Source organism: Benincasa hispida, chromosome 4, assembly GCF_027475165.1.
Source record: "Benincasa hispida cultivar pf3 chromosome 4, pf3_genome.v1.1, whole genome shotgun sequence".
In the NCBI taxonomy this organism is placed as follows: Eukaryota; Viridiplantae; Streptophyta; class Magnoliopsida; order Cucurbitales; family Cucurbitaceae; genus Benincasa; species Benincasa hispida.
Genome location: NC_143481.1, coordinates 70,533,545 through 70,605,633, shown reverse-complemented (window position 1 = coordinate 70,605,633; position 72,089 = coordinate 70,533,545). Strand labels below are relative to the sequence as shown.

The 72,089-nt window shown below is 36.2% G+C and overlaps 3 protein-coding genes, 1 non-coding gene and 1 pseudogene across 5 annotated transcripts; 2 read left to right on the top strand and 3 right to left on the bottom strand.

Moving 5' to 3' along the window:
- Nucleotides 1-3,511: 3,511 nt before the first annotated feature.
- LOC150036927 (18S ribosomal RNA) lies at nt 3,512-4,585 on the top strand (annotated as a pseudogene).
- A 193-nt stretch (nt 4,586-4,778) lies between these two features.
- On the top strand, nt 4,779-4,934 carry LOC150036926 (5.8S ribosomal RNA). The gene has a single exon (XR_016529457.1). It is a non-coding gene; the product is annotated as a 5.8S ribosomal RNA (ribosomal RNA).
- A 16,953-nt stretch (nt 4,935-21,887) lies between these two features.
- LOC120075185 (putative protein phosphatase 2C 2) lies at nt 21,888-24,538 on the bottom strand. Its single transcript, XM_039028381.2, has 5 exons — nt 23,756-24,538; nt 23,447-23,623; nt 23,182-23,352; nt 22,923-23,102; nt 21,888-22,275 (listed from the first exon to the last, which is right to left on the bottom strand). The coding sequence occupies exons 1-5, from the start codon at nt 24,254-24,256 to the stop codon at nt 22,102-22,104; spliced, it is 1,203 nt and encodes a 400-aa protein (XP_038884309.1). The 5' UTR covers nt 24,257-24,538; the 3' UTR covers nt 21,888-22,101.
- Nucleotides 24,539-40,638: 16,100 nt separating this feature from the next.
- Nucleotides 40,639-46,038, bottom strand: LOC120075336 (DNA ligase-like protein). 2 transcript variants are annotated; one of them, XM_039028638.2, is made up of 9 exons: nt 45,708-46,038; nt 44,615-44,736; nt 44,454-44,542; nt 44,281-44,376; nt 44,080-44,174; nt 43,971-44,011; nt 43,764-43,847; nt 41,314-41,462; nt 40,639-41,190 (listed from the first exon to the last, which is right to left on the bottom strand). In XM_039028638.2, the coding sequence occupies exons 1-8, from the start codon at nt 45,772-45,774 to the stop codon at nt 41,340-41,342; spliced, it is 717 nt and encodes a 238-aa protein (XP_038884566.1). In that variant the 5' UTR covers nt 45,775-46,038; the 3' UTR covers nt 40,639-41,190; nt 41,314-41,339. The 2 variants fall into 2 exon arrangements, with proteins under 2 accessions (XP_038884566.1, XP_038884563.1); XM_039028635.2 differs by having other exon boundaries at nt 41,314-41,489; nt 45,708-46,022.
- A 17,561-nt stretch (nt 46,039-63,599) lies between these two features.
- On the bottom strand, nt 63,600-64,205 carry LOC150036925 (uncharacterized). The gene has a single exon (XM_090313275.1). It carries the CDS (start codon nt 64,203-64,205, stop codon nt 63,600-63,602), a length of 606 nt encoding a protein of 201 aa, XP_090169401.1.
- Between the last annotated feature and the right edge of the window lie 7,884 nt (nt 64,206-72,089).

Here is a 72,089-nt window from a genome sequence, read left to right as displayed (position 1 = left end):
TAGACTCTTTTTCTTTTCCTCCTTATTCGTAAAACAACTTTTAATCTTATACTTGAGTATTGGCTTATGTATTTATACTACCATCGATTGCATTATCCAACACAAAATATAACACTAGTCCTTGATCAATTCTTGTCTCGACAATTTTATTCTTTGGCTTAAACATTTAAATACCTTCATTCCTAAATTGTCATAACTCTACATAGTTTCATCAACCTTTAGCATTGCTGAACTGAGGTATATATTTGTTCGTTTCTAACATAATTTCCATGAGATTAACTAGTGCCAAGGACCTCATAATTTACTCTATTTGATTTTTCTCCTTTTGTAGTGTCGTACTTGATAATCCTCTTATAATAACTTCTAATGAGTCACTGACCTAGTATTAGAACATAATTGGTGCATGTAAGCTAAACAAATATTTTAATGCACAACTATCATAAAACTTGTAATTGATAAGACGTACCTGGCGATGACGAGGAATCCGTTCATGGGCCACAGGGATAATCTAGACTTACATAGTAAGTCAGTCTACATAACCCAAAACATGGGCTCTAATACTAACTGTAACAACCCGACCCCCTAGGACTTAAGTTAGGTCGTTACTAAATCCATGCATGCATGTATTTAGTAACGGTTTAACTTAAGTCCTAGGGGTCGTTACAGCAAATCACCAACGCATAGCACATCACCAACGCATAGTACAGCATTGCCGAATCCATCGCGTCCATCGCATCCATCGCTACATACCATCGCATAACACTGTCGCGTCCATCGCCGCATGCCATCCATCGATGCATGCCTCGCACCGCGTCATCGCATGCCTTCACCGCATGCCCTCACATCACTGCATGCCCTTGCATCGCATGCACTCATATCACCGCATGCCCTTGCATCACATGCCCTCGCATCATCGCAAACTACCAACGCATTTCCTTTGGCTGCATGCCTTCAACTGCTTACCATCGCATCCATTGTCCAACGTCTAGCGCCCTTGGATGCGCAACTTTGAGGCTTCCGCATGCGTTGTTCTAACCTCTTAATACATTTGGTTGCCGTATGCGTTGTTCTTGGCCACACTTTGGCTTCCTTCAACGCCCCAAATAACCTCTAAATGATCAAGGCCAATGCATGGACAACACTTAGTCAATTTTCTTGTTTCCAACGCATGGGTTATACTTAGCCAAAATTCCAAGTCTTTCTCAAGAGTCAAGTTTTCAATGTCACACTTTTCTTCTAATTTTTCACCCTTTTCTCTACAATTTCACATTAGTTTCCACATCAATCTACTCACCATACTGATCTCAGTAGGGAACATACTCAAGTAGAGAAATTAGGGTTCAGGGTTCACAGTTACCTCCCTCTTATGAAAATTTCGTCCTTGAAATTTGCTACAAGTCCGTCAATTAAACAACTGCGGATACTGGTTTCTGATTTGCTCTTCGACTTCCCATGTTGCTTCTTCCATGCTATGGTTTTGCCATAGTACCTTTACCAATGGGATTGTCTTATTCCTTAAGACCTGTTCTTTTTCCGGGCGAAAGACATTGTCAGGTGGGAAGTTTGGCTGGGGTGACACATCTGTTAAAAGATAACGCAGGTGTCCTAAGATGAGCTCAACAAGAATAGAAATCTCGTATGGAACAAAAGGGTAAAAGCTCGTTTGATTCTGATTTCCAGTAAGAATACGAACCGTGAAAGCGTGGCCTATCAATCCTTTAGACCTTTGGAATTTGAAGCTAAAGGTGTCAAAAAAGTTACCACAGGGATATCTTGTTTGTGGCAGCCAAGCGTTCATAGCGACGTTGCTTTTTTATCCTTCGATGTCAGCTCTTCCTATCATTGTGAAGTAGAATTCACCAAGTGTTGGATTGTTCACCCACCAATAGGGAACGTGAGCTGGGTTTACACCGTCGTGAGACAGGTTAGTTTTACCCTACTGATGACAGTGTCGCAATAGTAATTCAACCTAGTACGAGAGGAACCGTAGATTCCCACGATTGGTCATCGCGCTTGGTTGAAAAGCCAGTGGCGCGAAGCTACCATGCGCTGGATTATGACTGAACGCCTCTAAGTAAAAATTCGGGCTAGAAGCGACGCTTGCGCCTATCGCTTGATTGCCGACAAGCAGTAGGGGCCTTCTGGCCCCCAAAGGCACGTGTCGTTGGCTAAGCCCTCATGACGGATGAGTTACGGGGCCACCTTGTAACGTAATTCCCACCGAGCGATGGGTAGAATCCTTTGCAGACGACTTAAATACGTGACACGGTATTGTAAGTGGCAGAGTGGCCTTGCTGCCACGATCCACTGAGATTCAGCCCTTCGTCGCTCCGATTTGTCCCTCCCCACACACACCCATTTATTTCTTCCAAGTTCCATAGAGGTTATATGCTAAGTAGAAGTATACAAACATAAGGCTAAGTGTTGGTGATTGGATGGGTTGGCATGCAAGCCCATCATGGCTCAAAGGGTAGGTCACATGAGGTGTAGGGGTGGCCTATGATGAAAAAGGGACCGTGGTGTTTGGATGCCCAAGTATATGGGTTGGGCGATCGTGTGCATGCCAAGGCTCGTGGCAGAGGCTTGCGCGTGGGTCCCAGGTGCACAAGCGTGCGCCCCACGCCCACCAAACTGTCCCCGTGCACGCACCTCAGGCCCTCCCAACACCCCATGCGCGCGCACGCGCCCCATGCCCACCCTGCTCGCCTATGCGCGCCCCCCACGCCCACCACCCTGCTCGCCCGTGCGTGCGCCCCATGCCCACCACCCTGCTCGCCTGTGCATGCTCCCCACGCCCACCACCCTGTTTGCTCGTGCACGCACCCTATGCCCACCCTGCTCGCCTGTGCGCGCGCCACACGCCCACCCTGCTCGCCCGTGCACGCACCTCATGCCCAGCCATGCCCCCCTGCTCGCTTGTGCCCGCGCTCCATGCCCACCCAGCCACCTGTGCGAGCGCCCCATGCCCAAACACGCCCACCCAGCTGCCTATGTACGCGTCCCATGCCCACTTAGCTCCACCTCGCGGGCGTGCCATGCCCCATACCTACTCAGCCCCACCCATCGTTGCCCAATCTCACCCAGCCCCCGTTGCGAGCGCAGACCATGCCCACTCAACCCATCCTCGAGCACACATCAAGCCCAACCTTGCCCACGTGCCATGCCCACCCACCCTGCACGCCATGCCCACCGATGATCACCTGCCCACCCTTACACTAGCATTTGTGCATGACATGTATCACCCCTATGCTCGCCATCCCCCACATGCCTTCCTCCCTCATCCAACGCTCAACATGACTCCTTTTCCCAAAGATACATGAAGGTTATGTTTATCCATGGAGGTTAGCATGTATTAAGAAAGGAGTAGGTTAGATATTATAAAGACCTAACTTCAAATTGGATTGATTCTTAAATCATTGGGTAAAGTTTATATTAACTAGTGTGGCTTTGTAGTTGCACATGGTTGAAGACAACCATGGTGTCACCCGGTCTAATAATGCTTAAGCTTGAATATCTAGTCCATCCATGCAACACATATATTGTACACCCAAACGACAATGTACAACTAACATTTGATGTTCACTAAAACATGTGTTTTGAAACTAACAATCATAGAATGATCATTCCAATAAAACATTACTCTTTCGCTTAAAGTGTTTTGGTACACAACACAGAGATGCCGACCTTCTACGTGCCATGACTCTACCCTGCTTGCCTGTGCGCGCCCCCCACCTAAACAACATAAAAAAATCATTGTAACAAGATATCAGAATTTTTTGCCACCTCCAACCATCCTAGTCTCAACCATAAATGATGCCGACCAGGGATTGGCGGATGTTGCTTTAAGGACACCGCCAGCACCTTATGAGAAGTCAAAGTCTTTGGGTTCTGAGGGGAGTATGGTCGCAAGGCTGAAACTTAAAGGAATTGATGGAAGGGCACCACTAGGAGTGGAACCTGCGACTTAATTTGACTCAACATGAGGAAACTTACTAGGTCCAGACAGAGTAAGGATTGACAGACTGAGAGCTCTTTCTTGACTCTATGGGTTGTGGTGCATGGTCGTTCTTAGTTCGTGGAGTGATTTGTCTGGTTAATTCTGTTAACGAACGAGACCTCATCCTGCTAACTAGCTATGCGGAGGTACCCCTCCGCGGCCAGCTTATTAGAGGAACTATGGCCGCTTAGGCCAAGGAAGTTTGAGGCAATAACAGGTCTATGATGCCCTTAGATGTTCTGAGCCGCACGCGCGCTACACTGATGTATTCAACGAGTCTATAGCCTTGGCCGACAAGCCCAGGTAATCTTTGAAATTTCATCGTGATGGGGATAGATCATTGCAATTGTTGGTCTTCAACAAGGAATTCCTAAGCGCGATTCATCAGCTCGTGTTGACTACGCCCCTACCCTTTGTACACACCACTCGTCACTCCTACCGATTAAATGGTCCGATGAAGTGTTCGGAACGCGGCGACGTGGACGGTTCGCTACCCGCAATTCGCGAGAAGTCCACTGAACCTTATCATTTAGAGGAAGGAGAAGTCGTAACAAGGTTTCCTCAAGTGAACATGCGGAAGGATCATTGTCAACGCGCTTAACAACCAATTGTTCGCGTCGGGGGCGAGGGGGAAGCATGCTCTTTGCCTGCCCCCTCCCCCTCAACGCGCTTAAACTAAACCCCAGCGTAGGTCGCGCCAAGGAACTTAAAATGAATCTGCCTCCCTTGCCCCGGCCTCGGTGTGCGGGGGGTGAAGCATTCTTGTCGTATTACTCACAATGACTCTCAGCAACGGATATCTCGGCTCTTGCATCGATGAAGAACGTAGAAAAATGCGATACTTTGTGTGAATTGCAGGATCCCACGAACCAACAAGTCTTTGAACGTAAGTTGCGCCCGGAGCCTTCTGGCCGAGGGCACGTCTGCCTGGGCGTCACATGCATGTCAATGCTTTTTATGCATGCATATATATAACTTTTATACTATATGATGCATGAGCATGCTCTTACATAATTAAATCATGTTTCTCTAAATTATAATATTTATAATAAAGAGATGATGCATGACCAATGTAAAACCTAAGGTGGGATTTACTATATGTGCATACCATATGATATATAAATAACCAAACATCTCATGTAAAAACCAAAGATTAATGGACCGGGATGAACCTTTACAAAACCAAAATGAAAAAATTCTATCTATTACATTTTCATCGACCAAACCGATTTACAAGCAAACCGGGTCTTAAACCGCCGGGTGAAGCTCCATCATTTAGTAAACGTCTCAGGTAAATGATCTTTTAGCACACACTAGACGCTAGCACGAAATGTTAAACGATCGCTTGAATGACAATGAGGCTGCGAATCCTAATCATCTAGGCGATCGTTTAATGCATGAAGAGGTAAATGATTTCTCGTGCGATTTGCTCCGCGATCGTTTAGTTAGTTACTAAGCGATGAAGCTTGCTAAGCTAAATGATCGTCTAGTGCATGCTCGTTAAACGACACCCGAGCATTCAATAATCAGCGATCGCCTACCCCATCGTCTACACGTCCCGATCTACTCTTGATCGTCTTCTTCCTCGAAAAACAATAACCCTTGCTCCGAACTTCTTCACGAATGACTCAAGACATAAACTAACTTTTAATTACAAACTCGATAACAATTAATTGTGCCCAAAAATGCAGGATTCTTTTCAATAAACCGAAAATGTAAAAGAATTAATCAAACTGAGGTTTCATCCCAGAAAACTCCATTAATCTGCACATGCACAAAAAATTTAACAATTAAATAGAGAGTAGATATGATGCACCCACCACGAATGCATATGCAATTCTTTGCATCAATGAAATTGGAATATCAGCAACCTGGCTCTGTTACCAGTTGAAGGAACTCTTAAACAAGAGAATCTATGAGCAGAAGTGAATCTTTCCAATTTCATTGTGACAGAATTACCATACATACATTCAAACAAACAGACATGCATTGTAACACTAATTACTGGCATGCTTTAACAAATAATATATAAAATACTGAGAGAAATGTACCAGTTGAAGACTTTCATCAATCAAACTCAGTCTAGTGGAAGTGAACACCTCTACGCTTCTTATCATTTAGCAAACAGTCACCTACCAGCACCATGGTCGTCTAAACGATCAGCAGCGCACGAACCAACAGCAATCGAGGACAACACCACCACTCAAAGCCCTTGATATTCTCGGAGTGAGAATCCAAAGGGTGAACTTTGATGGAATTGGTATAAGGAAGGAGGAAAAGACGATCGTGTAGAACGAACAAGCAAGTGGGAGATAGTAGAAGACTATCGTATAATCGGGTGCTTGTTGTTTAGGAAAAGGTACATGATCGTGTAAGTTTAGCTAAGCGATCGTCTATCAAATGGTAAGCGGTCATTTAGAAATCGTGGGCAATCGTTTAGTGCGCGGGTGTTCAATCGTTTAGGAAGATGGACACTATCGTATAGGCTCTCAACGCTATGCAATCATATAGGTTTCACACCTTGAGCGATTTTCCTGCGTGTCTTTCGTGTATTACAAAAAATGAAAACAATTTTCATTTTATTCTTCAGTTACAAGAACTGAATTCGAACTTCCCACTTTTGCACGATTCCGGAGAAATACTCGGCCAATTATCTCATAACCGCCTAATTAATTAAATAAAGAATATAATCATATTATATTCTCAACCCATAGTTTGATATCATATATCCGCTATAGTGTTTTCTTCTCTACTTGATATAAATCATATTTATATCAAATTTCATCCAAAATAATATAACTTATACATTTAGTCAATTATATCATATATAATTAACCAGTTCAATTATATCATATACAATCAAACTCCCTCTTGTCAATTTGAACATTTCAAGTTGACCAAAAAATCGATTCTCAACTTTATCCAAGCTACCAAGGGGACCTTATGAATTTATGGCTCGAAGCTCCAACAGTACGTGAATAGATGACTAAACACTTTAGCCATGAGATCCACCATCCGTTAACTGGCAGACATTCCACTAAAGACCAACAGCTGAACTCTTCTTACCACAGATATATTTCTGTGTCCATCGAATATAACCAATCATGAGTACGATAACCCTTCACAGATACTTGTAAATATAGCTGAGCCAATTTACCATTTTGCCCCTGCAGTTATATCTCACTCCTTAAGTACCACTGATCCCTCTAATGAACAATATAACATAGTCCAACTATGTATGAACACCTTTCGGGCCAAGAGAATATGTGTGGTATCACATCGTTCAAGCCCTGGAATCAGCCCTTAAGGGAGCTATCTATCTATTTACCCCTATTTTGGGGAAGGAGTGAATTCCATCTAGTGTAGCTGTGTAACACCCCGCACATTTTTTTAGTAATAATGTAATTCCAATAACTTAATTATTTGGAATTTCAGTAATTGTTATTAGTTGGAGGAAATTTTTGAAATTTTGGACTTCAAGTGTAAGTCTGGGAATTTAATTGTTGGCGTAAAATTATTCAATTTGAAATTCAAATTGAAAATTAATGGCAGGAATTAATTTTCTTTTGAAATGGAAAGGAATTTAATAGTATAAAACAGAAAGAAATTAAATGTAATTATATTTACTTCCTTTTTTTATTATTGTTATTGTTGTTGTTGTTTTTTTATAAAAAGTCAAACCCCACCCCCCTTTTCTTCCTCACGTTCATGAGCCTGTCCGACACCGCCCAAAGCCACCGCATCAGTGTCTTCTTTATGACCTCCGTCCACCACTGCTCAAACGTCGTTCGCTTTTTCCGTCACTGAATCTATCGATTTGGGTGAGATTTATGTCGTTTGGGTTATTTTCTGTTGATTCTTGGATACTCATTTACTTTTGGCATCAATTGGTTGATACCCATTGTGTTTCAACTTTGGATTCAAGTTTGTGAAGGTATTGAGGTGTTGTTCAGTGAAGTTGGAGTTTATTTTAGCGAGTTTTGGTAAGTTTTATGCTTTGATGACCCACTTGTGGATTAATTTTGGTTGTTGAGAAATTTTGGTAAAGACATTTGGAAGTGATTTTTTGACGAAGCTACATATGGATAATTTATTTGAGATATTGGTAGTAAAGTGTGTATTTGATTCAAGCTTTAATCATATAAGCCTAATTTCAAATTATGATTAGGAGGTTGATTCAAGAATTTCATTCAAGATGAAGAAGAGTTTGGTTTGCTAATTATTTGGACTTAAAATTGGAGGTTTGGAAGGTGAATTCGAATTGGACCACACCTTAAGTAAGATTATCTGGAAATATTTTGTAATATTTGGGTGTTTTGAATTTGGCCTTAACTATTAATTTTAAAGCTTGGTTTATGTTTAGGCTTGATTAAGAATTCAAGAATTTCACAAAGATTCAATTGCTTTTTGGTTCAAACTAATATCAAGGTAAGTAATCTTACTACTAGAACGTCCTACGGGCCAGGCATTAGATGTATGCTACCATGTTAAATGAAGGTTATGGTAGAATGACAGCATGAAAGATTGATAGTATAACATGATTAAAGTATGTTCTGTTACGAGATCCGAATTATTTATTTATGCACATAGGCACTTGAATGCTAGCATGAGATGGTATGTGATTCCATATGGTTGTATTTAATCTGTTGATGTTGAGGATTGTAAGACTGGTTACAAGGATAATTTTGACTGTTCTGAGATTTAATAGACCGTTTAGATAAGATATATGAATATGTGATAATATAACTGAAGCATGTTAATGTATGAGCATGATTTAGAATTTTATGAAATATATTAAAAGGGCGATTGGGCATGACCCTAAATTATGAGTTAAGCGGCACTACTACGGAAATGTCTTAAAGTTAGGTGAAAGTTGGAGCATTTTGTTGATGTGCTTATTGATGTGATTTATTATGAAAGTGTGTAAGTTATATGATGTATTATGAAATTTCAAATGTTTGATTGTTACATGAGTTAGTGCATGAAAGTGATGTACTAGAGTGGATCCATTAATACTAGATTAATTACTTATGTTGAGGTTAACTAGCTTAACCTTGATCAGGAGATTTGTTAGAAGAATCATGATTAGGTGAATGTTATATGTAATATGAAGTTAGATGCATTCTCTTTTCCTTTCCAGACTATGTGACTACATGAAAATGATACACGTCCAAAGGCGCAAATACATGAAAGAGATGTACTAGAGCTGGTGTGTATGAAAGTCATACATACCTAGAGGGTACTCGGGTGTATGAAAGAGGTACACACTCAGTGGGTTATGTGTATACGAAAGAGGTGTATGCCTAACCATGTGTACGAAAGAGGTACGCATCCCTACATTTATAGAGAGGATCTGGGGTGTACAAAGAGGTACATACTCAGTGGGTTATGTGTATACGAAAGAGGTGTATACATAACTAGATGTACGAAAGAGGTACATACTCAGTAGGTTAGGTGTATACGAAAGAGTTGTATATTTAACCAGGTCTACGAAAGAGTTACACATTCAGTGGGTTATGTGTATACGAAAGAGGTGTATACTTAACCATGTGTACGAAAGAGGTACACATTAAGTGGGTTATGTGTATACGAAAGAGGTGTATGCATAACCATTAGGAATGATGTAGGTCTATTGATTGCAGTTAAGAACTGGTTAGTGACTCAATTCCAAATGAAAGATTTAGGAGAGGCTCAGTTTGTTCTAGGTATACAGATCTTTCGAGATCGTAAGAACAAAGTACTAGCACTGTCTCAGGCATCGTAGATTGACATGACGTTGCTTAAGTACTCGACGCAAGACTCCAGGAGGGGCCTACTGCCATTTAGGCATGGAATCACTTTGTCTAAGGACATGTGTCCTAAGACGCCTCAAGAGATTAAGAAGATCAGATGGGTCCCATATGCATCTGCCGTTGGCAGTTTAATGTACGCGGCGCTCTGTACTCGTCCAGACATTTGCTACACTGTGGGCATAGTCAATAGGTGTCGGTCTAACCCAGGCCAGGGTCACTGGACCACAGTGAAGAACATCCTCAAGTATCTTTAGACAACGAGGGACTACATGCTCGTGTATGGTTCTAGGGATTTGATTCTTACATGATACACAGATTCTGACTTTCAGACTGATAAGGACTCTTGCAAGTCCACATTAGGGTCAGTCTTTACTCTTAATGGAGGAGCTGTAGTGTGATGAAGCACTAAGCAGGGGTGCATCGCCAACTCCACTATGGAGGCGGAGTACGTAGCGGCTTGCGAAGCTGCTAAGGAGGTCGTCTGGCTCAGAAAGTTCTTGGCAGAACTGAAAGTTTTTCCAGATATGTCTAGGCTCATTACCCTCTATTTTGATAATAGTGAGGTAGTGGTGAACTCTAAAGAGCCAAGGAGTCACAAACACAGTAAACACATAGAGCGGAAGTATCATCTGATCCGCGAGAGAGTGCATCAAGGGGATGTGATCATCACGCAGATTGTTGATCACAATGTTGCTGACCCATTTACGAAGGCTCTCACGGCTACAGTGTTTGAGGGTCACCTACGGAGCATGGGTCTACAGGATTGCTCGCGGCTGGACTAGGGCAAGTGGGAGATTTTCTTGTACTGGGCTTTTATGCCCTAGTTTATTGTTTTGTACTAGTTTATTGTACACCTCACTTCGTTTAAGGAAAAGTGGGAGATTGTTGGGGTTGATGCCCTAAAGTTTCATGTCCTGTAGTTTGTAAACAGTATGTACGAATGCTTGTGTTGTACAATATATGATATTTACTTCACATCTTGTATTTTGCTCAGTTGTTTGTTTTATTTGCTTTACCACAAACCAATATACATAAAATCCTCCATTATCTGTATGTGACTCAAGCATGTATGTGGTGACATACAAGTGAATCATGTCTTGAGTGATAACCAAAATGGTCTGTAGTATATGGATATAGGAGGGAAACCTTATCTTGGTAATGCTACGGATGCAGCCCGCTTTGTGGAATGGTCACAAATGTTATGACTTGTCACAGATGGTCTGCTCCTAATCATTCATGTTGAGGACATGCGAGCGGGGGCGTCCTATACAAAGAGTTTGTATAAGACCTTACCACAAAGTGTTAACATCTCGTTATATAACATCGTTCATGATAGAGACTTCACTTCACTAGGATGACCATAGGTAACATGACCTCAATCCTGAGTGAGTTGGGAACTCCTGCCATTAAGGGCGATCCTTTGATTTGTATGGGTGTGAGTGGCCAGGTCGTTGATTCAAACCTACCATTTTGGGGATTCATCTGATTTGGGAGTTTGGAACTCAGCTACACAAGATGGAATTCACTCCTTCCTCGAGGTAGGGGTAAGTAGATAGATAGCTCCCTTTAAGGGCTGATTCCAGGGCTTGAACGATGTGGCGCCACACACCTTCTCTTGGCCCGAGAGGTGTTCACACATAGTTGGACTATGTTGTATTGTTCATTAGAGAAATCAGTGGTACTTAAGAAGTGAAATGTAACTACAGGGGCATAACGATAATTTGGCCCAGTTGTACTTACGAGCATCTGTGAAGGGTCATCGTACTCATGATTAGTTATATCTGATGGACACAGAAATATATCTGTGGTAAGAAGAGTTAAGCTATTGGTCTTTAGTGGAATGTCTGCCAGTTAACGGATGGTGGATCTCATGGCTAAAGAGTTTAGTCAGCTATTTACGGACCATTGGAGCTTCGAGCCATAGGTCCATTAGGTCCCCTAGGTAGCTTGGATAAAGTCGAGAACTAGTGTTTGGGTTAATTTGAAATATTCAAATTGACAATAGGAAGTTTGATTATATATGATATAATTGGACTTGTTAATTATATATGATATAATTGGCTAAATGTATGAGATATATTATTTTGGAGGAAATTAGATATAAATATGATTTATATCAAGTAGAGGATAAAATACTATAGTAGATATGTGATATCAAACTATAGGGTAAAAATATAATATGATTATATTTATTTATTAATTAATTGGTTAATTCAAAATTCACGTTTAGATATGGGTTATTGGGGCAGCATCGGTTATTGTAACCGATGAATTAAAATGGAAAGAATTTTTATTTTTGTTTAGATCGTCCAAAAGAAATCGAGCGCGCATTGGTGAAAATCTAAACGATCGCTTACGTAAAATGAGAGTCTATACGATAGTCCTGTCCGCCTAAACGATCGTCTACCTCGCGCCTAAACGATCGCACGCTATTTCCTACACGATCGCATAGCTTCTCTAAACGATCGTATAGTGGGCCAATTTTGCTAAACGATCGTATACATTTTCCTAAACGATCGTTTGGTAAAATCTACACGATCATGTAGATTCTCCTAAACGATAAGCATTCTACTATGCGATATCGTCTTTCTCCCTCCCACTTGCTTATCGTTTACACGATTCGTGTTTCCTCCTTCCTCTACAAAATTCACCAAAGACCACCCTTTGGGTTTTCACTCCGAGAAGACCTAGGGCTCTTTAGTGGTGATGTCGTCCCCACGGTATTGTATTTGCGGTTGTTCGTGCTGTTGTTGTTGACGCTGCTGCTGAGCATTGTAGATCGCTTAGAGGGTTCCGCTTCATTGGAGTTCCGAAGTGTGAAGAATGTCTTCAACTGGTATGGAACTCTCTCTCTTGTTATTGTGCTATTCATAGCATGTCAATAATTAGTGTTGTTTGCATAACTGTATGTATTGAATGTATAATATGTATTTCGGTCACGGTGAGAACGGACCGATCCGAACACGCTCATGGAACTCTTCGATAAGACATCCTTAAAACCTCTGGGTCAGTTTTCAAATTTTCGCCTGCCGGAAAGTTCGTGCACATAAATTGGGCTCTGGGTAGCCCCGCTGGCCTCGGGTTTCGTTTGAGCAAAAAATGAACTCCATTCCCAAAAATATCTGGCGCACGACTATTTTTTATCATTCTGAACCCCTGGGTCCATTTTCCAATTTTTGCCCAACGAACAGTTCACACATAAAAATTAAGCCCCAGAGCAACTCTGCTGGTCCTGATTGCCATTTGAGGGCACCAAATGAGCTCCGTTCCAAAAATTGTCTGGTGCACACCTATTTTTCTTCGTTCTAAACCCTTTGGTTCATTTTCAAATATTCGCCGACGAAAAGTTTGTGCACACAAATTTTGGCCCAGGGCAGCCCCGCCAAGCACGAGTATCATTTGGGGCACCAAATGTGCTATGTTCCGAAAACGGTCTGGTACACAATTTTTTTTCATAATTCTGAATCCCTAAGTCCGTTTTCATATTTTCGCCCGAAAGAAAGTTCGCGCACAAAAATTGGGCCCCAGAGGCAACCCATTTGTGCTCATGTGCCGTTTGGGGCACAAAATGATCTTCGTTCCAAAAACAATTTGGCGCACGGGTCTTTTTTATCGTTTTGAGCCCCTAGGTCTGTTTTCAAATTTTCGCCCGGCAGAACGTTCGCGCATAAAAATTGGGCTCCATGGCAGCCCCGTCGAGCACGGGAGCCGTTTCGGGCACTAAATGAGCTCTGTTCCCAAAACCATCCGACACATGGCTTGTATTCATCATTCTAAACCTCTGGGTTCGTTTTAAAATATTCGTCCGATGGAAAGTTCACACACAAAAAGTGGGCCCCGGGGAAGCCCTGTCGAGCCCACGTGCCGTTTGGGGCACCAATGAGCTCCATTCCCAAAATCGTCTGGCGGACGACTTTTTTTCATCGTTCTGAACCCCTGGGTTTATTTTCAAACTTTCGCTCGATGAAATGTTATGCAAAAAAATTGGGCGTGTGGGTAGCCCCACCGAGCTTGGGAGCCATTTGGGGCACCAAATAAACTTCGTTCCCAAAACCGTCTAGCGTACCACTTTTTCTCATCATTCTGAACCCCATGGTCAATTTTCAAATTTCCGTCTAGTGGAAAGTTCGTACACAAAAATTTGGCCCGAGGAAGCCCCGTAGGGCGCGAGTGCCGTTTGGGGCACCAAATGAGCTCTGTTCCCAAAAACGTTTGTTGACGACTTTTTTTCATCATTCTGAACCCCTTGGTCCATTTTCAAATTTTCACATGGCGGAAAGTTCGCGCACAAAAATTGGGTCCCAAGACAGCCCCGCGGGGCTCAAGTGCTACTTGGAGCACCAAATGAACTCCGCTTCCAAAACTGTCTGACGCACGGTTTTTTCTCATCGTTCTGATCCCCTAGGTCTGTTTTCAAATTTTTGCCAGGCAGAAAATCATGCACAAAAATTGGTCCTCAAGGCAGCACCGCCAAGCCCAGGAGCCGGTTGGGGCACCGAATGAGCTTCATTCCCAAAACGGTTTGCGCACGGCTTGTTTTCATCGTTTTGAACCCCTGAATCTGTTTTCAAATTTTTGCCCGGCAGAAAGTTTGTGGACAAAAATTGGTCTCCAGGACAACCCCACCGGACGCGAGAGGCGTTTAGGGCACCAAATGAGCTCTTTCCCAAAACTGTCTGGCACATGACTTTTTTTCATCATTCTAAACTGCTGGGTCCGTTTTGAAATTTTTGCTCGACGAAAATTTCACGCAAAAAAATTGGGCCCCACCTGGCTCGAGAACCGTTTGAGACACTAAATGAGCTCCGTTCCCAAAACTATCTGGCGTATGCCATTTTTCATCGTCCTGAACCCCTTGGTCCGTTTTCAAATTTTTTCCTGGTTGAAAGTTCACACACAAAAATTGGGCCCCGGAGTAGTATCGCTGACCCAGGTGCCATTTAGGACACCAAATGGGCTCCATTCCCAAAATCGTCTGGCACACGACTTTTTTTCATCATTCTGAACCCCTGGGTCCGTTTTCAAATTTTTGCCCGGCAGAAAGTTCACCCAAAAAAATTGGGCGTGGAGGCAGCCCCACCAGGGCCGGGAGCCGTCTAGGGCACCAAATTAGCTTTGTTCCCAAAACCATCTAGCACACGACTTTTTCTCATCGTTCTGAACCCCTTGGTTAATTTTCAAATTTTCGTTTAGCGGAAAGTTCAAGCACAAAAATTGGGCCCTAGGGCACGCCCGCCAGGCCCGGCTACCGTTTGGGTAACCAAATGAGCTCTGCTCCCAAAACCGTCTAGCACACGAATTTTTTTTCATTGTTCTGAACCTCTTGGTCCATTTTCAAATTTTCGCCTGGCGGAAAGTTCACGCACAAAAATTGGGCCCCGAGGTAGCCCGCCAGGCCCGGGTGCCGTTTGGGGCACCAAATAAGCTTCGTGTCCAAAACCGTCTGGCGCAGGACTTTTTTTCATAGTTCTGAACCCCTTGGTTCATTTTGGCCATTTCACCAGGCGAAAAGTTCGTGCACAAAAATTGCACCCCAAGGCAGCCTTGCTAGGCTTGGGAGCTGTTTGAGGCACCAAATGAGCTCTGTTCCCAAAACCATCTAGCGCATGGCTATTTTTCATCATTCTGAACCATTGAGTTTGGTTTTGCCGTTTAACCCAATGGAAAGTTCGTGCACAAAAATTGGGCCCCTGGGTAGCCCGACACTAAATGAGCTCTTTTCCCAAAACTTTCTGACACCTCCCTATCCACAACAGTTGTGGAGAAAGAATGATGGAGGTCAATTTCAACACGTCCTTGGAGTGCTAAAATAGTTGCATGTTAATATTTCACTAATCAAGGCGTTGGAACAAATTCCAAATTATGCGGAATTTTTAAAAGACATTCTCTCAATGAAAAGAAAGGTAGGAAGCTATGAAACTATACGCTAACACAAGAGTGTAGTGCCATCATACAAGAAAATGTTCCACAAAAGATGAAAGATCCGTGAAGTTTTACTATTCCTTGTTCGATTGGAGGAGTGTACATAAGGCAAGCCCCATGCAATTTGGGAACTAGTATCAATCTAATGTCATTATCAATCTTCAAAAGATTAGGAATAGGAGAGGTTGCACCCACAATGGTCATTTTGCAACTGATAAACCGTTAATTAGTGCACTCAAAGGAAAAATTGGAGGATGTGCTAGTGAATGTGGACAAATTTATCTTGCCTGCTGAGTTCATGATATTGGATTGTGAAGCTCCTAAAGATGTACCAATTATTTTGGGAAGACCCTTCCTATCCACTAAAGCAATGTGTTGCCTTCAGCCTTTGTCTTTTGGCTTTAGTGAGACAGGGAGTTTGAAGACACTAATCTAATATCAATGTGTACAAAGGAAAAATCACAATGCAAGTAAATGGATAGAAGATGAAGTTTAATATTCTCAAAGTGATATAATATCTCGACGAAGCCAACACATATCATGCAATTGATTTGGAAGAAGATTGGCCTTATAGGCTTGAGTTTGAAATCAATAAATTGATGGAAAATGTGAAAGACGAGGTGAACGCTCAATAACTTGAATCGTGCTATGCGATAAAAGAAATTCAGAGGAATTTTGAGCCTCTGAGCTTAAAAAGCTGAGAAAGCAAGATCAAGCCTTCACTCAAGCAATCACCTGTTTTGGAATTGAAGGTGCTACTTGCTCATTTAAAGTATGCGTTTTTCGGTGAGAATGACACTCTACCTATAATTATTTTAGCAACACTCTCTGAAGAAAATGAAGACACTCAATAATTCTAAATAAGCATATTAAGGCGATAGGATGGACTTTAGCGGCTATCAGTGGAATCAACCCCTCTTACTACATGCATAAAATCTGACTCGAAGATGGAAAAGAAGGATTTATCCTGCGATGAAGGAGGTTGTAAAAAAAAAAGCCATTAAGTGGTTGGACGTAGGGGTTATTTTTTCCATTTCAGATAGTAAATGGGTAAGCCCTGTAAAATTGTTTCCAAGAAAGGCAGAATCGCTGTAGTCTCCAACCAAAACAATGAACTCACCCCTACATGTATGGTCACAAGGTGGAGAATTTGAATGGTGTACAGAAAACTCAACGTAGTGACAAAAAATGATCATTTTCCCTTTCCTTTTATTGATAAGATGTTGGATAGATTAGCATGGAATGACTTCTTTTGCTTTTTGGACGGTTATGCAGGCTACAATCAGATCATGATTGCACCTAAAAATGAAAAGAAGACAACATTTACTTGCCGATATGGAATATTCGCCTTTCGACGTATGTCCTTTAGGCTATGCAACGCCCCTAGCACCTTTCAGAGGTGCATGATGGTTATCTTCTCCAACTATCTAGAAAAGTCAGTAGAAATTTTTATGGATGATTTTTTAGTTTACGGTATAACATATGACATGTGTTTGGCCAATCTTGAAAAAATATTGAGAAGATGTGAAGACACCAAGCTGGTCTTAAATTGGAAAAAAAATGTCATTTTATGGTAACAAAAGGAATTGTGCTTGGGCAAATGTCTAAGCTGAGGATAGAGGTTAACAAAGAAAAAATGGAAGCCATGGAAAAGCTGCCACCGCCTACAAAGGTGAAAACGCTATGAAGTTTTCTTCATGTCGGGTTCTATCGCCGGTTTATCAAGGACTTCTCAAAGATCGCAAGTCCTTTGAACAGGTTATTTGAAATCAATAAGCCTTTTGAATTCGATAATTACTGCTTGAGAGCATTTGAGACACTAAAACAAGCATTAGTCACAGCGCCTATCCCGAGCACACCTGACTGGTCAAGTGTAGGAGTATATCAGCATGCAGCGGAAGCAACATGGATCAATAAGCATTTTAATTCACTAATTTTGGCTATAAATTAAGCATGTTCATACAATAATAAAAGGATTTCAAGACATACCTTTGTAAAACCTCTTGAAACTCGAATTCAGCTGCAAATCTTCTCTAAATCTTCTTATGAACCACCTCAAGGTCTTCCCTACTATTCTCTTGGAGCCTTAAATTGAGTTGTGAGACTCAAAATAAGCTTGAATGAAGGGAATTTGGAGAAGAAGCTCATTGATGCAACTTGAAGAACACCTTCTTGAACCTCTCAAGTTTTCAGCAAAACTCAACAAGTACATCAGATTTTGCATCCATCGATTCTCAGTCCAATCTTTCCTATTTATTGCAACACCATCATACAAAGAAGATAGTTGCATGAAGAGCACCTCATGCTTGGAAGATTGAATCAAGAAGAAAGTGGGAAATGAGTGAGCTAGTATATGGAGAAAGTGGAGATTTCCCACTTTTCCATTTTGTGTTTTGTAATTTTTTTTCAATTTCAAATTGATTTCCCAAATCAATTTTGATTTCAAAATTGGAAAAACTTTATTAATTTTACAAAATTAATTCAATAAATTAATTTTCTAATAAAATTAATAATAAATGATTAATTAAACAATTTAGTTAATTCTAATTAATTTAATATCAAACGTTAAATTAATTTTATACAAATTCCACTTCATGAATTCATGAATTTAATATTTAAATTATATTTAAATATTAATTAATTCTCCAAATCCGTTTAATTCCAAAATTAAACGTGTAATTATATCACATATAATTACTAATTTCCTTAATTCTATTTTGAACGTTTCAAATTAACTTATCACGCTCCTCTAAGACTAATCCATTTACGAGCTAGTAGGGGGACCTCGTCGACCTACAGATCATGGGCTCCAACGATCCGAGATTAATTGGTTAAACTCTTTACACCGAATTAACCCCCATTCGTTAACTAATGGGTCACTCCACTAAAGCCCATAGTTGCACTCCCCTCATGTAGATATATTATGTCCACTCGATATAACCATGATTAGTAAGTTTACCCTTCACAGTTTGTTCGTAATAACGGCTAAATCAAATGTCTATTTTACCCCAGAGATTATCTCTTGCTCCTTAAGTCCCACTGATCCACTAATGAACAATTGGTTTGTGATCCAATCAAGTTCCTCTCGGGCCAATGAAAGGGTGGGGCCCTTTGTTCAAGACTCGGAGTCAGCACTTAAGGGAACAACCTCTCTACTATCCCTGAAAGCGGGTAGGAGTGAATTCCATCTTGCACCCTATGTCCCCATCTATGTTGAGTCAACCCTCACCTATGAAAATCTAATGATAATCTCAAATTAATATGATTTCATAGTTAGCTCAGGATTAAGGTCAAGTTACCTAGGTCATCGCTTTGAAATAGTCAGTCTTAAATAGTAAACAGCGTTATAATGTAAGAGTGATTGATTTGGTCCGATCTTGTACAAATTCATTGCACATGACGCCCCCACTCCTCATGTCATAACATGTACGAATTAGGATCACATCGTCTATAACACTTTACAACTCCTTGTAACAGCTATAGAGTGAACCGCATCCAATAGTGTTACCAGAATAAGGCACCCAACCATTCATATACTATAGATCATTTTGACTATTTACTCAAACCTGATCTACTCTTATGTATTTACATAAAGTTCAAGTACTCATGTAATAGTCATGGATCTTTGGATTTATTTCTAAAACGAAATAAGCAATTCATATATTCAATAACAACTTATTGAATTTTCAGAATAAGTTTTTTCGTTTACAAACCACGAGTTTTTGGACATAAAACCCAATAAACTCCCAATTGAACTAAAACTCTAGTGGTAACCTATATTTCTGAATATATAACATTGAGTTTTTTAGTTTTATAGAGAAATACAATAAACTAGGACATTATATACCCATGGTTTACCATTTGGTATCCCATACCCAGTTTTTCTCCCATTTGCCCTAGGCTATTGTTATGAAACTGATTCTTGAAGTTCTTTATTAATGTAACATATGGGTATAATCTCCATGAAAGTTGTTAAACTATGAACAACTTCTTTATTAAACGAATGGAATCAACAGGACTGAACGGTCGCTTACAAATGATCACTCAATCGCTTACCAGATGTTAAACGATCATTTACAATTTCTACACGATTGCTCAGTATTACTAAACGATCGCTTACTAAATCCTTCACGATCGCTCACAAACTTCTATACGATTGCTGAACTATTACACGATCACCTTCTCAATTACTCTACGATTGTCTAGCTTTTACTATACGATCGTCTACCCAATGCTACACGATCACTGAGCTTTACTACACGATGCCTAATGGACGTAGACAATGAACATTACACTACGATGGCTTCTCCATGACAGAGTCTTTCGAACTCCCACTCTCGAGAGCTCCTCTTCTTTACTCCTCAATCTTCCAAATCCCCTTATTCTGTTTACTTCCTTCTTTTTAAACCTCAACCTCTCCTAACAACCTTGACAATAACTCTCAACCGATCCAATCGCCGATTTCCCCTTTTCTCTTTTATTCTCTTTTATTCTCTTTTGATATTGCCATATAATTGGAATCTTGTCAGTCATATATCTAGTATTCCTAGTCTTACTAGGAAATTCTCAAACATTTTAGGACTTCTTAAACTGTATGGGGAATGCATCTTGTTTACACAACACTTATTTCTTAATAATGACTAGGAAATCATACCCTCCCACTATATCGAGGTACTCTCAACTCTTTGAGTAAGATAAACGACTTTTGTTTACAATGTCAGTTCAATAACTTTTTATCTTTTCTCCTTAGGTACCAGTGTCCCTGTAACGAACAATTGATTTAAGATCATAATCGAATGGGTAGGAGTGAATTCCATCTTGCAAATTCTGTCTCCAGCCATCTACCTGTACAATCGCGAATAAACAGGAGTTCATAGACAGATCAGGATTCAGATCAAGTTATCTAGGTCATCAAGAAGTGAAATTAATCAGTATTAATCAGTATTAACAGTAAACAGTGAAATTAATCATTATTAACAGTAAACGGTGTTAATAGAACGCCTCCACTCACATGTCTCTATATGAATGAACTGATCACATCGTTTATGACACTTTACAACATTTGTAATAATCATAAAGCGGGTCGTATTCAATAGTATCTCCAGACATATGTACCCAATCTAATCAAGTAATTTATGACAATAGCCAAGGGTTTGTAGTTTATTAGATTTAGATTTATTAAACAATCAACACCTCAAATCTTGCTATATGCTCCAATTTTTCCTTTTTAAAAATGCATATTAGATGTGCAATTCAATTCAATTTTGTTCATGTTTAAATAACCAAATTGTAAACTAAATCGAGAAATTTGGTTTTTTTTTATTTTTTTCAATAACTAGACTTAGTCGATTTGGCTCGATCCGTCAATTTGGTCGATTTTTTAACACCCTTAATTCTCGATGAAACACCAGAAAAGGCTCTTTGTTCCAAGTGTTTTCTACAAAAGAGTTTATTTATCTAGAGAAAAATACCTTTTTAGTCCTAGGCCAATTGAGTCCCCAAATTTTAAAAAATAGGCTTAAAAAGTTCCTCTCTTGTTTTCTAGCTAGTTTTATTATTATTTAAAATACTAAACACTAATTTTTAAATTGAAAGAAAAATAGTTTCTCATTCTTCTCTCTCCTCTTCTCCACCAACCTCACTCCTCGTCTTTCTCTCCAGATTCGCCTTCTTCCATTGCTCTCCCAAATCAAATTTTCAAAATTCATTGAACATAAAATAGTTTAGAAACTAAAAGTGAATTTAAACATAATTTGGACGTTTAGGAAGTGGGCTGGGTTTATATTCTATTGGATCGAGCCTCTTTGGTGACTGGTTACTTCCTTCTACTGTCATTAACTTCAAATTGGGCATGACATCATCATTTGTTGTTGTTGTTCAACAACTAATAGTATGAAAAATTGAATCTTCGATTTTGACATGATACTTTATCAACTAAACTACAATATTATCCTTTGAAAAACTTGAACTTATTTAAAACAAAAAGATTTAAATATGCATATTCTTTTTGGGTACAGCAAATATAGATCTGGAGCAGAGTTAAATTTTCAACTTAAATAAAAAGAAATAAGTATCCTTATCAATTTCGCTACCCCGAATCAACAAAGACACTTGTCCATTGTACCACTATATTTCAAATATAATATAAATATAGTTTGACAAAAAAAAAAAAAAAAAAAAAAAACACCCCTTTGGAATTGGCAGGGGTAATTATTATTAATATTTTATATGTACAGTGTCCCCCTCTTGAAAAGAAAAGAAAAATAGTGTATGGTGTTGTTGGTACAAAATTGTAGACAGTAATGGAAACTTAGCTTATATAATCTTAGGTAAGGGTTGTAGTTGTTGCAATGGTGAAGTGTGGTGTGGAGCAAAGAAAAGATCTACTTACTAAATGGAAAGGAAGAAGTGCTGAAGTTGAACCACCATGACTGTGACATCATCCATATTCCCTCTTCTAAATGACATTTCCAGTAGCATTTTGCATGCCTTCATTGCTTCCTTCTTATTATTCTCCTCTCCCATTTCCCTCATTACTTCATCCACTGCCTCTTGATCTTTTACCTGTTTTATATCTTCATTTTCAACCTCTAATCTCTCCTTTTCATACTACCAATCTCTATTCTTTTATCATTAATTTTATTTCATACCAAATCATCCAAACATCTAATCTATCATATAACCATCCAAACAGTTTGTACAAAGTATGAATTAACCATGTCGTTCTTGAGCAAAAGATTTCTTTTAGTGAAAAGTTGACTCAAACAACAAATTTCTTGGTAACGGGAGAAATCATTTATTATTATTAAAATTAGTATTATCATGCATGGTTGTTTCTTCTTGACTAAGCAAGAGAATCAATGTAGGGACAAGTCCTCCACCTTGAAATCTTCTCATTCTCACTTTAGAAAACAACAATAATAAAGCTTCTTTTTTTATTTTGAAGTCTAAAGTTGGAATTGAAGACATGAAGCTAAATAAATATATTTTTACTTTTTAAAGTTGAAATATTATCCTTCAATTAAACAGAAGTCTAGACCTATACCTATGAAGCGATGATCAAAAACAATATGATGATTTAAATTCATTCCATTCAGATCGTTTTTTTAAAGTAAATAAATATTTTTGAAAATAAATGGGAGGCCAAGGGTGTTTTTTTCATATATAGATATAATTTAAGCAAAGAATAATGGTGTGAAGAGAAAGGGTACCTTATCCCAGAGTCCATCAGAAGCCATTATCAAGAACTGGCAATCAGGAGTTAGAGGAAGACGATGGATTTCAGGCTCTGAAATCACCCATTCTTTCAAATGCAGATCTCCGATGGCCCTCGACACCGCCAACGATCCCTGAACTCTCCACACCCCGTTTTTACACTCCACAAACCCTCCCTACAATTCAATTCGATTCGATTCAATTCAACGGATCATCAATTTGGATAATGGACATCCACGGATTCCTTTCACTCACCGATTTCTCAATCCGGAGCCGCTCTTCTTCTCGACACAATCGGTGCTGCTTCGTCAATGGCGTCGCCACCCCGTTTCTGCTCAATACCACTCGACAATCTCCGACGTTCGCCACATGAAGCTCGCCGTCTTTCACCAGCACACTCGCCGCACATGCTCCACTGCCGACGCCCTGCAACGAATCGACGGTAGGCCAATTGTTTTAATCGAAATTTCTGTTACCCTAGAAATTTGTGTATGAAAGTTCAATCAATTGTTTACCTGACCTGACTAAGAAACTCCTCGTCTGTTCGTCTGTGGCCTTTGCGAATCGCTGATTCGATTTCCTTTTCTTCCTCTCCAGCAATTTTCTCGAGAGCGTTTATGATGTTCTTCCCTAAATGTTCGACCACGTAATCGGCTGCGTCGCGGCCGCCATGGCCGTCCACTACAGCGAAGAAAGCCTGCTTTTCATTTCGATTTATATTGATGTATATTATGATCAGCCTCTCTCCGAACAAATTAAAACCGATGATGAATAATTTCAATTCATTCAGAATCAAAAGTCAGAAGAAATATTGCAATTATTAAATTACCTGTTTGGAATCTCCGAAGATATCAAGCATAACTCCGTAAGCATCTTCCAACGTCTCTCGCCTACCTTTCTTGGTTGCCAAACAGTAATCTCTGCCTTGGACATGGAATTCCTGATCCTCCATTTTCTTCCTCAGTTTGGAAAATTCCAGTCCGGGACAATATTCGGGCACCACTAGCTTTCCAGGCCTCTTCCTCAACTTAGTAGAAGCCCCAGAGGATTTGGCCATCGTTAAAGAATGTGAAGCTTCCTTAAAGATTCCATCGCGAAGGCTGTTGTTGGTATCGTCTTGTGGACCGTGGAGCGTATTGTTGGGAGGCAGAGCACTTTCTTGGGAGGGACTATTGTGAGTTCCGAGGAGCATATGCGTAACCCAAGAAATGGGAGAAGAAGGAGAATAGAGAGAGAGAGCCATTGGAAGGGCCTTTGTTAAGCCATGCAGAGAACAAAAGAGCAGAGAGAGAATGGAAAATCCCCATAAGAATTCTTGCAAATCCAACATTGGAAGCAATTAAAATGGGAAATGGGAAAAACTGGAGAAAGAAGGAACAAAATTGGGGAAAATGGAAATTGATGGGTCAAATCAAAGCGTGAATCACAATTTAGCAATCAATGGGAGCTTTTGAATGTTTCAATTTCAAGGGAACCCCATCGTTCGTTGTTAATCATGATTCATCCTTACAAATTAAAAGGGAGGGTGGAAGCGTTCAAAACGCCTATTTTTCTTTTTTTCTTTTTTCTTTTTTTTTTTTTTAAAAAAAAAGAACAATATTTTATAAATCCCTTGATTTCATTTACATTGGTAATTAATCGGTGCGCTATGCCCATTCAAATCGGGATTCTATTCTTTTTCTATTGAGTTGACTTGGTTTTGTTTAACTGATGGAACTCAAAGCCCACATTAATATGGCCTGTCTTTTATAATTCATCTGCTGGATTTAATACTTCAAATATATTCACTCCAACTTTTTATACACAAATATTAAGATGCATCTTGAAAAACATCTATCCCACCAAATTAATTATTTTATCATAATGTGACACGTGACAAAATATTTTTTAAAAATATATATTTTAATTTTTTTTTATATAAATAATGAGAGATTAAAATATAGAGATGGGATGCATCCAAATATTATTATTTTTTCTATATAGATTATAAATAACCAAACTAGATGTGCATTTTCTTTTGTATTTTTTTTAGTTCAACCACAAACATAAATTATGGTGGATGATAGCTTGAAAAATGTAAGTAAAATTTCTATGGATTAAATTCACACTCCTTTCTTTCTTTCTTTTCAAAATGAATTACATAAAATCAACAACGAAACATAATTTTTTTGGAAACTCTAGGGAACAAATATAATTATTTTAAAAATAAAAACAGCAGAACAAAGTAAAAATAAATGTTGACTAAAACAGAATTTAACCAATAATAAACAACTAAATATATAGGTTAACTGTAGCAACCCAACTTTTTAATATACTTCAAAGACGCCACTACATGCATAAGCTTGAAAACATATTTCTAGAAGAAAAAATCCAATAAAATAAATAAAACTTTTTCATTAAATAAAGCTCTAAAATAATAAAATAAAATAAAATCTATGATCAAGGCGGCGTGAGAAAATTGAAATTAGACCAACCTGCCATAGACACACTTAACTCAATTAAACTAACCACATACCAGTAGATCAGAAACAACCCAACGAAATCTCATCAACTCACCAGAACCTATCGAACTCTAAAAATCTAGCAATGTAAAGTGATGACTCAGTGGCAATGACCAATGGCCAGCAATGGACACATTGTTATACTTTATAAACAGTTTGTACACATTGTTATAAATAAAATAAGAGTTATTTTATTTGCATTTATTCATATCCAATAAACTAAGATCTGTGGCTATTTCATGTAACTTAAGCATGTATGTGAGACATACATGCCTTAAGTAATAACCTAAATGGTCTGTAGTATAAGGATAAAGGAGGGATACCTTATCCTGGTGACACTACGAACACGGCCCGCTTTGTAGATAGTTACAAGTATTGTAATGTGCTACAAATGGTCTGATCCTGACCATTCATGTGGAGACATACGAGCGGAGGTGTCCTATACAAGAGTTTGTATAAGACCGGACCACGAGATGATTAGTCTCTTTATGTAACGTCGTTGATAATTGAGACTTACATATCACTAAAACGACCATAGATGACATGACCTTAATCCTAAGTGTTTTGAGAACTCCTGCCTATGAAGGCGATCTTTTGATTAGTATGGGTGAGAGAGTGACTAGATTACCAACTCAACAAGCCTACGTTTTTGGGAATTTTTCTGATTGGGAAGTTGGGAACTCAATTACACAAGACGGAATTCACTCCTTCCCCAAAACATGGGTAAGTAGATAAATTGCTCCCTTAAGGGTTGATTCCAGGTCTTGAACATAGTGGCCACACCCTCTCTTTAGAAGAGAGGACTCAGTCATAGTAAGACTATGACTTATTGTTCATTAGAGGAATCAGTGGTAGTTAAAGAGTTAGATGTAACTATAGGGGCAAAACGGTAAATTGGCCCAATTGTACTTACAAGCAATTTGTGAAGGGTTATCGCACTGTTGATTGGTTAATATGGACACAGAAATATATCTATATTGAGAAGAGTGCAGTTGTCGGTCTTTATTGGAGTACCCGACAGTTAACGGATTGTGGATCTCATGACTAAAGAGTTTAGTCAGTTATTTACATACTGTTGGAGATTCAAGCTACAGGTTCATAAGGTCCCCTTGGTAGCTCAATGGGTTCAAGTTGAGAATCAGATTTTGGGGTTGATTTGAAGTGTTCAAATTTACTAGAGGAAATTCAATTATATATGATATAATTGGTGTGATGGATGAGATACATTATTTGGAGGAATTAATATAAATATGATTTATATTAAGTACCATAAAATAGAAAAATAGCTATGGTTTATATGTTTCATATGATGAAATATTAAAACTATAGGTTATAAATATAATATGATAAGTTGATTATCATATTTATTTATAATATATTAATTATATGATAATTAATTCTTTTTCTCTAATAAATGATTGAGTGGGAGGTTATTGGAAGTTTTACAGTAACCGTGAGATAAAAGAAAAATTGTTTTCCTAAATTTAGTAGTTGCCTCATTCGGAAAGTACTCACGGAAAAGGCTATCAAGTAAAAGAGTTTTACTAAGCGATAGCATTAACAGAGACTAAACGATCGTCTACAGTCGACTATACGATAGTCATTCAGCTGATCGTTGCTACATGATCGAGTAGCAAAGTCTATGCGATAGATTTCATTTACTAAACGATCGAGTACATCGTCTATGTGATAGACAATGTCATGTCTCCCACTTACTCGTTCGTCTACTCGATCGCATACCTCCTCTCTTCCTCAAGCCAAGATCATATAGAGCCTACAACTTTTGGATTCTCACATCGAGAATACCAAGGTAACACTTGATGGAATACGAGACATACGCAGCGGAATTGGGACCTCATTACACTCTAATTGCTTCTAAATTAAAGGAAAATAACATGCAATTGAAGGAAAAACAGTGAATTAAAATTGTAGAGATGCTACCTTTGAAGCTCCCGAAAGTCGCTTCTCCTCGTTGAATCTCGACCCGAACTCATTTGGACCACCACTAGAATTGACCTACTATCATCTGGACTCAGAACCGAGTTGTAGGACCCGGTGGATGAAGTGAACCGAGAGAGAGAAAATAGATGAAAATAAGGAATAGAATTTTTTAGTAGGTTTGGGTGTTTCCTTTTTTTTCAAAAAGTTGTAATTTTCCAGCCCAAATATCAAAAAACTAATTTTCAAAATGGCAAAAGTCTTTTAACTAAATTGAAAAACCCAATTTATAGAAAAAAGGCATGCAACAATTGCATGAAAAAACTTCACAAAAAATCCAACACCTAGAATCCACTTACTTAGTGGGCTTAATGTCTCCACTATAAGCCAACACCTAGCTCACTATTTTGTTAGTGGAATTATCCAACAAAAGTTTGGATTTTCCCACTAACTATAGTCAAAGGGCAAAATAGTCATTTGGTCAAAGTCAAACTTTGACCAAAAAGTTAACATTTTGACTTTTTATGATTTTATCCGTGTTGACTAATTTTGATCTCTCGAGCATGAATCCACATTCATTTTTTCAAAATTCAAATCACATTTGAATATAAGGTCGGTCAAAGTTTGACTTTTCAAAGTCAAAAAACAACTCTTTGACTTTTTACAACTTTGACCATTTCCATTATTTCCGAGCTTCCGAATATAAACATATTCATATTCTTGATATTTAAATCACATTTAAATATTAAAGCTGTATTTCTAAGCTGAAAAATCCAACCACTATATCACATATACTTGTCGGTTTCTCTCTCTCTACCTAATTCGAACAATTCGAATTATTCTATCATACTGTTCTAAGTTTATTCCATATGAGCTAGTAGGGGAACCTAATGGACCTATAGATCATGGGCTCCAACAATCCGAGATTAGCTAGCTAAACTCTTTAGATGGAGCTAATCAACATTCGTTAACTAACGGGTCATTCCACAAGTCCCATAGTTGCACTCCCCTCACTATAGATCTATTTGTGTCCATTTGATATAACTATGATTAGTAAGTTAATCCTTCACAGGTTTTTCATAATCTCGACTGGATCATAAAAATCGTTTTACCCCCAACACTACATCTTGTTCCTTAAGTTTCACTGATCCTCTAAAGAACAATTGGTTTAAGGTCTAACCTATAAACTGAATCCCTCTCGAACCAAGGAGAGGGTGGGGCCCTTTGTTTAAGACCTGGATTCAGTACTAAAAGGAACAACCTATCTACTGTCCCTATAACGGGTAGGAGTGAATTCCATCTTGCATCCTATGTTCTCAGTTATCCACCCGATCTTACCCCTGAAATGGGAGGGTTATTGGGCCAGCGATATTGAGCTACCCTCACCTATGCAGATCTAAGGATAATTCTGAGTGAACAGGAGTTCATAGTTAGCTCAGGATTAAGATTAAGTTATCTAGGTCATCAATTAACAAAATAGTCAGGTTTATACATAAAACGGTATTTAGAACGTAAAAAGTGACTATTTCATGGTTCAGTCTTATGTAAACTCTTTACATAGGATGCCCCCACTCACATATCTCTATATGAACGATTCAGGATCACATCTTTTGTACTAACTACAAAGTGGGCCGCATCCATAGTGTCCTCAGAATAAGGCGTTCAACTTTATTCATATACTATAGACCATTTTGGGTATATATTTGAACTTGATCCACCTTTATGTCACTACATAAAGTTCAAACTACATTAAATAGCCTCAGGACCTTAGTTTATTGGATTCAAGATTACAATTTCAATAACAAATTTATCGAAAAACAAAACAGAATATATTTTAATTTACAAACTACGAGCTTTAGGACATAAAATCCAACAAACTTCCACTTGGACTAAAACTCCTAGTGGAGTATCACAATGTTGAATTTAAGTGAGAAATATATGAGTACAATAAACATATGAATACAATAAACTAGGGAAAATATCCAAAAATTCTCCCACTTATCCTAGTTTACAAACTTCGTAGACCTAGACTCTGTAGGTGACCTTCAAACACTTTAGCCATGAGGGTCTTTGTAAAAGAATCAGCAATGTTTTGCTCAGAAGATATCTGGGTCACTACAACGTCTCCACGATGTACAATGTCCCGGATCATATGGTATTTGCGCTCAATATGCTTGCCGCGCTTGTGGCTTCTTGGTTCTCTTGATTTTGCAACTGCACCACTATTATCACAATATAGGATGATAGGCAGATGCATATTTGGAACTACTTCCAAATCTGTCAAGAATTTCCTCAACCATACTGCTTCTTTTGCTGCTTCACAAGCAGCTACGTATTCAACTTCCATTGTGGAGTCTGCAATACAGTTTTGCTTTATACTTCTCCACATTACTCCTCCATTAAGAGTGAACACTGATTCAGATGTAGACTTTCTAGCATCTTTATCAGTTTGAAAATCAGAGTCAGTGTATCCAGTAAGGATCAAATCCTTAGTACCATACACGAACATGTATTTCCTCGTTCTCCTAAGATACTTATGGTGGTGTTCTTACCCAGGTCGTGAATCGAGTTGGACTCGATTGGGTTCGAAGAGCATCAAGACATTCATGCTGTTGGAATTTTGTTCGTTGCATTCGAGTGCTATTATTGGACGCTTGGACACTGATCGAGGGATCCTTGAAGAATGGTTTTTCAAAGGTACGCATACTCTATCCCTTGAATTCTATTGAAGCATGCTATAATTTCTATATATGCATAATCTGTTAGTTTCCGGTTAGACTGTAATTGGTTGTATTCAATCTAAATGGAATTTGGAACGATCTCTTCCGTTGCTCATGGAAATTCTCGTTTATGATTTCCTTCAATATTTTCTCTTGATTGTTTGACCAACTACTTGAGGATTTGTGGTTGAATGCTTAAGATTATCTAACAATATGTGACATGAGATTGTTATTGAGTCCATAAGAAGCAATAGGTTAGTTAGGCTTAAAATTTGTTGTCTAAAATGAATGGCATTGTTCCTATCAATCTAGAGAAAACCGTAGTTAGTGTTTAATTAGACGGTTGAAATTAAACATTCATCCTAGCGTAAGCTCTAGAACTTAATGCAGTTGGGTAATCATGTTTAATATGGGTTCATTTAAGCATGTTTAGCTAATTAGATAATTAGGACCATTGGTTGGATGTCCAATCGATTGGGCTAGGCATAACTAAGAAACTAACATTGCATTAGGCATTTCGACGATCGAAATTATATTGAACAATTCTAATTCCCTTAAGCTACTTCATTTCCTTTATTTGCATGTTTATCTTTTACTTTATTTGCATTTTATTGCTATTTATAAATTTTCTATTCCAATCCACACCAACCCTCCCCCTACACCCATCTTACCACTTTAACTAAAAATGAACTTCGAATAACTAATCTTTCGCGTTTCTCTATGGTTCGACTTTGGATTTATCGTTTGTACTAGTCGTTAGTATAAATCGTTCGTTCGATGATTTATAAATTTTATTTGATTAGCGCGAATTTATAGGCGACCATAAATTTCAAACTAGCATAGACTCAACAAAATAGGTACAAACTGCTATTGGGAGAGGTGAAGTGAAGACACAAAACCGTGAGATTATAGAACGGGACAAATATCAGATGAGATCTATGCATTAATTAACGTAGTAAGTAACGCATAGATATTTTCACAATATTTTATCATCACAAATAATCACCAATTGTTTAGGGAATTTTCAATTTAGTTATTAACTCGGTATTTTTAATGTATTCCACTAAAATAGTTAATATAAAAGGTAAAATTCATAATTTTGAGGGGTTGCTTGACGTTCCATTTGAAATGGGTTTTAAGAGTTTGAAACACGTGTTAAGAAAATGGAGGTAAGAGTCATTTTAATTCTATGTTTTGCTAAGAGTCATTTTAATTCTATGTTTTGCTACAATAACTCCCGAGTTTTTTCTTTTTAATATTGTGATTAGGAAAATATAGTGGTTCTAAAACTATTTACAAATTTATGGTTGTTTTGGAGTTTTCGAGGGTGGGGATATTGTGTAAAATATTTTTTCGAGGGTTCAACCCTCGACCTGTCGAAAAATAAAGAAGAGGTCGGGGGTTTGACTCTCGACTTAAAGGAAATTAAAGAAGATGACAAAACTTGAAGAAGAGACCCTCGATCTATCGAAAATTAAAGAAGAGGTCGAGGGTTTGATCCTTGACATAAAGGAAAACCTAAAGGAAATTAAAGAAGAGGTCAAGGGTTCAACCGGTCATTTGGGAATATTTTATCTAGTTTCTTTCCGTTGCATTAATCGCACACAATCGCTTAGTAAACGATGCGATTGTTTAGTAATTATACACGATCGCACACAATCGCTTAGTCAATCCACGATCATTTAGTAATTATACACGATCGCACACAATCGTTTAGTAAATTACTATGCGATCGTTTAGTAATTTTTTATTAACGTAACAATAGGTTCAAACTTCTGGAAAGAACAAGTGAACGATGAACAACTTCTTTATTAGACGATAGGAATCAAACAAGATTAATCGGTCGCTTGTCAGACACTAAATTATCGTTTACAATCTCTCAATGATCGCTCAATATGACTAAATGATCGCTTACTAAATCCTCTGCGATCGTCCACAAACTCCTACACGATCACTTAACTATTACTATTACACGATCGCCTTCTCAGAACCTATACGATCGCCTAACTTTTACTATGCGATCGTGTACCAAGTGCTACACAATCGTTGAGCTTTACTACACAATCGCCTAGTGGAAGTAGAAGATGAGTGGCACACTGCGATGGCTTCTCCACGACAGCTTCTTCCGAACTCCCACTCTCGAGAGCTCTCTTTCCTCACTACACGATCGCCTTCTCAAAACCTAAGCGATCGCTTAGTATTAGGACACTAATTCTTGAATTCTTTATTAACGTAACAATATGTGCAAACTTCCAGAAAGAACAAGTGAATGATGAACAACTTCTTTATTAAACAATAGGAATCAAACAAGATTAATCGGTTGCTTACCAGACGCTAAACGATTGTTTACAATCTCTCCACGATCGCTCAGTATGACTAAACGATCGTTTACTAAATCCTCTATGATCACCCACAAACTCCTACAAGATCGCTTAGCTATTGCTATTGCTATTACACGATCGCCTTCTCAAAACCTATACGATCGCCTAACTTTTACTATACAATCGTCTACACGATCGCCTTGTGGAAAAAGACGATGAACGGCATGCTGCGATGGCTTCTCCACGACAGCTTCTTCCGAACTCCCACTCTCGAGAGCTTTCTTTCCTCACTACACGATCTCCTTCTTAAAACCTAAATGATCGCTTAGTATTAACCCCGTACACCGCATTTAAAAAAAATTAAATCGGTCACACGTGCGTCTGAGTGAGTTGAACCCTCGACCTCCTTTAAAACGAATCTGAATCTCTGCAGCATGTTAGTGTCTCGTCCTGTCCCATCCATTTAATTTTTCCAACGTCGAACGCTTGTGGGTCGAGTTTTCAAAACTCAACCTTTAACCTTATAACCCCCCTCCTCTCCTATCATTTTCTTACATTTTCTCACTACCTTCATTCTCTCATTCTCACTGCCTTCAACCTTCATTCTCTCATTCTACCTTCATTCTCTCATTCTGCCTTCTTCGAACCTAATTAAAACTCTTACAAATTTGATTCTGCCTTATTCATTTCTTCATTGGCAAATCTTCTTCTTCTCCCACATTCGTCTATTAAATTGTGAGGTTTGTACCTTTACTATACAAAATTTAATTTTTTTAAATAACTATAAATTTTGTTCTTATTTTCATACTATTATATTTTTTTTATAGTTTTTGTTGTTGTTTGGGAAACAAAGAACAAAAAATGTAACGTTAACAAAAAAAAAATCATATATTCTCATAATATTTTGTTTGTTTCATAGTTTTTGTTGTAGATCCATATTCTCATAATATTTTATTTTTTTCATAGTTTTTGTTGCCGGATAACAAAGAAAAGAGAGACCATTGTCACTTTGGGAAAAAAAGTAAAACCACTATTAAATTGAGTTTACTATTTATTTATTACTAGTTTTTTCATATTTAGTAGATCTATCATATTAATTTTTTAGTAGTTGTTGAATTCAATAATATTTACATGTTGATGTTAGTAGTTCTTTCTCTACTAGTGTTATTCTGATTGTTATTAGTGTTAATCTTATTTATATTATGTTATACTAACATGTTAATCTTATTTATATTTTTTTTATTTTTGTTTGTATTTAGGTATAGTTTATTGTTATGTTTAAAAAGTTGATGTTTATGCTTTAATATTTTTAATTTAATACAAAATTATTGTGACTTTTTTAAATATATTTCTTATGATATTTGATTTTTTTCGTATTAACTTTGAAAATATAGTTTAAAATAGTTTGAAAAAGTTTAATTTATTGTTATGTTTAAAAATGGTTATAAAAAGTTTAATTTGTTGTTATGTTTAAAAATAGTTTTAAAAAGTTTACCTTATTGGGATTTTTATTATGATTTTTTAAATATATTTCTTCTATTTGTTATATATATTTCTTATTGTGATTTTTATTGTGGTTTGTTTTTGTTTTAAATTTGATAATTAGTAGAACAATTAGTAATGTATTGTTTGTCTTTTTTTTTATATAGAAAATGTAGGATAAATTCTTGGGATTTATGTTGTTTACAAATGATAATATGATTGATGGTATTGATGGGGTTGACTATGACCAAACACCAAGTTGGGGGTTTTAACATAAATGTGAACAGTGGAATTGTATTTGAACAATTCATTGAAATAGTTGAGATGACATTTTGTGTAGATATGGGAACAAATCAGTTAGAAATAAAATATAGACATCCTAATCTAGAACCATAAGGATCAAATAGGTTTATGTCATTCCCTATTCCGAATCCACAAGCTATGAACTTGATATTCTCGATCGCGATGCCACTGTCGAATTTAGTGCATTTGTATGTAAATGTAAATAGGATAGGGTTGGATATAAATTTGAATGCACCATTTAGTTGTTTGAAGATCCAACTAAATGTATTGATCTTGATCCGGAGTCAATTGCATCGTCATGTGATAATGAAGATATGGCGGCTAACAACCAGTATAGAGATTTCAGAAATGATGAATTTGAAGAGTCAGATTTCGATGGTCGTGAACATGAGTTACCTTCAGATACATTCAACGATTTGGATATGAATGTACTGGATAGCATTCGAGAACATGATCCAATTGTAGCCCCGTGGACGTTGACAATACTCGGTTGTATAAAGGGATGATTTGTCAAGACAAAGAAATACTACAACACGCGGTCAAATGTTTTGCTATTAAATGTCACGCACCATATGAGGTTGTGGAATCGACACCAACGATTTGGACAATTCGGTGTAAGAAGTGGGAGGAAGGTTGCAAGTGAAGACTTCGTGCAATAAAGAAAAAATCGCATGGCTTGTTCAAGATCACTAAGTACGATGAGTAGCATACATGTTTTTATTCAGAACTGAGTCAAAGTCATGTGCAATTGGATTCATTAATGATTGCACTAGAGTTCTATGATGAAGAAAAACCATCTATCAGCATGGCACAACTGCAGTCCGACATCAAATCAAAGTTTGGATATCATGTTTCTTACCATAGGGTATGAGAGGGCAAAAGAAAAGCGTTACTAAAGTGTTCAGTGATTGGGATGAGTCTTACAAATTGTTACCCAGGTGGTTGTATATGGTTAAGCAGATCATTCCTGGAACACGTGTAGGGTGGAGAGTGAAAGAAACGCTTACCTTGTATAGAAGCTTTTAATAAATGCCGGCCTAATTTAGATAGATGGTACACACTTTATGGCAAATATCGAGAAAAATTGTTTATTGCTACATCAGTTGACTCGAGCGGGCATCTTCTTCCACTTGCATTTATCGTTCTTGATGAAGAGTCCGCAGACTCATGGAGATGGTTCCTAAAACACTTAGAGAAATTGTAACACACGAAGAGGTGTGTTTAATTTTAGATCGACATGCTGGCATAATCGTAACAGTGAACAATCCAACAAATGGTTGGATGAGACCAAAATGTCACCATCGTTTCTGCTTATGACATATCATCAACAACTTTAATAAAAAGTACAAATTTAATACATTGAAAAATTATGTTTATCGTGTCGGGTGTCAGTTTCAAATTCGGAAGTTCAATAAAGCAATTAAAGATATCAGAGGAATAAATCGGAGTTGTCTGAGTTTTTTTGACAACATTGGTTTAGAGCAATAGACTCAAGCATATGATGGAGGGTTCAGATATAGGTGGATGACGACAAATCTATTAGAGTACATAAATGGCGCCTCAGAGGAGCTCGAATGTTGCCTATAAATATTTATATATATATATTACTAACAGTTTGTTTCAAGCATATTTTATAATACTAAGTGGAGTAAAAATTCAGGTACACACACGAGAAAATAAATAAATGGGCTACAAGATCTAGTAAACATGAAGTGCAATCATACGATCGGTATGAATGTGTGTTTCATGTGAAGACCGGACGTCATAGTCTCAATGCCAAAGGAGGAAATGTTTAAATATCGAGGCTAAACAGGTCCGAGCGGTACTGTTCATGTAACAAGTGACAAGCGTTCGACATTCCATGCTCGCATTTTATGGTCGTTTGTTCACATTTTAAAATGAACTACGAAGACTTTATCGAGGACTACTATAAATTATCAACGTATGCTGAATGTTACTCTCCTCAATTTCAACCTGTACCGTATGAAGATTACTGAATCATGCACATTAATATGCTCGTCTTACATCCATCATTATTGAGAAAACTTGGTAGACCAAAAAGTTCACGTTATCATAACGAAATGGATTAGACATAATCAATCACTCGACAACGATGTCGATTTTGTAATAGTTAGGCCATAATCGAAGGATGTGTCCTTCGTTAGCTCCAGATAGTTAGGGATTGAGAAATAAATATTTTTTTATTATATATTCAATTTATTGTATATTCAATTTTTTTATTATAATTTATAAAGTTGTATATTATTCTTTTAATTAAGTTGTACATTATTTAATTGAGAAATGGATAATTTTTTTTCATCATGTATATTTAATTTAGTTAATTAAGTTGTACATTATTCTTTTAATTGAGAAATAAATATTTTTTTTCTTTCCGATCATGGCTTTAAACCCAGGACCTAGATCATTTATTGTATGGCAAGATCGTACTATTGGAGAAATATCTTGCAGGCATCGAGAGACAGTTCTTCAGCGCACTATCCTACTCCACCCTCAAATACTATCGCTACTCAACACATCTAGATTCTATGAGGTTGCTAGATTGGGATTTATTCAGGAGTCAAGAGATGAAGGCCTGCGACACATACATTTCATATGTCTGTTGGAGAATGCACTATCACTTTACAAGACATAGAAGTGTTGTTGGGTTACCTGTTGACGGTGAGCTGGTTACCGGAGTGATGTACAATGACTGGCCACAAGTTTGTTAACTGTACCTCGGTGTGACCCCACATGTCAACAAAATTAAAGGATCAAGATTAAGTTTGATATGGTTAGGAATATAATTCCGTGAGCTCGTAGATAATGTACGGGTGGAAACGATTCGATTTGGTGGTCAAACCGAACCGAACCGAATTTTTTAATATGTGAAACCAAACCGGTTCGATTTTAACATTTTCAAAAAATTCATGATATATTTTTTTTAATTAAAAAATGGTTCAGTTTTAAATTCGGTTTTGTTCTTTAAATTAAAAACGGTTCGGTTTTAAATACGATTTTGCTCTTTTTTTAAATATATATTAATTAAAAATGGTTTGGTCCGATTTCAAATTCGGTTTTCGAAAATAAAACCAAACCGAACCGAATTTTCAAAATTTCTTCAAACCGGGTCGAATCACATTTTTCGGTTTCATTGAGTTTTCAGTTTGGTCTTGGAAACAGTTCGATTTTTGCAGTTTAAACGACCACCCCTCATGCAGACAAGGAAACCGTCATAAGATATGAGCGAGCATATATACTACAAATGATGGGTGAAAGTCTGTTTTCCGACAAATCAAGTCATTTTGTTTACTTGATGTTCCTACCACTATTAGCTAACCTCTATGATGCGATGCGGTCATTTTGTTTACTTGATGTTCCTACCACTATTAGCTAACCTCTATAATGCAGGATAGTATTTGTGGGGTAGAGCATGTTTGGCATGATTGTATAGACAACTATGCAAAGCAACAAGACCTGAGGTTTATAAGATAGTTGGGTCTCTCATACTTTTGCAACTATGGGCTTGAGAGCGATTTCCAACAATGGCTCCACGGCTACATTACGTCAATGACGCTCAGTTAGCTAGACGAGCCTACGGTTCTCGGTATGTTATTTTAATTCAATTTAATTTTTATATCACTGATCTAGTTAATTTAAAATTTAGGTGAAGAAACAAATTTTGTGACTAGGACAACCACACATATAGTCAGCCAGTACAGATACATCTGCTTCAACCTGATCAGGTACATTAACATTGAACCAAATTAATTATTTTATACACATTTTTATTCTATTTGTCTTTAATGTTCTCCAATATAATATTTTGTCGTACAAAATTATTATGCATACTTTGCCCCATTTCTGTACAAATGTTCAAAACATATGGCAGACGATGAGTCCTCTCATTGTTTTCATATTGGTGAATGACATCTTCCTAATAGGGTGATGAGACAACTCAGTTTTCAGTAGGATGTCTCATCACCTTGTAATGGTGAACCCCTACTACATGATATCGACTTAAAGATTGTAGATTGGTCTAAAAAAGTTGCACATTTGGTAGTGTGATGGCACGATCGTGCAAGGTTTATAAATAGTTTGACAAGGATGTCACTCAAGACTACATTCATTGGTATAATAATATCACAAGGCGCTACGTCACTCGTCCGGGAGCAGCTGTGGGTCATCTAGTAAATGAATGAATATTATCTAATTATTTTTAATTTAAATTTATTTTAATATTATCTAATTGTTTTATAATTCGCATAAATCGAACAACAGTAGACTCTGTGATGTTACAAATGATTTGAACTAGGTTCTTACTATATGTAGTGACAATCAAAGCTATATGGAGGAGACACATTATATGTACAATATACCTATTGTTCCTCCACCAACTCCTAGACGTAAAGGATTTGTTCGGGAAGAGGATGAGTTTGATGAGGTTGCTCATAATGTGGAAAAGTTGCCCCTGTGATGCAAACGCATAGTCAAACTGATTATGTTAGCCCGATGATGATGATGCCAGCATTTGGTTCAGGACATTATGACTCAGAAGTTGGTCCTTCGTCTTCATACGTGCATGGATATGGTCGAGGTGTGGAGAGCATAATGAATATTTATATTATGAAGCACCTACAGAGGTACTAGAACAATATCAAGAAAGACCAGAGCAACCTCAAGTTCGAAGTCAACGAAAACAACTAGCTCGAAATCGACGACGTCCACCTTGTGGGACACATTGATTTTTGTAATTATTTTTATATAAATAAGATATTTTAATTTACACTTCTTTATTTTTATGAGATAATTTTTTTAATTTGTTATTTTTAGAGTTAAGTTAAATAAAATAATAAAAAAAATTTGAAATTTTTTTTATAAAATGGAAAATTTTTTTAAAAAAAAAAAAAAAGAGAAAGAGAAGTGAAGGTCGAATCTTCAAAATTCGACCTAGATTGGTCGAATTTTGAAGACTCGACACATAAAAAAAAACAACCATATTTATAAAATGGAAAATAAAAAAAAAAAGAAAAAAAAAGAAAAGAAAAGTGAAGGTCGAATTTTGAAGACTTGAAGCATTAAAAAAAACAACCATATTTTTATAAATAGTTTGAAAAAAAGAATATTTTTATAAATTATTTTAAAACAACAATATTATTTTAATTTTCCCCATTAATTACAACTCAATGGGTAAAATAAGGAACCTTCTCTCCCTCCAATATTTTCAAGGACTCCATACAGTGACAACCAACTTCGATGATTATTTCGACAGCCAACTCCAACGAATACCACTTCTAACACCCAATTTCAATGACTACCATCTCCAACAACTTGCTCCAACGACTTTGAGTAATTTAACATTAATAGAAATACTTTGGTTGTATAGTAAAAAAATACTTGGTATAAAAATATTTTTGAGAAAACATAACGAACCAAAGACATTAGTGTTTTTATTTTAATCGATTTTTATAGAAATATTTAAATGAAAATGACTTTAAAAAATATTTTTTTCCTAATCAATCTAAATATGCCTTAATATATAACTTGGTTTATAGGTCTCATCATTTTTTTTTAAGAATGGTCTAAATCAAAGTTTAAAGCAAGAAAACTGGGTATACCTAAAAAGCCATTCATAAAGTTAAGAAACCCTCTAAGAATCTTTTACAATAATTTGTATATTTTAATTCATTTTATATAGTACAATAAACTATTTTAGTTTTGTAAACTCCTCTAATTAACCCTTCTGGAAGACTTTTAAATGATAAGCTACTATCATTGTTTCCGAAATCATGTATCTAAGTTGACAATATTTTATGTGTCTTTATGATGGTGTCTTATACTTGACAACTATCACTCCTGGAAATAGATTTTTGTGTAAATTTAAGAGTATTGGTACATCTCCAAAATGACCAAATAGACAAAGAATAACGTAGATTAAAATCTAACACGTTTTTTAAAATTGGTGAAACAAATATTTTTATTTCTATTTAGAAAATATGAATTTTAAGATACCAATGCTAATACAAAAAGGAAAAAGAAATGTCATGTTAACGATCAACAACCCAAACACATACACTACTCAGACGAAATAATTTACAATCCAAACTAAAATAGTTTTCACCCAAATACAAACGATTACTATTATAATTTCACATATTATAATGATTACTAACTATTATAACCAAGTATGCTCCCAAACACCCCCTAATGGTTATATGTCTACCCAAACAAGTTTTCAAAATTACAAATTGTCTAGTTTTAAAAACATAAATAAAATCTGAAATTTAAGGATAAGCTCTGAGACACTACGCAAAATTCGTAACCAATATAGAACATTTCAAAGATTATGAACCAAAATAAAATAATTAGATAAAAAAAAGAATTTAAAATTATTTCAAAAGAAAAATAATGATACAAAAACTAGAAAGTTTGTGCCAACCTAACAAATAACTCTAATGACTAAAGGTATATATCTTGGTTGAACTATTCTGTAATAATAATAATAATATCAAAATTGTACATTTAGAAACATACTAATAAAATAGCTACCCGTAGAACCTAACCCCAATTTGATCACATGGGTTGACTCCATCCATCCATGTTAATAAGAAAAATCCAATCCGTTACGGCAATATATTATGTGGCTTGGCTTTGGCCTACTCAAAATGGAATGAGACTCAATCTAAACAAACGACAGGCCGCACAGGCAATAGCTAGCAAAGCATTTTATAATTTGGCGTGAATATTTATATATTCAAAATCTGAATGGGTCAACAGTTTAAACCGAGTCAAACTCGAATAGGTAGATTCTTTCTCCATCTCTCGCCCGGTTTTAACACTTGGGAACTGCTATTCTCTTCAATTTCCACTTGCTTATAGAGTTTTATTGCACTCACATCCCCAACCAACTTTTTTTCTACTTCTATTTGATATTCTTCTATTTTCCTTGGCTTTTCCTTTTCCTTTTGGGTGCGTGTCTGCAGAAACGTTTACCAGGCTCCACTGTTTAAAATTTTAAATTTTCAGGTTTTACCCGTCTAATCAAATCTAAAGTATGAATTTCCAGGGTGAGGTGAGGGGTGGGCGTAGCAGCAAAAGCAATGTTAAAAATATGACTGAACTCACCTCGAAACTCTTTCTTCCGTGGAATATCAATTTATTTTGGGACTGAGGTACAACTTCGGATCCCTGAAAAAGCTCCTAATTCTCTCTGCTTTCTCCACTGACAGATCTGTGTTCTCCAAAATGTACTCCTTCGATGCTTTGGCGATTGCCTCAATTGAACCAATAGCTTGATTTAGCTGAACAGTACAGGTCATCGAAATAAGAATGTCCAAATAGAAAAACCTTACATCCACAAAATATAAAATATATATATATATATTTCCACCTATTCGGCACATTACATGTTTGACTAAAAAGAGCCAATATTTTCATCTCTAAGCCCTTTGCCACTGCTACGATCTTGCTGAAACTTATAGGGAATGTGATTATCATTTATCGCAGAAATGTTGAGGGGAAAACAACCCTTTGATAACAATTCAAAACTACCCTTCCAATCTTCCATTTGAATTCGGCTACAATATTGGATGAAAATTAAGACTTAGAATTTTGTCTTTGTAACAAGGAACAAAAGTTGTGATTGTCACATTGTTTTAAGTCATTATCCTCACACATTGTTTCAAGTCCCAATTTTAGTTCAACATTCTAACATATTTTTGTAGTTTTGAAATATTTATGAAATACCAAGGGTAGTATTGCAACTTTTAAAAGAACGGAGATATTTTTTAAAAGGCTAAACTATAGAAACTACTCACAAACTTTGCATTTTGTTTCAAAAATGCCTTTGAATTTTCAAAAAATTTCATAATACCCTTAAACATTTAAAAATACTAAAAGGTACTATTGTCATTAAGTTTTAGATAAAAATTAGTAGTACTTTGTTTCGAAAAGAGCTATGAACTTTCAAAAGTTTCAATAATACTCTTAAACTTTTTTTAAAAAAAAGAAGTTCAAAATACCCATACTGTTAATATATGGACATAAATGATTGGTACCTCGTTTCAAAAATACTTTTAAACTTTCAAAATTTGCATTAGTATCCTGTCCTTTTTTAAAAATATATATATAAAAATGAATAAACAAATAAAGTTTTAAAATATTCTTACCATTAGTTTAGTCAATTTTTTTCATATAGATTCTCTCATTTTTCTCCCACTAACCCAATTTTTTCACCATTTTTCTCAACAACCAAACAGAACCTAAAATTTCAAGTTATATCGCTAAACACAAAAAGATATGACAAAGGTATATCATTTTCAATCATGGAAAACTTTCTTAACTGACCCCAATAAATAGCTAATTTGAACTACAAAAAGGATTAACAAAGTTTTCATGGCTACAAATTTGGTAATGAACATATATTCTCTATTTTATCCTACTAGTTGCCCTCAAAATTATGACCAAGTTCTCAATGTTGCTTTTTGTGTATTAGACTCAGGTGACATATATACACTCAACTACTAACGTACGATCTTATTTAAATATGTAAGCCTTAAGGTCCCCTAGTGGGAAGTGTTAGGCCATAGATTGAAATGAATGGGAGAAAAATAGAAGAGAGAGGTGATGAGGTGTAGATAAATGATTTTCCTCCATACTGACGGTAATGGAAATTTCTAACTTTTTTCAAAAGTTTATGGTACTAATGCAACTTTGAAAGTCCAACGATATTTTTTGAAATGAGTTTGTCTATATACTATTGGTGAAAATATTTTTTAACTTTGTGTTGAATGTTTAAGGGTATTATTGAAACTTTTAAAAGTTATAAGTATTAGTTTGAACAAAGTACTAATAGTTTCAATGCAACATTGAGGTGTTTTTTTTTAGTTTTTTTTCTATTTTAGTTAAAGTATATTATTGAAACTTTTAAAAGCTTAGAGTATTTCTGAAACAAAATACAAAAGTTAAGAGTATCTTCAATCATTTCACATTTTTAAAATAAAGGACTTCGAGGAAATATTTTAAAATTTAGCCTAAATATTATTACCCATCAGAAAGTAAACTGATGTTAAATTATTAAGAATATGACGATCAGGTCACAAAATATTGTGATGAAGTCCTGATGAGTGATGCCAAAAAAAGGGGGAAAAAAAGTGAAACCAAACTAGAAAGAGAGAGAAGAGCTTCATGCTTCCATCTATCAATTCCTTTTTCCAATATCAAGATGAGTATCATGTACAAGTGAAAGATGCAGGGTACAAACGCCTTTCCTTTCGTGGTAACTCAAGCAAGAACAGCTTCTAGGCTACATCAGAGATATATAGAACGAGAAGTGGAACTAATAAATATATTTACTTGGTGTATCAGTCTGTAGTTGGTTACTTTTTAGTTGATCTGTTTTACCTTTTTCTCTTCTCCCAGAATCTATATATATATATTGAGGAAAGAGTTGTACTATGATGGGTGTGAGTTTTCATTGATAAAACTCCATCTTTTCCCAACTAAATATATGTTTAGTGATAGGAACAAATAAGAAAACAATGCAGAAAATGAAGAATGTGAGGTGGTTAACTTACCGAATTTGCATCATGATCATCAAGGCCTGGTACAGAAGACATGACTCTACGAAAAGCATCCATGACTTGCACTGATCTCTTCCTCTTAAACAAGAACCCCAAAAGGGGGAGACGGTGATTAAAACTCGTGTAAGAAAACACAATATGAGCACTAGATACTGAATTGTCATTACTAATTCAATTAGAATATAATCTACACCAACTGACCTCAGTCCTCAATTTTAATATGACATCTTGCTGCTTGCATGCTGTAATTTGATATAACTATGAAGATGATTAAGGAAAGTATTCGACCCAAATTTAAAATGGCTACTACCTCCACGAGAGTGTGCTATCTTTACAATCTTCTCAAAACCCATTTCAATATCCTGAACGGCTACAAATGGTGGCTTACCAATCTCCATCCCATTTCTCCGCGAGATTTGGCAGGGAGGAAAAGGAACGTAAATTCTCTAATATATGTGTATATATATAATAAAGAAACCAGAAACCATTCAAGATACCAGACTCCAATTACCTGAAATAGGATTGAACAAATGAATCATTCTGCTCCTTAGTTGGAAGGACGACTACAACATAGAAATTTGCAAACTGCTTCTTCAACTTTTGAACTCTGTCAAGATCAGACTGAATCAAGCAAAACAAAAGGCAAAACCAGCAAAAAGGAAAAGGCATAAACAACAAAGCTACCTGCTATAGATTGGTGACGTATTGCTGCAATCCCAACTTGTCAGGAAAGCAAAAGCCACTGACAAACCCCCACAATTGAATATCAAGTCCTATAAGTGATTGATATGAGTACAGAATGGTTGTCAATGAAATTTACATACCGAAAAAGTAGAGAAAATTACTGGGACAATTGGAACAAAATTGAGGCGAAATGAGTTTGTGCAAAGGAAATTTGACATGAAATTGATGAAGGATGGATGCTGCTCATCTCTCCATACATTGCTCATCAAACAGACTCCACCACCTGCATTTTGCGAAACAAACAGATGACCCCAATGCAACATTCTTGAGCTTGCTCAGATTTTAAAAACATGTACATACAAGATTTTTGTTATACATGCTCTACATGTATAAATTCATTTCGCATGCAAGCATCATATATAGAAATTTGATACGATAACACCAAATCCACTTTTATACAACCACTACTAAGGTAATCAAATCATCATGATGATCTTCTTTTAAACTATTTAGCGTATTCGAAACTTTTAAAATAGAAAAAGAAAAGAAGATGTAGGACGCAAACACTGCTATGTGGCGGCAGGAGATTCCAAAGCTCGAAGATGTGAAGTTGCGATTCCCAGAAAATTGTCTAATGTCTAGAGAAAGAAATGCATTAGATCACGAGTGTTCTTGTGATAATGCTAGTCGGATCAAGAGTTAATACGATGAGAGTTGTACGGTTTCTTCTTTTCCGGCTTAGACTAATTACATAAAGAACAAAACGCTTCCTAACAATTTTCCTTAGGAGTTTCAAAGCAGAGACAATTTACATTCTGGAGGAGAAATATCTTTGTTCTCGCATAAATAATCAGCGCAGACAACTATAATTTTCCTCGTTTAGCATAGTTGAATTTGCGGAAACTACAAACAAGCAAAGTAGAGATCAAGCAACAGTGACAACTGAAAAAAGTGAACAAAATTTGACTTGCAACACGCATAATCCTCTAAAATCGTTCATGTGGACATCGGAAAGCATATTTCGTCTATGTGTGTTTCCCGTGGTTGTTTGTTTGATTAGCAGACGATATTGCATCTCCGTGCCTAAAGCAACAATGAGAGTTCTGCATTGCTTTCTAATCTATGAAATACTATCATAATGTTCTTACCTAAAATGAATTCATGAGTCCAGCAGTTTCACCCGATCAAGACATATTCAGATTTCTAAGAAATAACACGCAATTCAAACAAATAAGATAGCTAAGCCCAAGGTACCAGAATTCTTTGCTTTCACTCGATTTCCATCCATTTGATTAGCATCTCTCTGTGACGAATTCTCCATAGCCAATTCTCAGTGGTAGCAGAAAAAATTGTGCAGAAAGGGGAGTGAGAGAGAGGAGAAGTGGCGCGCGAAAATCGAAATGATGTGTGAAACGAATTTTGAGTATGAGGTTGCAGTTGTTGTAACAGTACTAGGCCAAGCTGAAGCCTAGCTAAGTCCGTTTCGAAGCCCGTACCAAGGCCAAGCTTAAGCCCTGCATCTAAGTCCATTTGAATCCCGTACTTGGGCCCAAGCACGATACTCTGTCTAAGGCTATTTCTCGGATCTTGTTGGCTATTTCTTAGAGACCAAAACAAGATTTCTAATTGAAAAAAATGATCGATTTTTGAATTGCATGATTCGTGACCAAAAATGTGAAGGGGAGGACCTTATCTCACTATTTAATTTTCCAATTTTGCCCCTTCAACCCTAAGCTTGCTTCAATTATTCAGTAGATCTCTCAGCAATTTTCAAACCTATTTAGCTAGATTTTGTCGGGATTTGGTTACTTATTATTTGTTTTTAAATGAAAATTTTTCACATATAGAAAAAATTTCAAACTATTTATAGAAATAGTAAATATATATATATATATATACTAATAGATTTCTATAAGTGTCTATCAGTGATAAACTTTTATCAGTTTATATCACTATACTATCAATGATAGACTTATATCAGTTTCTATCATTGATAGACACTGATAGATTTCTATCGACTTTTATCAATGATATACTTTTATCAGTTTCTACCACTGATAGATACTAAGGGTGTTCAAATAACCCGACAATCTGAACAACTCGGACTACCCAACCAAAAAATGTAAGAGTTGGATTGAGTTAGTTTTATTCTTGGTATGGGTTGGGTTGAACTTTTCATTTTTATTAGGTTGAGTTGGGTTGTGGGTTGGCTAAAAAAATATTTGGGTTGACCCAACCCAACCCGAATTTTATGTGTGTATTTTTCCTCTTTGTTTAATATTATTTAATTTGTGAATTTTTAATATTTTTCTTTTAAAATTGTTATGATATTTGTCTTCATTTAAAGTTTGTAATAAATATCATAGATATTTGGTATTTAGCATTTGAATTTTATGAGAGTTTAGCTATTAGTCATATGTTGTATATAAATTTACATATTTTTCATTAAAAATAAAAAATAAGTTATAACTCAACAACCCAACCCAACCCGAATTTTAAGTGTTGGGTTGGGTTGAAAACTTTATTTGGGTCATTTGGGTTGTCATTCCAACCGACCTGAATTTTTGGGTTGGTTTAAAAAACATCCTCAACCCAACCCATGTACACCCTTAATGGGCTTGTATCAACGTCTATCAATGATAGCCTTGTATCAGTTTCTATCACTGATAGTATCAATGATGGATTTCCATAAGTTTCTGTCACCAATAGACACTGATAGACTTCTATCAGTCTCTATCAATGATAGACTTCTATCGATTTTTATCACCGATAAGCATTGATATGTTTCTATTAGCATCTATCAGTGATAGACTTGTATCAATTTTTATCACTGATAGACACTGATAAACTTCTATAAGCGTCTCATTGTCTATCACAACTATCTAAAAACAACAAAATTCAAATATAACGTCAAACTTCATGGGTAAATCATTTTTAACACCAAAACCTTAATAGGTATTCAAGAACCAAACAAAATTAACTCAAAACAACCAAAATTTTACTTTTAACGACCAAAAATCCAACGAACTCTAGTACTGATGGTGACAAGAACGACGATGAGGATGGGGTTGTTCGGATCTAAGAGTTAGAGGAAGAGAGAGTGAATCAGGTAGAGAGAGAAAATTCGGCTTACCTGTAGCGACGTACAACCAGATCTGTGATGTAGACCCAAACAACGGTGGATCAACGATTGAGCATAAGTATAATAGTTGTTGGACAATTTTAAACTTAATAAAAAGAATAATAAACTTCTTCAAAAAATTTCTTATTTGCCTTACACCACTCATCGCCTCGTCTCTGTGATTTGCTGTCGTTATCATCAACTCACCTCCTATCCAGATTTTTATTACAACCGTCGATCTTTATTTTGTTGGGAACAATGGTAATGTCTCCGTCATTCGAGAATATAGATCCAAGATGAAGACTGGGCACTCCAACATCTGTGATGGGATCCTTATGCTTCTTAACTCTCATCTTATTTTCGTTGTTTCATCGAGGTGATTCCAAGGTGTTTTATCTCAAGACAAAGGATGATTATTATAGATACCTTGTTGAATTCAAGACGGAGTTGAGCGAAAGGAAGTTGTCGTAATTACACTTGCTACTTATAAACTTGGAACCACGTAAGGGTGTACATAAAAGCACCGAAAACTGACCCGATCAATCCAAACCGATCAAATTAAGGTTGGTCGGTCGGTTGTCGGTTTTCCTATAAAAAAATTGGAAAATCGATCAAATGACCAATATATATATATATATCAATTTTTTTTAATAAGTATAAAAGCACGCTCATTACCACACTACAACAAGCTCAAGCCTAAGCCTACTATTTTAATATTTATTTATTATTATTTTTTATATTGCCTAGTTTTCAAAGCCCACTACATGATTGATTTAACTTTTTTTAATTAAAAAAATGATTGATTTAAAATTCAAAAAGTTGCAAATTATATTAACCTAACAATAACATTTCATCATTTCATCTTTCCTTTTCATTCACCTTTGGTTTTGTAAAAAAAAAAAAAAAAAAAAAAAAAAAAATCCAAATCAACCAAACCGACCGACAGACCGACGATAGTCGACAAATTTCACACCCCTTTTTTTTATCGATTTTCGATGTCGATTTTCTCTCAAAACCAATACTGACCAACAAATGTACACCCCTAGAACCAAATAAGCTAATTGAGAGAGAATAATCATATTCATGGCTAAATTTTGGAGGATGAGAGAGAAACTGTTTTTTCTTCTTATAAAGAGAAGTGTCTATATTATGTTCAATGCATACCAGGATATGTAATGAAGGTCATTACTTTTTTTTTTTTTTAATCCATAGTCGATACCTTTACATTTGAAAGAACCTGTGAAGGCCCCGAACGGAAACGTGGATCGTCCTAATTTTTTTATTTTTATATAACATAAATTACAAAAACATGATTATGCAAAAAACACAAAAATTACAGCATGCAAAATAAAATTAAAGAAAGAGGAAGAATAGGATTTAGAAACTCTTACTTTTGAAGAATGAAATTTTTCTCATGATCCTCTTCTCCAAGACAGTCACGAACAAAACACGATCGATCTCCAAATGGCCACCACCACGAAAATTTCCTTTGTATTCTATGAGATGAGAATCCAAAGAGTTGTGTGGGCTCTTGGAATTTTGAAAGAGAGGGCGGCTAAGAGGAATTAAGAGAAGTGAATGGTTTGGGAGTTTTCCTGGTTTCTTTCTCAGAGAGCACACTATTTTTTTCTTCCAAAAATTTATGAAGAAGAAAAATCCCAATAGCAATATCTCATAACCACCACAGTCACACACATAGTGAGTTAATAAAGATTAGGGGAAGGAAGTTATTTCCCTCCCTAAATTTCAAAATATTAATTTTAATATATATATATATATATATATAAGTTATATCATGTATAACATATAACCTATGGTTTAATGTTGTATCTGAATGAACTCTTATTCAAGAGTACCTACGAATGAAAGTGGATCTTTCCAATTCATTGTGACAAAATTACCGTATATACATTCAAAACATACTAATATGCATTCATAATGCTAAAGAGATCAAGAAATCATACCAGATGAGGATTTCTTCTTCACAGCGAGTTTAAAACCCAACCGTGTACCAGATGACACCATCACTCAGAGCCTTCAGTATTCTTAGAGTGAAAATCCAAAGTGTGGGTTTTGTTCGAATTTGGTAGAGGGAAAAGGAAGAGAGACCGTATACAACAATCAAGCAAGTGGGAGATGAGATCGTCTATCATATAGATAAGATGTTTGATCGTTTAGGTGAAGTATATGATCGTGTAGGAAAAAGTAAACGATCGTGTAGGAAAAGGTAACCGATCGTATAAACGATCGTGTAGGAAAAGGGTGAGCGATCGTCCAAACGATCGCGTAGGAAAAACTAAGTGGTTGTCTATACGCTCGTTTAGTAAATATTGAGAGCTAAACGATCGTTTAGATAATAATGCGCGACAGTGTAATCGGTATACGACCGTTTAGCAATATCTTATATGTAAGCAATCATGTAGTCACTATCATATAGGCACTGATTTTCTAAACGATGACATTATCTTTTCTACAATGTCTACGCCTATGACTCCTACACACCGTCAGCTATTTATAATGCACTCATCCGTTATTTTGAACAGAAGAGTCACCGTCCCATTTCCTTTATAACCGTCTAATGAATGTGATCTTATCATATTCATAACATATAAATTAATATCATATATTAATTATAATATTTTCCTCTACTAGATATAAATCATATTTATATCCAATTTCCTCCAGATTAATGTATCTCATACATAAAGTTAATTATATCATATATATCGAAGTTCCTCTCGTCAATTTGAACATTTCAAACTGACCCAAAAACTTATTCTCAACTTGTAACCAAGCTACCAAGGGGACCTTATGGACCTATGGCTTGAAGCTCCAACGGTACGTGAATAGCTGACTAAACTCTTTAGTCGTGATATCTACCATCCGTTAACTGCCAGACATTCCACTAAAGACTGACAGTTGAACTCTTCTTGCCATAGATATATTTCTATGTCCATTGGATATAACCAATCATCAGTACGATGACCCTTCACAAATGCTCGTAATTACAGCAGACCAATTTACCGTTTTGCTCCTGTAATTACATCTTCCTCCTTAAGTACCACTGATCCCTCTAATGAACAATACAACATAGTCCTACTATGTGTGAACACCTCTCGGATCATGAGAAGGTGTGTGGTGCCACATCATTCAAGCCCCAGGATCAGTCCTTAAGAGAGCAATCTATCTACTTACCCCTACTTTAGGGAAGGAGTGAACTTCATCTTGTGAAGCTGAGTTTCCAGCTCCAAAATCAGACGAATCCCCAAAATGGTAGGTTTGAGTCAGCGTTCTGGTCACTCGCACCCATGCAAATTAAAGGACCGCCCTTAATGGCAGGAGTTCCCAACTCACTCAGGATTGAGGTCATGTTACCTATGATCATCCTAGTGAAGTGAAGTTTCAATCATGAACGGTGTTATATGACAAGACATTAACACTTCGAGGTCAAGTCTTATACAAACTCTTTGTATAGGATGCCTCCGCTCGCATATCCACTACACGAATAATCAGGATCAGATCATCTGTGATAAATCACAACATTTGTAACAATTTCACAAAGCGGGCCGCGTCCGTAGTGTTACCAGGATAAGGTTTCCCTTCTATATCCATATACTACAAACTATTTTTGTGTCACTTAAGATATGATCCACTTGTATGTCACTACATACATGCTTAAGTTACATAAAGACAACTAGGGACATTAAGTTTATTAGTTTGTGGTAAAAATAAAAACATCTAAATGTGCAAAGTCAAGTAGTGAAGTAAATATCATTTATATTATACATCACAAGTGTTTGTACAAAGTTGTTTACAAACTACTGGACACGAGACCTTAGGGCACAAACCCCAACAGTATCATATACAATATAACCTATAGTTTAATTCTCTCATCAATGGTATTTAATATAAATCTCATTTATAATAAATTCAATTATATGAATCTAATTCATATAAATAATATTTGAATCATATTAAAAAATTTATTTCCCCTCAAATAAACTCTATATTATAATATATCAAATACATTATAGCAATTATATTATATATAATTAAGTAAAATTAATTATATCACATATAATTAATTCCCTCAATTAATTTGAACAATTCAAATTAATCCAAAGTTGATTCGCATTAAATCTCTTTTAAGCTACAGAAGGGACCTCAAGGACCTCTAGCTTGAAACTCCAATGGTACTTGAATAATTAATTAAACTTCTTTAATTAAATTACTCAATATCTATTAACTGTGGGTACTTCACTAAAGATTGACAGTTGCACTCCACACTACATATATATTTCTGTGTCTATTGGATATAACCAATTAACAGCGCGATGACCCTTCATAAATTGCTCGTAAGTACAACTAGGCCAAAATTACCGTTTTATCCTTGTAATTACATCTAACTTCTTAAATACCACTGATCCCTCTAATGAACAATAAGTCATAGTCCAACTATGACCAAACCCCTATCGGCCAGGAGAAGGTGTGGCATCATATTGTTTAGCCTCAGAATCAGCCCTTAAGGGAGCGATTATCTATTTACCCCGACATTAGGGAAGGAGTGAATTTTGTCTTGTGTGTAGTTGTGTTCCCAACTCCCCTATCAGATGAATCCCAAAATGGTAAACTTATCGAGTCAATGATCTGGTCACTCTCACCCATATAAATCAAAGGACCACCTTCATAGGCAGTGTTCATAATTTACTTCAGATTCAGGTCATGTCACCTATGGTCATCCTGTTGAAATGTAAGTCTCTATTATGAATGATGTTATATAATGAGACTAGTCATTTCGTGGTCTATTCTTATATAAACTCATTTGCGTAGAACACCTTCATTCATAAATCTCCACATGAATGATCATGACAGATCATTTGTAGCACTTTATAACAATTGTAACATCTACAAAGTGGGTCGTATTCATAGTATCACCAAGATAAGGTATCCAACCTTATCCATCTACCATAGACCATTTAGGTTATCCTTGAACATGATCCACTTGTATGTCTTTACATACATATTTAAGCTACATATGATAGGCTTATTGGTTTGTAGGTTTAATGCTACTAAATATCAAATAAAATATCTCATATTTTGTTAAATAAATAAAATATTTGTACAATATAATTACAAACTACAGGACCCTACGAGATTTACGGCATCGACCCCAACAACATTAAGAGTTTGCTCCATAGAGAAGATGTTTAGATTTTTTATCAAGTTGTTTTTAAAATATTCTATTCCATAAAAGATTTTAGGTTTTAGTATAGAGAGTATTCGTGTGATTCGTGTACAATAATAGTACATAAAACTTTCATTTATATGGTTTGATGGACTTCTTAGCGATTACAAGGTATTTGTGTGCAATTTAAATTACCTTTAGTATGAGATGTGTGAAAAATTATGACCCAAATTCTAGGTAATACAAGGTATTTGTATGACTCTAAAGATTGAAGCTACATTTTTTCTGACCAAATCCAAGTTTCACCACCTTCGATTGTGAAATTTATGAATATTTGTAACTAGATGTTGCCTAGAAAATTTATTAATTGAAAGATCTAAAGTCCCCCTCCTTTTTGTAGTATGGTATATTTCCACGACTCAACAAAAATTGCAGCGGTTAAGTTTAAGGTCTCTGCATGGTTTCCTTTTGTAGTAGATAATTGCATGACTCAAACAAATATTATAGTAGTTCAAGGTATTTGCATGGCTCAATATGACTATACAACCTTATCTTTTAGTAGCAAATATCAATTTATACCCTTGAATTTTCGGGGTTATATCGATTTAAACCTTAAGTTAATAATTATATCAATTTAAATATTGAAATTTGGGTTGTATCAATTTAAACCCCAAACTAATAATTGTATCGATTAAAACTTGAACTTTCATGAGTATATTTATCTAAATCTCAAACTTTCACAACTATACCAATTAAAACCCATAACTCTTGGAATGCCTGGCGATTAACGGATGGTGGATATCGTGGCTACGGAGTTTAGTAAGTTATTCACGTACTGTTAGAGCTTTGAGTCATAGGTTCATAAGGCCCCCTTGGTAGCTTGCATACAAGTTGAGAATAAGTTTTTTGGTCAATTTAAAATGTTCAAATTGACAAGAGGGAGTTCGATTATATATGATATAATTGAACTAGTTATACATGATATAATTGACTTTATGTATGAGATACATTAATTTGGAGGAAATTGGATATAAATATGATTTATACCTAGTGGATGAAAAATATTATGATTAATATATGATATTAATCCATAGGTTATGAATATAATGTGATTATATTTATTATTTATTAATTGGACAGTTATGTGATAATTGGTCGGTGTCTCTTCTGTTTTCTAACTAATGAGTAAGATGAAGAATCGTTTTGAGACACTTAAATAGCTCACGGTGTGTTAAGCATTGGATAACATAGTGTTTGAGAGAGTCATCACTTAGTAAATCAGAGCCTATACAATAGTGTTGAACGATCGCTTACACCCGCACACGCTACTTACTAAACGATCGCTTATCTTTTACTAAATGATCGTTTAGTGCCCAAGCTTTACTAAACAATCGTATAGATGATCACTTAGCTTTTCCTACATGATCGTATACTTCACCTAAATGTTCAAGCATTCTGTCTATACGATAGACGGGTCTTTCTCCCACTTGTTTGATCGTTGTATACGATCTCTTTTCCTCCGCCCCTCTACCAAATCCGAACAGAGTCCACTCTTTGGATTCTCACTCCGATAATACTGAGGGTTCCAAGTGGTGATGTCGTCCCTTTTCTTCATTTGTTCATGTGGAGACTGTTCGTGGTAGACGATTGGGTGTTGTTGAATGATAGCTTGCCGTTCTAGCGAAAGAGAGATTTACTGCTTAGAGAGTCTTCAACTGGTAAGTTTACTTGTTCTCCTGTTTATTTATCTCTAAGCATACCGGTAATTTAGTAGTTTGAATGCATATCTGTACGTGTGAATGTATATGTGAAAATTTTGTCACAATGAATTAGAAAGATCTGCTTTCGCTTAGAAGTACTCTTGTATAAGAGTTCCTTCAATGATGTAAGTTACAGTCTCTACTGCAAAACCCCAAAATAAGTTCGGTAAGAAAGTGTAACTCATCATCGACAGAACCATGTCTAACAGGGTTCTGTTTCTCCTCTCCAATACACCATTCTGCTGAGGTGTACCAGGTGTTGAGAGTTGGGAAACGATTCCATGTTCTATCATATAGTTCTAGGACTCAGAATCCAAAAACTCCCCACCCCGATCAAATTAAAGTGTTTTAATCCATTTACTTAGTGAATTTTCTGAAGGATCTCATACCGAGAGTTCCATGAGTGGGTTTAGATCGCTCCGATTTCACAGTGATCGAAACACAAACGACATACATTCCACACATATAGTTATGCATATAAAACTCATTATCGGCATGCTCAGAAGACAATAAAACACAAGGAAAAAAAGGTTTATACTAGATGAAGACTCTCTTCGTATTTCTGAACCTTAAACAGTGGAAAACCTCCATCGATCTACCAGGATCCGGCGAGTATGTCGACTGCAACAGCACGATCCGAACGTACACGAACAATGTAGCGGGGACGACACCACCGCAAGAGAAACCCCGGTATCCTTGGCGTCAAAAACCCAAAGAGTGGGCTCTGGTGAGTTTGGTAGAGGACGGAGGAGAAGGCATCGTATAAACGATAAGCAAGTGAGAGATGAAACTCTGCTATTGTATAGCAGAAATGCTTATCGTATAGTAGAGCTACACAATCGTGTAGGAAAAACTGAACGATCCTTTAGTAAAAATGTATGCGATTGTTTAGAGAAAGCGTGAGGCAGACGATCGTTTAGACGAACGAGCTTCTATTGTATAGGCTCTCGTGATCGCTTTCACAGATTCTTTTGGGCGCGCGATAATACGAATGCACGATTGAATAAAATGAAAACAATTTTCATTGTTTTAATCCGCCAATTACCATAACCATCGCAACCCCACTTCCCACATCCAAACGTGGATAAATCCGTTAATTATCAAATAATTAATCAATTAATTTAATTAATAAATATAATCATATTATATTTATATTCTATAGTTTGATATCATATATCTACTATAGTATTTTCTCTTCTACTTGATATAAATCATATTTATATCTAATTTCCTCCAAAATAATGTATCTCATACATTTAGCCAATTATATCATATATAATTAATGAGTCCAATTATATCATATATAATGAACTTCCTCTTGTCAATTTGAACATTTCAAATTAACCAAAACACTGGTTCTCGACTTTATCCAAGCTACCCAGGTGACCTAATGGACCTATGGCTCGAAGCTCCAACGATATGTGAATAGCTGACTAAACTCTTTAGCCACGTGATTCACCATTCGTTAACTATCAATGATTCCACTAAGGACCAACAGCTGAACTCTTCTTACCACAGATATATTTCTGTGTCCATCGAATATAACCAATCATGGTACGATGACCCTTCACAGATGCTCGTAAATACAGTTGGGCCAATTTATCGTTTTGCCCTTGTAGTTACATCTCACTCCTTAAGTACCACTGATTCATCTAATGAACAATACAACATAGTCCAACTATGTGTGAACATATCTCGGGCCAAGAGAAGGTGTGTGGTGCCACATCGTTCAAGTCCCAGAATCAGCCCTTAAGGGAGCCATCTATCTACTTACCCCTGCCTCGGGGAAGAAGTGAATTCCATCTTGTGTAGCTGAGTTCCCAGCTCCCAAATCAGACGAATCCCCAAAATGGTAGGTTTGAATCGGCGACTTGGCCACTCGCACCCATACAAATCAAAGGACTGTCCTCAATGGCAGGAGTTCCCAACTCACTCAGGATTGAGGTCATGTTATCTATGGTCATCCTAGTGATGTGAAGTCTCTATCATGAACGGTGTTATATAACGAGACATTAACACTTTGTGGTCAGGTCTTATACAAAGTCTTTGTATAGGATGCCCCCGCTCACATGTCCGCAATACGAATGATTAGGATCAGACCATCTGTGACAAGTCACAACACTTATGATCATTCTACAAAGCGGGACACGTCCATAGCGTTACCAGGATAAGGTTTCCCTTCTTTATCCATTTACTACAGACCATTTTGGTTATCACTCAAGACATGATCCACTTGTATGTCACCACATACATGCTTGAGTCACATACAGATAACCAGAGATTTTATGTTTATTGGTTTGTGGTAAAGCAAATAAAACAAATAACCGAGTAAAACAACAAGATGTGAAGTAAATATCATATATTAACAATCACAGGTATTCGTATATATTGTTTACAAACTACAGGACACGAGACTTTAGAGTATCAACCCCAACATTTTCAACTTCAGTCTTGAACTCTTTGAACTTTTCAAAGGATTCTGACTTATGTTACATTAAATAAACATACCCATACCTCAAATAATCATCAATAAAAGTGATGAAGTACTAGTAGCCTCCCCTGGCTCGCACATTCTTCGGACCACAAAGGTCTAAATGCACAAACTCTAGAGGCTCTTTGGCCCTATAACCTTTTCCAATAAAAGGTTTTTTAGTCATTTTGCCTTCAAGGCATGATTCGCACACAGGTAAAGAATTTCCTTCTAACTCGTTTAGAAATTCATTCTTCACCAACCTCTCAATCCTATTGAGATTAATGTGCCCCAAATGAAGGTGCCAAAGTTAGGCATTTTCTTTAGAAGAAATCTTAAGTCATTTGTTTTGAATTACGACGGTTTTAAACATCTCTATGTTATAGAGGAAATTTTTTGCTAACGGTCTTAGCACATACAAAAATTTTTCAAGTTTAGCTAAACATATTTCAACACCAACTTTCAGAATAAACACTTTATTAACCGAAAAGTTCAGGGTGTATTTACATTCAAGCAATGACGAAATTATGTTTCTCTTTAATCAGGAACAACATATATATCATTAAAAACGATAAATCTATTCTGTAAAGTTAACCGCAGGTCTCCCACTGCCACAGCTGAGACGACGTGTCTGGTGCCAATTCGCATCGTCATCTCACCAGCCTCAAGCTTTCGCTAGGATCTAATCCCCTCAAATGAAGAACAAACATGGTTTGTGCCCCCAGAGTCTATAATCCAGGCAGAATCATCATTCTCCACTAAACAAGTGTCCAAAACTAGTAAATCACATTTACCTTATTTGGTCTTCTTCTTCTCTTTTAAATAACATGGGCAATTCTGCTTCTAGTGCCCGTCTTTGATACAGTGGAAAAACTTCCCCTTTTCAACCCGCGCTGGTCGCCTACCCGTAGAGCGTCAGGTTATGGGTTAGCAGGTGTCTTCCCTTTCCCCTTACTACCCTTCTTCTTCTTCCACTTGCTAGTGTTGGAAGAAGAAAGTGCAGACTTAGTTCCTGAGGTCAAACCTTTATGGAACTTTTTAGATGATAAACCAATATTTGTCTCACCAACCTTCTTCTCCTCGCTTTTCAGCAAGGATTGAAATGTCTGCAACTCGTTGAGGAAAGTTATACAGGTGTAATCAACCTTGTTTAGAACATCGTTGCTTATGAAGTGTAGGAATCTTTCTGGCAGCATCTCCAGAATTATGCTAACTTGACTGGCGCGTATTCCCTCAATCAACGCCAGTCACGTGTCCACGCAAACTTGATCAAAACACGAGCGCAACGAATAACCAATAAATCACTCGAACTGCCTGATACTCGAACACAATTGAGTAAGACTCGATCCTCGACCTTTGAATAACAAAACTCGACACTACTAAGAGGCTACCTTGGTATTCTCGGTATGAGAATCCAGGAGGTGTGGGTTCTGTATGGATTTGGTAAAGGGAATGAGGATGTATACAATCGAGTAAGTGGGAGAATGAGAAACCTCTATCATATAGAGTTGGATACTTGATCGTCTAGCAAACGATGATCTATCGTCTAGTAACGAGAACCTTGGTCGTTTACTTTCTCAAAGGCTATCATATAGCTTTTTCTTTCACTCGATCAAATGTGTTGCGATTCCGAGAAAAATGAAAACTTTTATCCATCAGTTATTAAAACTGATTTAGAACTTTCCACTTGCAATGGTTAAAGGATAAATTAATAACCAACCACAATTATCTCATAGTTGTTTTTATTATAAATAAATATAATAACTTTTATCATATTATATTTATAACCTATAGTTTTAATATCACATCATATGTAATATTTAAACCGTAGTTTTTTTTCTCCTTTATTGCATTTAATATAAATCATATTTATATTAATTCCTCCAATTAATGTATCTAATACATCAAATCAATTATATCACATATAATTGAATCAATTTAATTATATCATATATAATCAAATTCACTCTTGTTAATTTGAACACTTCAAAATAACCCAAAAACTGATTTTCAACTTGAATCCATTGAGCTACCAAGGAGACCTTATGGACTTGTAGCTTGAAGCTCCAATTGTACGTAAATAACTGATCAACTCTTTAATCACGATATCCACCATTCGTTAAACTGCCAAGAATTCCATTAAAGACCGACAGTTACATTCTTCGCACTATAGATATATTTTTGTGTTCATTGGATATAACCAATCAATAGCACGATGACCCTTCACAAATCGCTCGTAAGTACAATTGGGCCAATTTACCGTTTTGCCCCTGTAGTTACATCTAACTCTTTAAGCATCACTGAATCCTCTAATGAACAAAACATCATAGTCCTACTATGAGTGAACATTCTTGGGCCATGAGAAGGTGTGACGCCACATTGTTCAAGCCTCGGAATCAACCCTTAAGGGAACAGTTTATCTACTTACCCTTGCTTCGAGAAAGAAGTGAATTTCGTCTTGTGTAGCTAAGTTCCCAACTCCCCAATTAGACGAATCCCCAAAGTGGTAGGTTTGAGTCGGCAATCTGGCCACTCGTACCCATGCAAATCAAAGGACCGCCCTCATAGGCAGGAGTTTCCAACTCACTCAGGATTAAGATCGTGTTACCTATGGTCATCCTAGTGACATGAAAGTCTCTGTCATGAACGACGTTATATAATGAGACTAAACATTTTATGGTCCAGTCTTATACAAACTCCTTTGTATAGGATACCTCCACTCGTATGTCTCCACATGAATGATCAGGATCAGATCATTTGTAGCACATTACAACACTTGTAACATCTATAAAGCGGGTCGTATCCGTAATGTCACCAGGATAAGGTTTCCCTCTTTTATCCATATACTACAGACCATTTAGGTTATCACTTAAGGCACGATCCACTTATATGTCTCCACATACATGCTTAAGTTACAACAATAACCAGGGATCTTAGTTTATTAGTTTGTGGTTAATGCAACTAAAATATCTCATATTTCATATACAGTAATGAATGAAATATTTCATATTATTACATCACAAATGTTTATTCATACATGTGTTTACAAACTACTGGATTCTACGAGATGGAAGGCATCAATCCCAACAGCAACGCTGTCTGTTTCTTCACGAAATAGGCAACTACTGCCTTGTAACATTATGCAACACTCCGACTAGGGGCAACTTCGTCCTTTCACATCCTTTTGAAGTTCGGTTGCTCAAATTAGCTCCTAATTGCTCCAAATTAACCCCGAACAGCTTGTAACGACTGATTCCATCTCAAAGATGCTCGATACCTATAAAATTATTAAATAAATATATTAACATAGTAACGACCTAGAATTAAGAAGAGGAAAATAGCATATTTTTGGTGTTATCGATGGGTCTACAAAACCGGCCACATATAGTCTAAGGCAAATGGGAGATTTTGTACTCGACATGTTTTATGCCTTAGGTTATTGTCTTGTGTACTTATTGTTGGGGTTGATACCCTAAATCTTGTAGGGTCCTATAGTTTGTAAATGTATTGAACAAACTCAATTTTTATTTAATAAAATAAATGATATTTTATTCAAATTCATTGTCTATTTAATAAAAATATATGATATTTTAGTTGCATTAACTACAAACTCATTGTAGTTTAAAGATGTATGAGAGACATACGGGTGGATCATGTTTAAGTAATAACATAAATGGTGTGTAGTAGATGGATAAGACTGGGTAACTTATCTTGGTGACACTACGAGTATGGCTCGCTTTATAGGTGTTACAATTGTTGTAAAGTGCTACAAATGATTTGATCCTGATCATTCATGCTAAGACATGTGAGCGAGGATATTCTATACAAAGGAGTTTGTATAAGACCAAACCACGAAATGTTTAGTCTCATTATGTAACACTGTTCATAATAGAGACTTACATTTCACTAGGATGACCATAAGTAACATGACCTGAATCCTGAGTGAGTTGTGAACTCCTGCCTATGAGGGTGATCCTTTGATTTGTATGGGTGAGAGTGACCAGATCGGCAACTCAACAAGCCTACCATTTTGAGGATTCGTCTTATTAGGAAGCTGGGAATATAGCTACACAAGATGGAATTCACTCCTTCCCCGAGGTAGGGGTAAGTAGATAAATTGCTCCCTTAAGGGCTGATTCTGGGTCTTGAACAATGTGGCGCCACACCCTCTTCTCGCCCGAGAGGGATTTAGTCATAGTTGGACTATGATCTATTGTTCATTAGAGGGATCAGTGGTACTTAAGGAGTTAGATGTAACTATAGGGGCAAAACGGTAATTTGGCCTAGCTATACTTACGAGCAATTTGTGAAGGGTAATCGTATTGTTGATTGGTTATATCCAATGGACACAGAAATATATTTGTAGCACGAAGAGTGCAACTGTCGGTCTTTAGTAACGTGCCTGACAGTTAATAGATGGTGAATAATGTAATTAAATTGTTAAATTAATATTCATGTACTATTGAAGTTTTAAGCTACAGGTCCATGAGGTCCTCTTGGTAGCTAATAGGATTAATTGAGAATCAGTTTTTGGATTAATTTGAATTGTTCAAATTGATAGAAGAATTTAATTATATATGATATAATTAAGTTGTTTCAATATATGATACATTATAGCTTAATGAAAGGAAATAAATATTTGAATGCGATTCAAATATAGCTTCTATGAATTGGATTCATAGTTGTTAAATTTAATATAAATGTGATTTATATTCAATGCCACATAAAAGAGAAAAGAAACTATAGTTTATATTGTATGTGATACAGTATTAAAACTATAGGTTATATGTTATATTTGATATAACATATAATTTAATATATATATATATATATATATATATAATAAGTTAGTTATCATATTTATATTTATATTTATATTTATTGTTATTTTAATAATGAGGGAGGGAGATACAACTCCCTTCCCCTTCTTTTCTCTCCATCCACGTAAGTGGTAGGTGGTTATTTTTTGAAGTAGAAAAGAAAAAGTTTCTTCTTCTTGGCTAAGGTGGTTGATTGATTGAAATAGAGAAAATACAACAAAAGATTTCTATGTAGTTTTTTTTTAGTTTTAGAGAACATTGCCATTTCTTCCTCTTCTCCATTAAGTTTTCCCTCAAAATCCAAAATAGGTAGAGCCCACCACTCTTATTTTTCACCGTGAGAATATTGAGAAAACATCTGTGGCAGTGTTCGTTCTTATTCAAGGCTATTCTTGAAGAAAGTCTTCAAGAGGTTCTTGGTGCTATTCGAGGGAAATCGTGAAGAAAATGTCTTCAAAGGTGAGGTTTCTGAAACCTTTTTCTTTAGCATGCTGTAATTTATAACTAAATGCATATCTTGTTTCTTGTTTACTGTGAAATTTATATTCAATGAAAAATGAAATTTGATCGATCTGTTTCTGCTCAAGGTTCTCCCCCCATAGGGTTCCTTCATATTGTACACCTCACTAATTTTAGGACAAGTAGGAGATTGTTGGGGTTGATGCCCTAAATCTCGTAGGGTTCTGTAGTTTGTAATTGTATTGTAGAAACATTTTATTATTTAATAAAATATAAGATATATTATTTGACATTTAGTAGTATTAAACCCATAAACCAATAAACTAACATCTAAGGCTATCTTCTGTAGCTTAAACATGTATGTGGAGAAATATAGGTGGATCATATTTAAGTAATAACCTAAATGATCTGTAGTAGATGGATAAGACTGGATACTTTATCCTTGTGACACTATGAATATAACACGCTTTGTAGATGTTACAATTGTTGTAAACGTGTTAAAATGATATGATCCTAATCATGCATGTGGAGACATGTGAGCGGGAGTATTCTATACAAAAAAGTTTGTATAAGACCGGACCGAGTATCTCTCTCAACCCACGTATCTCTCTCAACCCACATATTGTGTGAGTAGTTGGGAGTGACCATTATGATCTTCTTCGTTTTTACAAGAGATGAACAGAGAAGATTCTCTATGAGAAAAATAAAAAAAGACTCACAATCTCTCTCCTCCTCTCTCTCAATTCCTTTTTCTTCCAAAAAAGTCAAAGCCCACAAAACTCTGGATTCTCATCGTAGAGAATATAATTAGTGTTTTGAGCTCGTGATTTTTTGCAGAAAAGGAAAACCATGAAGTTAGATCTTCAAGGATAAATCTTTATTCTCCCTATTCTCTTTTTCCTTTTTCTTATTTGTTTATAAGCATGCTGAATTTTATATTAAATGCATGATGTTCTATATTTCTTTTGTAAAATTTAAGATTTAGGTTAGATCCCGTTTCTACTTAAGGACCTTGAATGGATCTCCATAAACTTCAAAACCCTAATTATTTCCCTAAAATCAAAGGCTTTGGACCTTTTGCAACCGCTAATGTCAACTTCCATATATATTGAAAGGGAAGAAAAAATGATAATTCCTCTTATTTTATGAAATATATATATAAAGATTCAAGATTCATATATATTGAATGGGAAGAAAAAATGGTTTTGTGCGGATCAAGAAGAAATATTATGAAGCAAAATAGCTGTGTGTCCATAGTTCCTTTGGTATTATGGATTGTGGGAAAGTTTCATATTTTGGCATAGAAGAAGAAGAAGAAGAAAATGAAGGGATTATTGATTGGAAGGATTGTTGATACGAGCCTGAATGATGTCATACTTTAGTTGAGCAAGCTGAGCCTTCAACTTAGATTTGATTAAGATGTGATGATTTTGAAGAGAAAACAAATGGTCGACGTCCTTCTTGGTTGCATGGACAAAAGATGGCGTAAATAGTTGTATATGAAGCCCATGACCTTCGAAAAACCCTTCAAAATGACTCCTACTGCACACATCCAAGGCTTTTGAGGTAGAATCGCTTCCAGTTTCAACTTCACCCCAAAGCCGATTTGATAACTCAAAACTCTCGTCTCTCTCATCGTCCCCCAATTTCAAATATTGCATTCTCATTTTTCTCAGCTCTAATTTCTTCTCCAAGTATTCCTTTTTGAGTTGTTGGATCTTGTTGAATATTTGAATCCTGGGCACCTCGGCCAATGACGACCCGTTTCTCAAAAACGGATAAAGTTCTTCTTCAGCCATCTTCTGCATATCGAACTCCACCAGCTTCTTCAGTAGATTTAGCTCTTCCCCTTTACTCCATTCAAACAAACTCTTCCTCCTCCTTTTCTTCTTTTCTGATCCCATTGAACTCTCTTTCGTCTCCTTTTCTTCTTCCATATCATCAGTTGAGAAGATAATAATCATTATACAAAAGTTTCAAAGTTCCATTTCCGTAACCATTCCCTTTTTAGTTTCTCTTCCCTACAAAACCAACAAATCAATTACAAATGGAACTACGAAACGAAGCCCATCGTCAATATTTGGAGACGAGGGTTTTCAAGATAATAAGAATATTGCAATGAAGAGAACTTTTCATATATATATCTATATATATATATATATACATACACAAAAAATGCAAAGTCATAAGGAAATATGCAGGACATACTGTTGACCGATTAAGGATTATTTTTCATAATATATTTCTAACTGCATTCCTATTTTTCATGGAGTATTTTCTTTAAACAAATAAAAGTGTTATTTATTAAAAAATCATAAACTTACAAAGAATAGTATCAATACATGAACAACTATAAGATTGTCATTGAATTAACGAAGTCATTTTCTCTTATCTACAAACTACGATGATGCAGAATCAAAACAAAAATTGGAATGGAATGAACGAAACTCATTGTGTTAATTTAGAATTTAAAATGGAAAAGAAAGAAAAAAAAAGTTAGAGATGAGAAATAGTGGATTTGATACCTGTTGAAAAAAAACTGAGAATAATGAAAACAGGGAAGCCGATTGAACAGAATCTCTTCCTTTTGCCTTTTTGTTTTGAGGTCTAGAAGACAATACAAAGCTGCAAACATTTTAAGAATTCCACTCAATATGGAAAACTTTCTTTTTAGTTATTTTTATAAGAAAAACACCTTATATAATACTTTCCTTTTTCAAATATATCATATCATTTTTATTTCCATTATTATTCAGTATTAAATTATGTAATACCAAATGAAACTAAAACAAATTGTGTAATACTAAAACTATTCTCATTTTTCTCACTTTACGTCCAAAAAAAATTCTTCCATTAGGTTGGGAAGCAAAAAATTTGATGGGGCAAAAGTAAAATTGTGTGATAGAATTTGGTGTATTTTTGGAAAAACAAATATCGTACAAATATGAAAAGTTTAGGCCCATGTAATAAAAATATTGTTTTAAAACATATTGATGGAATTAGAAAGAGAAAATGTGAAAGGAAAAAGTAGAAAGAAAAAAAAAGGAGTGAAGAATTGTTGTTTGGTAGGAGATTGGATTGATGAAGTGAAATTTAAATGATGTGAACGTAATTTGATTAAGAAGCAGGGGAATTTGTGAAAATAAAAGAAAGGAAAAGGGTTTAATTGAAAAATTAATGTGATCGTAATGAGATTCTATTGATAGATGTAATGGGCTACCGCAATCGCAAATGTAATTGCATTATTTCAATAATATAAAATATTAATTGAAATTATTGAGGTGGCATGTGCTTATTTTTCCTTTTCCACATTTTAGGGTTTTGATGACAATCGGTTTACAAACTAGGAAAGGATTATTTAAGATTATATAAATGATAGTAATAATTAGGGAATAATATTATACTACATATTGATTATTCCTTCCATATTAGTAATTAATTAGTAGTATATCAAAAAGGGTAGATGCATATGCCCATAGGCCATATCCTTTGAAGCTTGGGAAGATTTTCGATTTGTTGAGCACGAGTTTCGAACAATGCAACATAGATTAACTTTGAAGCTTTGTGAACTCAAGAACAACATTGTTCATAGCACAAAACAAACTTCAACCAGAAATTAATTTTCACTTTGTAATCGGTTTTCTTTCTTTTCTTCAATGCAATTTCTCTTCTTTTCCCTTCTAACCTCACCTTTGTATTAAGAATCACACTTCCAAAGCAATTAATGGACAATAAAGACCAACAAACAGGAAAGGACAACAGAGATGTTGTTTTTACTTCAAGCCGCTCTATAAAACCCAAATAAACACAAACAAGGAAAGAATGTTGGCAGCAAGAAACCTAAAAGTAACAGAGTAACAGCAAGAATGCGACCTTGTCGCGAAGGCTCTGGTAGGTCACTATCGAAACGCGGACGATCATGGGTGTCATGCAAACAAATCAGGATATGATATCTCAACTCCCAAAAAATAGTTCAGTAAACCCAGATCTTTAAGATAAAACTTGTTGTTTAATTCAAATATCAATCTATCAATTAAGGATGATGAACTCCTTATAATTACAATATCATCAACATATATGAGAATATAACAGAACACCCCATCTTTGTTGTAAATCAACATAGAAGAATCAACTTTAGAATTTTTAAACCCTTTCTGATGAAGAAAAGATGTTAACCGATCAAACCAAGCACGAGAAGCCTGTTTTATACCATACAGTGCTTTTTGAGTTTACACACCTTTGTAGGCGTTGATTTATAATCATGAAGGAACTCTTAAATTAGAAACCAATAAGCGGAAGAAGATCGTTCAAAATCTCATTGCGAAAGAACATGAACATTTACAATCTAACAGAACAATTATGCATCAAATCTAAATTACAGTATGCTAAAAGGAAAATACAAGAGATCGAGTGCTTCAAAAGGAAAATACAAAAGATCGAGTGAACATACCCTTAAAGAACTTTTCTTCTAATACTCCCTCGACCAATCAGCAAAGCGTCCAACAACACAAACGCAACACAAGCAAACCAGTGAACAACACGAACTGTAAGATCCTCGATCCTCGATCCTCGACCCTTGAACGAAAACTTGATACTATAATAAGCGATCATCTAGACGATTAGGCTTCACGCCTCATTGTTGTCTATGCGATCGTTTAGCTTTTCACTATCGTCTAGTGTGCACTACACGATCATTTACCTAGAGGCGTTTATTAAACGATGAGAGCTTCGCCCGACGATTCGAGACCTGGTTCGCTTGTGAACTGGTTTGCTCAACAAAATAATGTAATAGATAGTTTTCTCATTCTGGTTTTATATTGGTTCATCCCAATCCATTAATCCAGGTTTTATACATGTGATGTATGTTTTTTTATGTCATATAGTATGCACATATAGATCAATCCCACCTTAGATTATGCATTGGTCATGCATATTCTCTTTATTATAAGTGTTATGATTTAGTGAAGCATGATTTAATTTACGTAAGTGCATGCTCATGCATCATATAATATAAGGGTTATATTTATGTATGCATTATTTATTTAACGTAATATTTATAAGCGTTATAAATACTTCGTTATGTGGCATTTGTATTTTAGTTGTTTATTTTATAAATGGTTATAAAATAAAATTAGAACTAAAATAATTAGTAAAAGGTTAAAGTGTAGCAAATCTATTTATAAGGGACCTTTTGTCTAAGGCGTGTTCCGTCTAGGTTGGGGTATTTAAGGTGACGGCAACGGAACATCCCTACTTGGGAACTTATCTAGAAAGGTGAATTAGATAGATTTGATGCATGCATGCAAGTTAAGGACAGTCCATTAAAGAGTTTAATGTGACTACTTGGACTTATTTTATTTCAAAGACAAAAGTTTTTTTTTTAGCAAACTTAATAAATGACTTAGGTTATAATCAGTAGCCGGATTGTCTACGTTAATAAACCCCTAGGTAGAACATTCAGTGGGAGGTACTTGGAGCATTTGATGCTCCATTTACACCTCTCGCGTTTCTCCCTCATAGTCCACACCGTGAGATCTATCATCGGCCTCATGACACCGTGGGAGTGTCCCCCTAAAGGATGGTATTTGGGTAGGTCAATATCAAGGTAGATGGAGAGAATGTTCATAGTAAGTGGGAGCGGGAAGTGCGACAGCATATCCCACGGTCTCTCTCGTTGGATTAAATAAAGTTTCTGCGCATCACCTCGAGGCACCCTGGGTGTGTCCTCCTATAGGATGGTTTTTTTACGTGTTTCTTTATTTGATTTCCTGTAAGAGGATAAGGTTACTTAGTCTCTCATCCTATTTCCCTACGGTAGGCGCATTAGGGCAGGACTCTGGGGTCGAAAACGAGGTGCTACACTTACGCGGAATTGTTAAGGGTTAATAGTTCTGGACCGAACAAATGGTGGCTGTTAAGTTCAGTTCCAAGAATTGGTTTGGTCTAATAGTTGAGAATGTCTCATCTCAGTGAAGAGACATCTGATCACCCCATCGGTGACGTTTATCCTGCCTCACTGGGGCATCATTGCAAAATAGAAGTCTTATCACTTAGAGTACTTGGAATCTGTTTTGCTAAAACTAATTGGTTAAAAATGTGATTTTTGCAAAGTCTTATAAAAGTTTATTCATTTTTCAGCAATGGTTTTAAATGGCTACAGCCACTATCAGTTTACTTAGCACTAAAAAATTGAATGGCCAAAACTATTCGAGTTGGAAACATATGCTCACGACGATACTCATCATCGAGGATTTGAAGTTTGTCTTTACGGAGGACTGTCCTTCTATTCCACCTTAGAACGCTACTCGAAATGTTTAGACAGCGTACGAGCATTGGACATGGGCAAACAAGAAGGCCCGAGCCTATATCTTGGCCAATCTTAATGACGTGTTGGCCAAGAACCATGAGCCCATGGTCTCAGCACATGAGATCATGGAGTCCCTACGGGGAATGTTCGGACAACCGTTTGGACAACTCAAGCATAAGGCTCTGAAACACATCTTCAGCTCCAAAATGGAGAAAGGCACCTCTGTTCGTGAACACATGCTGAATATGATGGTCCACTTTAACGTGGCGAAGATGAATGGGTCTAAAATCGATGAGGGCAGTTAGGTTAATATTATCCTGCATTCATTGCCGGAGAGCTTCCTCTACTTTGTTAGCAATACGATTCTTAACAAAATGGACTATACCCTCACCACTCTCCTCAACGAGTTGCAGACTTACCAATCCTTGCTGAAAAGTAAGGAAAAAAGGGAGGTGAGGCAAATGTTGTCTCGTCCTTTAAAAGGGAGGAGGCGGTTCTTTGATTTCCATGGGTGAGAGTGGTCAGATCATCGACTCAACAAGCCTACCATTTTGGAGATTCGTCTAATTAAATCCACTCCTTCTCCGAAGCAGGGGTAAGTAGATAAATTTCTCCCTTAATGGTTGATTCTGGGGCTTGAACAATGGCGCCACACCCTCTTTTGGCCCGAAAGAGATTTAGTCATAGTAAGACTATGATCTATTGTTCATTAGAGGAATTGGTGGTACTTAAGGAGTTAGATGTAACTACAGGGGTAAAATCGTAATTTAGGCCAATTTTTCTTACGAGCGATTTGTGAAGGGTCATCATACTGTTGATTGGTTATATCCGATGGACACTAAAATATATCGGTAGCGCGAAGAGTGCAGTTGTCGTTCTTTAGTGGAGTGCCTGACAGTTAACGGATGGTGGATATCGTGATTAAAGAGTTTAGTTAGTTATTCAATATCGTTGGAGCTTCAAGCTACAAGTCCATAAGATCCCCTTGGTAGCTCAATAGATTAAAGTTGAGAATCAGTTTTTGGGTTAATTTGAAATGTTCAAATTAATAAGAGGGAATTTGATTATATATGATATAATTAAATTAATTCAATTATATATGATATAATTTATATAATGTATTTGATATATTATTTGATTGAAGGAACTAATATTTAAATATGATTCAAATATAATTTTTATGAATTACATTCATAGTTATTAAATTTGATATAAATATGATTTATATTGGTAATGACCCAAGTTTCTAATATGTTTCTAGGACACTACTTTATGCACGCCTAGGCTTGGCAATACATTTTCTCAAAGAATAATAAAATAAAAGAGAAACATTTTATTTAATTTAAATAATGCTCAAATAAGCAAAAGTGAGAAAACAATAAAAAAAAATTACCGTTCAGGGTACCCATAACCTAACTTTAAAATGAATAACGATTAAATAATCAATAAATAAAATCAATGAATATTTCAGAAGATTCTAAAATGCCTAACTTCTAAACCAGACTCCAATACATGAATCCTAAGTGTGGAAGCAGTAAAACGTCCAAATGACCAAATCACGGATCTCTCTTGTCATGCGTCGGTCTATCGTTACCCTTACTTGAAAAGCATGAAAAGAAAATGATGAGTATAAAAGTATACTCAGTTAGCGGCCCACTATTAGGCCCATTCAGTGATCTGTTAGTCTTTCCATTAGGCCAAATTGCACAAGGGCATTATAGGCGTAGGCATAGGCATAAGAGGTGAACTCGAAAGCACGCTTTCATAAATAGTGACCTCGGTGGGTACTAACATAAACATAAATGTCAGTCCCAAAAGGGACACCGTACATAAGCATAGGGTGTGGTCCGAAGGCTCACAATGTGATGTGCATAGCCCAATGGAAACACTAACAGTCACTAGAATCTCAAACAAACATAAGCATGCAAACAAGGTCATAAATCATGCCAAGATCATCCAACGGTTCACAATTTACCCACCCATCAAACTTTGCAACAACATACAACATTGACATACAGTGGCATAAGCGTAAGCTTTCAAAATTCTCATCTGACCAGTATGCATATCAAAATAGTTTATTTCAACTAAGGAACCAGTACGTAACACATGCTTAGGATTAAGGGCAAACCGGTAGTAAACCACTTACCTCGAATTTATGTCGTACAATTAGCAACCAAACTCCAACTATCAATCAAATCCCTCTTTGACTCGAAAAATGCTCGAACTGCCCTAGAATAAACCAATTTAATGTCAATCCTTATAAATACAACCTACTCACCCAAAATGCACCAAAAGTCTCCAAACCACTTACCCAAAAATGTCGACTTAACTAGAACTACACCTAAGCTCCAAGTACGGAATCCAAACCAGTCATAAGTCAAACTGAAATGTTTCAAAACTCATTTCTAAAATCCAATTAACACAAATATTCCCCAAGCCAATTGGGGAAAACAAGATTTAAATCATAATAACCATTAGCTTACCAAAAGGCGCCCAAGCGAACTTTGATGCTGCTGAACAGTACCGAAAAAATATCTTGAAACCCCGAATTGAGCAACAACGCACCCTGAGTAAACTTAAATCAGACCAAAATCGGTAGGTAATCAAAACCCAAACTTAGAAATTTATTTGTTTACTAAGAAGGAGAGGAAAAAAAATAATAAGAAATTTATTTTCTTCTTTTCTCTACATGCAAACCAAGGCGCATTAACTCCACATTTATAACCATTTGCCCCACTAAACCCTAACTCCTCCTCTCTTTTCCTTAAATAATTATATATATATATATATATATACATATACATATATATATTTTTCCAAAATCCCCTAACCTCTTACCATGCAATTTCAAACCCAAAAATAAAAGGAAACAAGACGAATTTTACCTTACGATCTTTGGGGGCGTCATAATATCAAATGTCATAAAATAGAAAAAGAACTATGTTTTATATATTATATGTGATGCAATATTAAAGCTATAAGTTATAAATATAATATGATAAGTTAGTTATTGTATTTATTTATAATTTATTAATTATTTGATAACTAAATTAATTTTTCTCCATAACCACTCTTAGTGGGTAGTTGTGTGGTTTGACGGCTAAGTAGGATAAAATGAAAACAGTTTTCTAATGTTTCCACGAGATATCAGATACACTATCAAGTTACTACACGATAGCTTCAGAGACTACACAATAGCCTTGATATCTAAACGATCGAGTATCAAGTCTATACGATAAACTTCATCTTCTACACGATCGTATCTTTGTTTACTCAATCGTCTCCTCCTCCACTTTAAACTCTTCCCTCAAACCAAAATAAGTCAGAGTCCACCACTCCTGGATTCTCACACCGAGAATACCAAGGTAATCTTGTGGTTATGTCCAGTTGTTCGAGGATCGAGTTTCTACTCGTTGTTGTTCGAGGGAGATTGAGTTGCTCGTTGCTCGTTGCATTCGTGCTTGATAGAGGATTATCTTGAAGAAGTGTTCTTCAAAGGTATTCTCTCTCATCC

Coding starts and splice junctions, on each gene's coding strand:
- LOC120075185 (XM_039028381.2), bottom strand. CDS start 24,256: ATGTTGGATTTGCAAGAATTCTTATGGGGATTTTCCATTCTCTCTCTG. Junction 23,624..23,755: donor TCTTCGGAGATTCCAAACAG/GTAATTTAATAA, acceptor AATGAAAAGCAG/GCTTTCTTCGCTGTAGTGGA. Junction 22,276..22,922: donor CTGATGGACTCTGGGATAAG/GTACCCTTTCTC, acceptor GATATAAAACAG/GTAAAAGATCAAGAGGCAGT.
- LOC120075336 (XM_039028635.2), bottom strand. CDS start 45,774: ATGGAGAATTCGTCACAGAGAGATGCTAATCAAATGGATGGAAATCGA. Junction 44,175..44,280: donor TTTGTTCAATCCTATTTCAG/GTAATTGGAGTC, acceptor AATCTCGCGGAG/AAATGGGATGGAGATTGGTA. Junction 44,012..44,079: donor GATAGCACACTCTCGTGGAG/GTAGTAGCCATT, acceptor ATCAAATTACAG/CATGCAAGCAGCAAGATGTC.
- LOC150036925 (XM_090313275.1), bottom strand. CDS start 64,205: ATGGAAGAAGAAAAGGAGACGAAAGAGAGTTCAATGGGATCAGAAAAG.